The following is a 72089-nucleotide window of genomic DNA, read 5'->3' on the forward strand; positions in this document are numbered from 1 at the left end:
GACTACGATACTCCCTAATGCGAAATCTATACGCGCTTTCATTTCAGTCGGTTGGCGCGGACAATCTGTCTCGTGCGGCCTATTGCAAAGTGCACGAAGTGTGGCGCGACTGCCTCGCTAATTGAGAGATCGCGAGAGGCAGCGCGTGGGTGACTCGTGCGCGCAATTCACAGCAGTCGGCGCAGACAGACCTCCGCTCATGCAGCGCTTCTTTTCCATATACGGTATCGGTTGATGCGCTCTCAGCATGCCACCGATGAACAGACGACGCGCACTACTCTGACGCCATCTCGTAGCGGTCGTCACCCACAGAGCCCGCCTTGCACGGCAATATGCTTTTCTTCTCACGCTTTCACCATATCCTCCTCCACCGCTTTCCTTCTAGCGCTCTTTTCGCTTTCGCCGTCTTTCATGCCCCGCTGCGCTTCGTGTTCGCTCTTTCATCCTTCGCAGTGCTCGTTCGCTCGGTCACGCCGACGCCGACGGTCAAAGCAGGAACGGGCGCCCAAGAATTGCGCTCTAAGATTACGGACAAAAAAAAAAAAACGAGATGTATGTCTCCTTTCTTGAACTGCTTCGCCGATCGTAGGTGTGTCGGTAAGTTCCCTTTCTCTATCCGTTGCAATTATTTTTACGTTTGCAATGCTTCGCCATTCCTAATGTCTTAGAATCTAGCCCAATCTTCCGTCATGGTCTATTTCACACAACTTAGCGCGACGAGAGCCGCCGATGGCGGCAAGTGTGAGCACGCCGGTGCGTTTGCGTCCGCCGTCGATGCACAGCAAACAGTCATGTATTGGACGCAATTAAAGTTCGGAAGTGCGAGGAAGGAAAATGTACACTAAATTGAAGGCTGATGCAGCATAAGACAGCAAAATGGCAATTACAAATTATAGTTTTCGCCTTCGCAGCCCAGCACAGCTACGGGGGCGAAGAGAGGCGATTCCCATGCATGGGACAGGGAGCTCTCGCCTATTAACGGCTCCTTTATTAAAGGGACACTAAAGGGAAACAATAAATCAGTTTAGACTAATAAAGCATTGTTTGAAAAACCTGCAGGCAGTCATTTCAAGAAAATAGTTTGAATATTAGATGAGAAAATGATGGTCCAAGTATCAGTATTTGAATTTCGCGCCGAAACGCCAGCGCCGGTACGTCAGCGTGACGTCAGGGATTCCAAAGTTTGTTTAAGCATTTGGGCCGCGTTGGCTGAATAAAGGTTCCCGAAACTTGGCATGTTTAATATTTGGTTCCTCTAGAACACAATGTAGTCAATCTGTACCGCTATATATAATTAGTAGGCCCTAGAAAATGCCATCAAAATCCAAGACGTCACAGCCCCCAGGTGCGGGAACTCAAGTAGGCGTCGCCACCCGCATTTCGTTCTTGCGCTTTTTCTAGCTTACCAAACGTCTTATCCTTGTAAGAGTGGTGTTTTTGGTGTTGTAGAACGGTAATTTACTGATGCAGAAGAAATCATTTTTCACTTTAGTGTCCCTTTAATGTTAAAACTACTAGACCATAGCAAAACAGCGTCGGAAATGTACAGTACTCAGCGATTGAAACGCAATATTTGGAGCGCGCGGCTGCCACCGTCTTCTTTTTTTCTGCCCCACAGGTGAGCTCTAGGTGATCGTCGTGGACAAAATGCAGTCACAATGCATCACAAGGGTTCTCGCTCTCATTGTATTCCACGATGCATCAGCTCGGTGTCCCCAGCGCATACAGTCGGTGCAAAAAGTGCCGGTGACCATCCGCTTCGATTATCGTGTCTCAATTGCTGAGCATAGTATGTACGTACTCTTGGCTACAGACCACGCGTTTACAGCCTTCCTACCATTCCATCTGGTGAGGCCGCGATGAAAAACGAATGACGTGAGTGGCCGAACCAGCTTCAGTCATGTTTCAGTCATTGTTCGTGCACCTAGAAACAGATGTTTATTCAGATTTGGCTTCACGTGGTGTTTCTGCAAAGCAAAATAGAAAAAGAAAACGACGGAACATATTAAATCAACGTAGCTGGTGGGTGCGCCTGCTGTATCCGGCCTAGCCGTCATATGTCATTAGATTCGTGGCGCCGCTGCCTGAAGGCACCACCGGTCCAGACTCATCCTGCGCCGGTGCCTATATTGTTACATTCTTGTGAAAACTGAAAACCCGGGCCTCTTGTTCAACTTTGCTTACGGCCATGGCACAGGAGTGCAGGCGGCGAAAACGTCAGATGTATTTCTTCAGGCAGGTTGGTTGGACATGTTGTGGTGACCAGCGTGTTAAACTTAGGAAAAGGACACCAGGGTAGCCGAGCGCAGCGCGCGGGTACATACAGCCTCTTTTCACGCAAACCCGTGGGGCTGTAAGAAGAGGCTTCAAACAGACCGAGGCGAAATACAGGTTGGTAGGCTAATAGTACTTCCGCACTAAAAGCTCAAGTAATAGATGCACACGGGCCTATTTCAGAAGAGATGTGATGTTTGTTCTTATAAGCCCTTGTTGCGTCATTTGCGTTTGGAACGTTTGTCTGTGTATATTATACCTGACAGGCCTTTTTACATGCGTAGTGCATTATAATTGAGGAAACGTCCTCTCAAGAACCGTTAACAACGCAGTGTAGCGTCAGTGCTGCGTTCATTATGTTGGGATAGCGGGCGGTGGTGCCTGCCAGGGGCCTGCACGGGAATGCCGTTCTCGGTGCTTCGTTCTAGGAGGTGTTCAAACCCATCCTTTAGAGAATGTACAGCACTGTTGATTTAACTGAGAACAGAGACATGATTTATGAACGATTGCCTATGGTGGCTTTTTCAACAGGGATCGAATACCACGCCTAATCTCCATACCAGAGTCGCGAAGTGGTAACTCAGGAGCTGGAATGGTTCCGGAATCATTCCACATATCCAGACACCCGGAATGGTATAGGGAATGAAATGATGGCACCAGTCTGGCGGATAGAATGGGAATGGAATGCGAGAGCTGCTCTCGCCGCTCTCGCCGCTCTCACCGCTCTCGCCGCTCTCGCCGCTCTCGCCGCTCTCGCATTCCCAGGTATTCATGCTCTCGATGATTGAAGAGAGCATCTCACGAATTTCCGATTTGGCACGACCTGAAGCCTTGACCTGCTCGCTAACTATCGCCGTCTTTTTGGCGGGCCTCTCCGTCTCGCATTCCTCGGCCATAGGTGTTTCCACCGGCCGAGGCGTCTGTCTAACGACCGCGCTAGGCTGTTTACCTCCTGCCTTCTTAATTTCTCCTGTCTCAGCCACGAGGCTAGCTATCGTGTCCCTCGTCATCCCATTCTCATGCTCGAGTTGTGCAATACTTTCGCTCTCTCTGTTGTGCTCTGCCGGCGAACTCCGTGTTACCTGCTCCGTAACTCCCTTGCAAACTTCATCGGCCCAGGTCGGCTGGCCCGGACTGGTGATTCCGAGAGCGGGACCGCTCGAACCAGACACGTCCTCCTGCTCCTATGATGGATGGATGTTATGAGCGTTACCTTTGGAACGGGGCGGTGGATTGGGCCACAAAGCTCTTGCTATTATACTGCTTAATGTCTTAACTAGGTTAAAAAAACACTATGAGCTCCCAAAATAAGTTTTCTGACCCTGTATTGCGAACTTTGCTTTTGTACGTGTCCGTTTTTTGTCGTTTCCCTACTTTTATTCCCCCAATCTTCCAGTCGCCTCTTACTAATCTATATTGCGGGCATGTTTACTTTTCCCCTGCTCTCGCTGAACCCATGGGAACCCAGAACCCAGAAATATGCCCCCCCTCCCCGCTGTTTTTCAGGTCGAGTTGTGCCTGGCCCCACTGTCGTCTCGTTGCCGCGCGGGGTGGCCTTCTCATCGCTAGTACTTTCAAAAATGGCTCAGTCATACCGTTCTCTACACTCTACACTGTTAAGCAAAATTACACCCTTCTGTACCACAACGATAATCGTCATCTGTCTTGTCCGCATTTCCTTTCTCTAACGCGGCGAGCCCGGTACTCCTCAGCAACGAACGGCATGCGCGTTATCGGCATGACATCACATTCCCGACAGGAAAGTGGCGGGCGCAGCGTTTTCAAGAAAGGAAACGCAAGCAAAGCAGATGACGATTATTGTTGTGTTGCAGAGATACACCCCAAAGGGTGTAACTTTGCATAATAGTGTAAAAACAGTTGCCCCTTTTTGGGTGTATATCTGCCACACAACGATAATCGTCATGTGCCTTGATGCGTTTCCTTTCTCGAAAACGCCTCCCCGCTAATTTCCTGTCGGTAATGCTACGTCATGCTGATAACGCCCATGCCGTTCGTTACTGGAAAGTACCAGGCTCGCAGCGTTAAAGAAAGGAAAAGCATCAAGGCAGATGACGATTATCGTTGTGTGGCAGATATACACCCCAAAGGGTGCAAACTCTTTTTTAGAGTGTAGCAGCGTGAAAGAAAATAAATGCGGACAAGACAGATGACGACTATCATTGTGTGGCAAGATACGACCCAGAGGGTGTAAATTTGTTTAAGAGTGTATAGAGTGTATTTAAAATGGTCACTGCCGCTGATGGTGTCTATAGGCCTGGAAAGCGGTTCGTCACTGCCGCTTTTGTCGTGGCTGTCATTTGAGTGCGGGCCGCTGCTTCGAAAACCGTCTCGTAGATGGCCTGCAGACTGCAGTGCTCGCTACCCCGGCGGAACACAACACCGGTAATAATAGACAGAGTGAGACTGAAATGGGCGGAACCTTGAGTGGCGTTGGTCGTCTACTATATTCGCGGACAACTTTCTGTGGCAATGAATGGAAGGCTATGGGTGCGTGGCTGCTGCACATTTGTTACGGCGCCAAGTAGTCGGGCAGCGCTTGACAGTGCTTTTGGTTGCTCGGAAAACACGCTGAATCGACGCAGCTTCAGGCGCGACGATTTTGCATTTGCCCAGACGCGGAAGGGAAAAGCCGCAAAATAAGTAACATTCAGGGGTGTGTTTTATCTGATTTAACTATCACTAATAAGGTGTTTATGTTTCCTCTTCCCTAGCTTAAACTAACGTGGATTAAAACACGGGACTCTCTTTAGAAGCGCCCTCACTTGTGCGCGCTTTTCCTCCGTAGCTTTCCCTTCATTGCCACAGCAAGTTGTCTGCGAGTATAGTTTTGTTTTTCTTTCTTCCTAGAATCTACATTTCTTTTCTATTTTTAGCATTCTGCAAAGTATGGGCCCGCTGAACGAAAGTTATGGGCTTGAAATGGTAAATATAGCTTTGTGCCTATAAGCAGATAGATAAATACAGGAGAGAGTAGGGAAGAAAATTGCTACTAACCACAGTAACTGTCTAGCGCAGTCTGCTGACCTGAACAGCTCTCAGCAGCGGAGGAGGGGTGGCGGGTAAAAGAGTAGAGGGGCAGGTTAGTAGAGAGTATAGAGTAAAAAAGAACTATTTACAACAGAGCGACTAAGTAAACGAGAGAGAGAGAGGAAGAAACGTTTATTACACGAAACAGTGTCCCGAGTGAGGCCCAGTATCACCCTAAGGTGGGAAGGTTCTTTAGTCCAGAAACCCTCTGGCTTCGACTGCCCTCTTGGCCCTGGCGACGAGTTGTCGTTGGTCTTCCAGGTCCTCGAGGGTTAGCTTGGCCTCCCACGTTTCGAATAGATGGTTTGCTTCTTGTGCTCGTTTTGCGTCCATTTTTGGTTGCATTTCGCTGCCTTCCTGCCACGGGCATTCCAGGAGCAAGTGTGCGAGAGTGTCGGGTACGTTTCAGAGTGGGCAGAGGTAACTGTGCAGCGTCGGGTAGAGGCGATGCATTATGGTTCCGTGAGTGTATACGTATTACTCTGCAGGCGTCTAAGGATCAGGCTTTCTTCTCTGCCGAGTTTAGGGTGCGGGGGAAGGTACACTCGACGCTCGAGCCTGTAATGTTGCAATATGGCCGTATAGTTGGTGGGTACGGCGTCCGCCTCTTCTGTCGCGGGTCGGAGAGGGCGTGGGGAGAGTGTAGCCCGGCTGACGTGCTCGCGGGCAGCGGCGTGGGCTGCTTTGCTCCCCTTTGGTCCCTCGTATCCGTGCACCCACGTTACGCAGGCGTACGGGAGCGGAGTGCTTCGTCTTTTTACTATCTTGAGTGCATATACCGAGATGCGGCTCCTCAAGAAGTTTCTACAGGCGGCCTGAGAGCGACTACGTAAAAAGATGAAAAAAAAACTGTTCGTTTGTGGAGTGACTTCCTCGAGAAAGTTTGTCACCGGCCCACACACCGGCACTGTTAGGATGCACGGAACAGCCGGGTGGCGAGGCCCGACTGCTCGAGGAAGTCGCACAGTAGTTTCGTAAGCTACCCCGGACCACGTGCACGTGCGCAGAAATTCGCAGCACGTGCGCAGTTGTTCGCAGCACTGACACCAGTTTTGTTTCAACTGTAGTTATAATATGGGTGTAGCGCATGTGCCGTGTGATGTGGTGCCTATTTTCCTACGCCGCCGGCTTTCAAGTGCTGAATGCTTTTTTTTTCTCGCTCTTTTTTACCCAGCTGGTTGCATGAACATGAATGGTGGTTAGGGTGGCGAACAAATGCTCCTAGACGATCGACCATGTTCTGGTGCTAGAGCGCCGGCTCCTGCAATCGCCGAAGCGTTTAGCGGCATTGATCTGAGTTAGTGCATGAGAGGGAGGACACCTCCAGGAACTCCGACTGGCGATAGGTCCGGCTGCCGCGGTATCGTTCAAATGGCCACCTTGTGCGATACAGTTAGGGTAACGGCGGCGCGGGATGTCCCCTTCCCCCACACTAATACTAACTCCTTATCACCAAGAGTGCACCAAGAAGAGAAGCAACATGAGTGGGCGCTACCCACACAAAGGTCCAGGTAAACGAACCCCGCCGCCATAAAGCGCCGCTACTCTCTGTCGATGGCTTGCCAACCTTCTCGCGTGCGCGGGACAGTTTCTCTACCTCTCCATGACACGCGAGTCTAATGTCAAGTCCTCACACTTGCCTTTGAAATAAGCAGGAGCACAACACAAGCAGGAGCTGCATAAACAGATTATTTGTTTAATATACTTTTTCTAAATGGCCTACATAGCGTAAATCGTGCACGTGTTTTCTGCCCTTATCGCGATCCGTCAGTCAGTCAAGAACTTTATTGAGGTCCTGAGGAGTTTCAAGCCATTGGAGATCCCACGCGGGGAGCTCCTCGGGCCGAAACCGTAGGCGACGCCCAAGTCGGGACGGGAACGTGGTGACGCTCCGCCAGTTCTTGGGCCCTCTGGATGGCCTTGAGTTCGAGTTTGAGGTCCGGGCTTTTGAGGGCTTCTTCCCATTTGGGCTCGCTGGAGAGAGGGCCTTTTGGTAACGCGGTACATTGCCATAGCATGTGCGAGAGTGAGCAGTAAAGTTCTGGGCAGTCTGGGCAATTTGGCGGGATCTCAGTGCTCTTTCTTTTTTTCTGTTGAAGTTGGAGTCTTTCGAGCGCATGTGAGCTGTTGTGCAGGCAATGGCGGTAGAACTTCGCAAAACGAAAGGGTGAAAAACTCTGCTCGATCGGCTGCCATGCACCGCACCAAGCAGACGGCAGTCACTGCTGTAATTTTCGAAGATGTATACGATTGGTTCCTCGAAAAAAGAAAGTGGACAATGTGGGGACGCGAGCACTATGCGAGTGCGATGATTACACGGGTAAATACGACATATACTTGAATGAGAAAACCGCCTATTAGAAATCACGCGTTTCAAAACTGCGGTCCGAAAACGTGACATCGGGTTTGTTGCGCGCGGCTTGGAGTGCTGCAGGTCCCGCAGCCATCCGCACTTTTCGTTGCAGTCGGAGAAATAAAAGCTCGGTCATTGTTTGCTGCTAATCCTATCGCTTAACCGGCGTCGCTTAGGATAGGGCAAGCGGGGAAAACGTGAGGATACGCGCCGCGGCTCTCATTCATATTTGGTCTTGAGGGGAGTAATGCGAGCAGGCATTCGAAGATTACATTATAAGCATGCTAGGAACTTTTTTGGGGAAAACCGGCAAGCAAAAAAAAAAGGATACACAAGTCGACCACCGAGGCAATGCTTATTTTTTTGAAGTCAGTATAAGTGCATCACTTCAGACAGACCGAAACGACTATAGGACGAAGACTCGGATTGTTTCTCTCACTGTAATGAGGAAAAGCTCGAGCATTCATTTTCTATCGTGTTTTTGCGGTCGCATTTTCTCACATAACTGGGTCTGTCGAACAAGATTCCACGGACCAATTTGCCATTCACACGGAATGTTACCTTGGCTCTTTTACAGCGAAGCAGGTTATGGCTAACCGATTCGTCCGTCCGTCTGTCGCCTGTACGCCGTAAACTTCGCCGGCGCAACCCCATGCGCATGCGCAAAAAAGAAGGAAGAGAGGCGCGCGATTGGCTGCGCCAGTAGTGACGTCATTGCTTTCCGTCGCAGCCAAGCGCTCGCGGAGCAGCTTTTCTCCGGCTCTGAAATGGGTAGGCCATGCGTCATACGTCCTCCTGGGGAACAGGCGGCTTTCGATCAGCAACGCCGCGAGCAGAACAGAGAACGAGCTCGTCTACTCCGAGCCGATGCTGCAGCTCGGGCACAAGAACAGGCTCGTGCAGCGAGCAGAACAGAGAACGAGCTCGTCTACTCCGGGCCGATGCTGCAGCCCGGGCACAAGAACAGGCTCGTGCAGCCGAGCGCATCAGAAACTGCGTACCAGGGATCCAGCGGCCTACCAAGCCGTCGTTTAATGAACCGTCGGGATTAACCCAGTGATAAACACCAGGGCCTCACGTTTCAGCTTCACTGGGTAACGATCGGTGCGGAGCGCTTGAGCGGTGATTTTTTTTCTTTGTTGTCTCTGTATGCCCTCTTTCCAACCCTTATACCCCCACCACAGTGCGAAGTAGCAAACCGGAAACTGGCCTCTGGTTAACGTCCCTGCCTTTCCTCCCTCGCTCTAATTGTATGTTGTTACTTGTTGATACAAACAGCGTGCAGCAGATGGTTCTAAGAACCGTACCGAGCGTCTTCTGCTTTCTAATTGGCCGATACGAGAACGTACAGCTTCCACCAGGGTTGTGTTCGAATCGGCAAATTTTTAAGTCGCATTGAATACCAACATTCCTAAAATACAAGTTTCGGATAGCTAATCAAGCAGGGAATAATATTTTTATTTTTACTAAAGCATGAAACATGCACGTACGATTCCTAATACTTTTCCAACGAACAAGCTATCCGACCTATTTGAACCAGTGGAGAGCTGGGTGGTGTTACGAGTTGGCGCAGGGCTTAGGGGACTGCTGATAAAATCAGCTTTCCAGCTGTTACGCCTAGACGACGGCGGATCAATGTGCGAGGTCAGTCTCCTTTCAAAGTGTTTGCAATTGCCCCATCGTGTGAAAGGCGTAACGAGCATCAGGGCCTGGCTCTGCTAATTGCTGCAAGGAGTCGACGTCCAACCGTGAGAAGGGCGTCGACTGCTGCTTCTCAAATTACTCATCATTGCATCACATGAGGGAGTGAAGGTGCAAGATCACAGGTGGAGTCCTGTGAGGTGGTGCGACATAGTGGACGGAACGCGGCGAACAGTTCGACCATTCTGATTAGCCGAGACAACGTCATCGAGTTTTCTCGTCTAGAGACCGGGGGAAAAGGCGGATCCAGGGGTGGTGGTGCGGTAGGGTTGGTCGCCTCCCCCCTTCTCCCCCCACTCCTTGAATCCACGCAGCTTTTCGCCAGCTTGTCTGTTCGAGAGACGCCCTATTCCCCAACCCCCGTGCTGCCTGTGAGCCCCAGTTGAACTTCTCCGCCCGGTTTTAGATTCAGTCTTTATTACGCGATCGCAGTGCGCGCCAAGGAGAAGCACAAAAAAAAAGAAGTATGTTTCGAGGCGCCGCGTTGAGCACCTCGCGCCTATGCGCCAACGATTCGCAAACAACGGTGCACACCGAACCGCTGGAGCGTCCGATAAGAAAACGCTTTCTGGCGACCAGCTGTGTTTTCCAACAGCAATGTTCAGACCCGACCCGAAACGTTTACCGAGGACTCCAAGCGCCGGAATGTTACGTCAGTCCTCTTCACCTGCGACTTCTTTCCCAGTGAGCCGTACTCCAATCACAGTAGCCTTTGATCGTTGAGACATCAAGCTCATCACCGAGCGCGCTGTGGGCCGCGGTCTGTAAGAGCCCATTTGTTCTCAGCCACCCTTCCTGTATCATTTCATCGTTCTTGTCTCATCACGAAATAAGCCAGTTAAGTGTGCCTCTGGCTCCTGGTCGTTCATAGGAGGCAAAACTAGTAGCATCCCACGCTACAACACGGCTAGTTGGACGTAACTGGTCCCCCAACCTCCTGCATTGGTAACACCGGGGGCAACCGCCTGAGTCCATCGTCTCCCAGATGGACTACTGCTCTCCACCTGCTCTCAAGCGCGGTGAATGAGTTGACCACTTAGAAACAAGCAAGGGTTCTCTCATGTACAACATATCCAGACTTCCGGCGATGTCAATTGCACAGGAGATGTGCTGCGTTCCGGACGTTGTTCACAATGTGAATGCTACGCGGCACCGATAAACCTTGCCCAGCCGCGTTGTGCTTGCGCGTCAACAGCCACTCTTTGGACTCCCACACAGCCAAACTCATCGGGAAAATTTCGCAGCTAGTTCGCAGCGTACGCGCTTCATAGATGCAAGTCACTTTTCCGGCAACCATTTACGGCGGTTGTAACTGCACAAAGCTAATGAAACTCCTGGTACATTGGTATTGTGTATATCTGGATCACCTTTGTAACATAGGCTTGTGTAAAGTGCATAAAATACAAATGCTCTGTGTTTTATGACGCCGGTAATGCGTACTTCAGTAGGGACAAACGGGATCCAGTATTTTTAGTGCTTCCCCATCGCAAGTGCTCGTGAGGTCGAGCGACATAAATTTTAAAACCCGAAGCTCGAAATTACGGCTTGTAATTATACACCAAAAGTTCTGGACAACCGTATTTTTTGTTTGTTTGCAGCCCTAAAGCTTTCTCTAAAAAGTGAAGAGAGCAAGTTTGCAAAAGATTGATAAGTTCTTAACTCCTGCTCCCAAGGAATCGCTACAAATTGCAGTCGAAGGCACAGAAGAATCAATCGGCAATCTTCCCAGCGCTGCCATTGAGCGAGAAAAACACGAGCATCTGTGTTCTTCCTGGGTCGGCATCGTGTACTATATCGCTACCTCTTCAACGTGATTGTAGGCACCCTGCTTCTGAATGTAAACATAATACTGAATATTATATCGAAGGATTCGACCTGATACGTCCGTAACATTGTTAGTGCCAGCGCAATGCAACATCGGAAAGTTTGTTGCCGGACAAATCAATGACTACACTAAGTGGCACTTGTTCGAAACGCGCTGGTACCCTCCGGACAATGACAGTTTTCTATAGTCAGTTCGCAGGAAAAGCGGCAAAAAGGGGAAGCGATACGTAAGTCAGTCGCGCTTAAACAATTTCAAGCGGTTTGTCCTCTCCGATTCTCGCAAGGGCCTGCACTGCAATTACAGCGCTTTTTTCATAACAGGTACATTGGGAGGCTACTAGTTAAATGTCCCCCTTCAAAAATTTGTCACCAAGCCACTGAGGGCCTTTGCAGAAATGCTAGGAAAAGATGGTGGCCTTTCTGTACATGAAGCAAACAAGTACCATGTAGAAGCAACACAGGCCGGAAAGGAGTTCCTCGCACGTATCCGCGCACCTGAAAACAGATGTGACCAATGAAATCTGCATTAAGCGTCTACATCAAGTGAACTTCAACCAAAACCGCCTGTTTCCAACGATAAAGTCTGTCGTCTTTCTAGGACGCCAAAATATACCATTTAGTGTACACATGACGATGCAACCCCTCTTGAGTGGATAGATAAGACATCATTGCCTTCGAATGAGGGAAACTTCGGCGAGATTCTGCACTTTCGAGGATCAAGTAGGGACGCTGGACTTCAGAAGCACTTTGTCAGCACATCATCTCGAGCCACGTACAAGATGACCCAGAACGAACTGATCAACTGCGGTGGAGGCGAGGTTCTTGCTACACTTATACGGTGGGCGCACTAGTCAGTCGTGTACAGCGTCATGCTCGATGAAACAACCGATATATATCACACATCGCAGCTAAGTCTTGTCCTGCGGTGCGCACACAAGAAAGTGGTACGAGAAGACTTCATCCAGTTCGTCGACCCTCGCGGTGACAGCGATGCTGCCGATGCCAGCGTAATTGAACTCATCCTAACAGGGAAAGTACTCTGTAAACGGGTTCTAAAATGCTGAAGGGCCTAGCACTCGACCTCGTCAGGTGCGTTGTCATAGCGACAGATGGCTTCAGCGTCATGGTGTCATCTGTGTGGTGCCGTGTCCTAAATTAAGCGGTTTTCACCAAAAGCAGTTCCCTCCCCATGCTTTAACCCCACACTCAACTTGTCTTTGTCCAAGTCATGGCGCGTTCAAGCCGTCAGAAATGCACTAGGAAATATGAAGGAGATAATTTTCTTATTCGCCACGTACCCAAAACGAAACATTCTATTGAAAAATACCCTTGGCCACCAAGCTAAAAGCCTTTGCAAGACGATAGGGGTCAACTGACACGACAGTGCTATCCACTTTCGAGAATCGCTTGGCTCTGCGGCTAACAGCGAAGCTCTGCAAAAGCGAGGCCGCTCCGTACTGCTGTTGGCGAGTTTGTAATGTTTATAACGGCGACAGTTTGCCTTCCGGACCTACTGGCGTACACATTCCCATTGAGTCGCCTCTACCAGAAGGAGTGCGTCGATGTGTACACAGCAAGGTACACGTTCACAGACGCCATAGCTGTTGTAACTGCTCAAAGAAGAAACTGCGAAGAGGTATATTCACGCCTCTATACGAGCAAGCCGTCACGCTGGCGGATGAGCTTGTAACCTAGCTGCGTCTCCCTCGCATCACGAAGAGAAGACGCACAGGTATAATACTCCAGTGTCTGAAGAAGAGAGCCTCTACAGAATGTCGGTGTACATTCCACTACTAGATAATGTGTTGGCAGAGCTCAAATGAAGGCTTAACGAAGATGCTTTTATAGTCCGGAGGCTCTTCCTTTTTATGCCGTCTCATCTCACAGCAAGAGACGAGGCATAAGTAGTAACGGAGATTTTGTTCAGATGTATGGCTTACTCATTGGAAGACACGCCCCGAAAACTGCAAGCGTTATTGAAGCCGAACTGTGGCTATGGCGGTAAGAATGGAAGCGCGAAAGCGAAGAGGGAGCAGACATCCCTTCGACTGCTGTTGACAAGCTCTGCATGCGCGACGGTGACATATTCCCTTCAATCAGGACACTTCTGCAAATACTGGCCACTCTTCCTTTCAGCGCTGCCAGTGCCAAAAGGCCTTTCTCCACACTCCGTCGCTTCAAGCCATGGCTGTGGTCACAGATGAATGAAACGCACCTTGCTACACTACCTGCACCTTGCACCTTGCTCTACACACAGATATATCTCTGTTGACCTCGAAAAAGTTATCAATCGCTTCTACAACGGAAGTCATGGACGGCAGAGGTTGGAATTTCTGGTATAACGCTCGCTTGCTATTCACTACTTCAAACGGACTTTTTATAAGAACTGCCTAAATCTACCAAACTGACATTCTGGTTCCCTGCATGTTCATGAATTTTGTTTCAGCATTGTTTCTACGCAGTCTAGAACATGAATTGACATACATTTCTATATTTTTATTTACAGTAAACCTTCGTTGTATAAATATTTTCGCATGTCCCTCTCTGATTATCAATTCTGGGGAAGGGCATGACTATATCTCTTGGGTGTACGTGAACGATTATTTGCATTGTTTTTGACATCTTCGTGCACTGTTTAACTTTCAGATTAAATATACATATCGAACTGCTACTGGAGAGGGGAGGCGTAGCTATAATTACACGTGCGTTTCGTTCCCTGAGGTGCCGTTAATGATATGTATAATGACTACTTTAATTATGTCGTCGAGATTTGGGGGAATTTCGCTCTGTGCTGGCCACATGGATTCTGTAACGTTAAAGCAAGTACTAAAGTGGGAATAATGTTCTATAAATATGTCGTTGCTGCATGCTGTACTTCGCATTTGCGACGTTGAAGTGATCTTCCGTTTGCACTTACTTTTCATGCATAAAAATGTTACCATCTTCTTGTCTGTACAGTAGCCTTCGTTCGACGGGAATTATTTGATTATTGGTATCTTGTCACTGTAATTCTACAAGCGGTAGTGATGTTGCCGTGGCTTCCTTCGTCGTCAGGTTTCAGATTGATATTCTCCTATGTACGTGTGACCGTTCGCGTCATTTTCAAGTTCTACAGTAAATGTAGAATAACGACTATTTGAATCAAGTTGTATAAACTTTACTTATTGTGCAAAATAAAGTAATCTTCATAACAGCGGCACTCAATTACTGATATGTAATAATTACGCCCTTCATCCAGCACAATTGATCAGTTTAGAACCACGTCTATTAAGGCACTAAGATGAGTATAAACTGACTCATTCTAACAATGGCGCTGTATTTATTTTCCCCATGATACGTCGAGAGCCAATAATCGTGATCTAGGCACTTTTTTTATTGCGATAAAGACTTGCCCTAAGGCGTAATTCTTGATGCGTATATATGTATTATATGTGTGCTGTGAGGCCCGTGTTGTGTACGAATTGAAGCAGTGTTTTGTGGAATCTGTTGTCATGTATCCTGCGCAGGCACTTAGCGCAGTAAATTAGGGAGATACCTGAGGCGGGTCATGCCTAACTATTTAATTCCTAGAATTCTTTACGAACGGGAAGAAAACCAAAAAAGCCAAATGAGTGAGATTTCTGTCAACAAACATTAACAGTAGTTATACTATGACGAGTGTCTTGTGATAACAGTAACTTCATAAAACAACAAAGAGATCACCTCCCTCCTCCCCACCGCCCCTTACCGGTCTCACTTCGAGCAACTGCCTACACCACTCCTCCCTAATCCTAAAATGAGTAGCAGGATCCGCAAGTGGCTCAGAAACGGTGTGCGCTCAGACATGTAAATGCCCAGACATGTGTCTTCCCATAACCACGGGACCAGTTATAAATACGTGAATTCAACCCTTTTTCTCGTTTCCTTCAACCTGCAAACCACATCTCTTCATTTCTTCATCAACAAGCAATACTCGGTGATAGACACGAGCGACAAGGCGGGTCCGCTTAGTGCGACGCCCCGGTATAGCGCAGGCCAGCTACCACGTTTTAGGCTCTCCGGCGGCGTAAGCAAGCGACTCTCTATCTGACGCCCGTCTCCGAACCACGAATCCCATTGGATGCCAAATGTGTTGACCGGTCAACTGTTTCTTCTAGGTAGTGGGCATGTGGCAGGGGGTTTGAAGGCACCCGGGTCATCGACACAGCCCCTACCTACTCGCGCACAAAATATCTGTGCTTCGAGAAACTGCTCATATCGGTGTCCACGTGACTTGACTGATAAAGTCGTACGCTAACTCGGCACCTGCATCCGCCTCTTGCTCTGCCTTTCAGCAAGGCTTTCTTGCTAAAGGACTGCCGGACGTCGCCTTCGAGATCAAGGGCGCCGTCGTTGACGTATCGTTGTGGCTTCCAGTTTCTTTCTTGTTCCTGAAGCCGCTAACCCTCGGCGATGTGCTGCGTCTGCCTCTTCTCTCGTTCCCTTCTTTGCTCCTTTCAGAAATAGACGGTATAGTGTCTCTCTCAGGAGATGAATGCTAGCCTGCTTGCCTTTCTCGTAATAATAATAATAATAATAATAATAATAATAATAATAATAATAATAATAATAATAATAATAATAATAATAATAATAATAATAATAATAATCACAACCTCTTGAGCACCTTGCAATGCCCAGGGAATTTCCTTCTCTCGAATCTAGGGCATTTTGCAATTCTGCATCGCCATTTAAAGGCCCCATTTTGTTTTATGCTTTTAACTTGTTGCTGCTATAACACGAACTCTCACCTACATATTTCTCATATTTAACTAAAACCTCGCTGTTCTAAGATCGGCGTGTGTTTGTCTCTTCGTGCTTATATCATGTGCGATGCCTTCCTCTTCTGTTTTTTGGAACCTTGTACGTGCTATTCAATTATGCTTGACCGTGCTGTAGTCAATTATGTTTGTTGTTGTTAATTGACGGACGTAGCACATACGGTCGTATAGCAGTAATGGGTGCAGGTACTCGTATATGGTACGCAAACTCTGATCGATACAGTCGAAAAATGACAAATGTTGCACAAGCTCGCTGCATTTAGGAAATTATTTTTATTGCACATATTGGTTTAAAGTGAGGTATACGATGGTTTGCCTTTCAGAAAAGTGCACACTGAAAATAATTCCAAGCCCTGTACTTTGTCCATATTAGGTTGACGGCACTGCTAGGACCGCCTCTGCTGCTGCACTTGCTGTTGCTGTTGCTGGAGCAGTCCGTTCATGGACTTCTGCTGGTTCTCTGAACTCAGAGAACCAAGAGCGAAAGATCTCTTCATTGCAGCCTGATTTGACTGCAACTGCTGCTTAGAACCTTTCTGCTGCGAAGCCGCGGCAGAGCTCAAGTCCTGAACGAGCCCAGACTCCAGGGAAAGTTTCGACTTCCCTGAGACCGCTCGTGCAGGGCTAAAACTCGATGCCGACAGGCTTTTTTGGCCGATCACTTGCTGCGCTGTTTCTTGGCCATTGCGGATTCGGGAGAGTGAGGAACTTTGGCTTGCTTGACCGACGCGCTGTTGCTGGCCCTTCGAGGGAGACCCGAAGCCCGACACAGCAGCCGCCTGCTTTTGCAGCCTCTGTCCTTGGCCAGCCATCTCGGCGCTTCCGCGTTGGAATGACTCGGCATTCTTCCCTCTCTGACTGATCTGCTTTTGACTCTGCTGCAAGAGATTGCTGTTCCCTATCTGACGGAATCCGGTCCCCTTGTTCGACTGCTGCTGCTGCGTACCAAACAGTAGGCCGGTCTCCCCGGAATGCCGTCGATGACTGCTAAATGACTGCTGCGATGCAGCGAAGCCATGCTTGCTGCCCCACCTATGTGAACTGAAAGTTTGCTGTGAGTGGTGCTTCTGTTGGCCTGTTGGTCCTTGAAAGTGCACGCTTCTCAGAATCCCATTTACCCTGGAAGAGCTGAAGCGAGCCTGGTGCGCCTGGTGACCGAAATGCTCGAGGCTAGACTGCTGCGTTTTCTGTCGGAACCCGGCTCCTGCTACGCCCTTCAGCGAGCCTTTCATGCTAGTGGACTGCTCAGCGTTGCCACCGAGACCAAAGGCCCCGCTGTCCTTGACCAGACGTCGTGACTTCTGGGTTTGTTGTTCCACAAGCCATTTACCGCTGCCGCCTTTGAAGCCCTTCGTTCCGGTTGACTTCTGTCCGCTCTGCAAGCTGCCGAAGGATTCTCTTTCAGCAAAACGACTTTGCAAGCTTCCTTTCAGGCCATCACTACCTTTAGTACTTCCCGAGCTGCTTTGCTTTTGGCTTTGCGCAAGGTCACTGAAGGCGCCGGATTTAGCGAACTGTTTCGTTCCAAACTGACTTCCGGAAATTCCCTTTAAGCTACTGCTTCCTTTCGCACCTTTCACCTCACTCGATTGCTGGCCTTGCAATACGCTGCTCACGGAACCTCCTTTGGTCGAGCCTTTAGTAAGAAGATCTTGACCTCCTTTGATGCCACGTAATTCAAATGACTGCCGGCTCTGCTTGGAATTGCTCGCGGAAGCGCCTTTAACAAATCCTTTCGTCAACTGACCTTCCAGACCACCTTTGATGCCTTTTATCTGACTAAGCTCTTGACTTAGTCTTGATCCCTTCATGGACTCGCCTTTCGACCCGATGCTTCCTTTCATACCTTTTAGTCCAGCGGACTGCTGGCTTTGCTGAAGATTGCTCGAACTGAAGCCGCCCTTGACGAAATCCGAAAAGCCTTTGCTTTGACTGCTGCTCAGAGACGACGATCGAAAGCCTCCCTTAGAACCGAAGGATGACGTGCCACCTTTGGTCATGATCGCTCCTCCCTTGGTGCCACCGAGGGAGCCTTTCACTGATGAGAACCCCTTGATGTCGCCATTACCGGAAAACCCGAGACCGAGTTCGTCTTTGAAAGGTCGGAAGCTATCTCCTTCGCCACCTTTGACGGATCCCTTGACGCCTCCTCCTTTGATGAATTGTGCTCCTGCGCTCGAAGAAAATAATACAGGGCAGTGAGAATATCATTCTTGAGAGCCTAGTTTGATACTTATAAAATAGTTACGTCAAGATTTTTTAAGGCTCAAGATACGCTTTCACGAACGAAAGCGTTGGGAGGCACTGCTGTCCAGCCCGGCCCTCGACGATTAGCTCAAGCTGATCCAGAGAGCTGACAAGATGGCAACAGCCAGCGGAGCCCTGGACTAGGGGCCCCGACCATTAGCGATTATTCTGATAATTATTTTAATAAAGTTTATCTATCTATCTATGGAAGGACAAATATGGAGTGGCCGTGAATCACTGTGAGTGAGTGAGTGAGAGAACTTTATTTGGAATCCGGCCATAGGGAGGCCATCACTGTGTGCCAATTAAATAATGACCTATTTTAGTAGCTCTTCCTCCCTCGACCACATATGACGGTAGTCAGAAATGGTTGTCCAGCAGTCATTAATACATTTTAAAGCTTTATGTAATTTACCATTAAAAATTGGGCCTGAAATCATGCAGAATATTGTTGTTGCAGACTCATAACCGGCTCCTGGGATTTCTCGGATTTGTCCACATTTGGATTATCACGCCTGCATGACTGCTTGTGTTTCCATTGAATCAAGCGTCTTAAGCACAAACGCCGTATACTGGGGTTGGATATGCTTCGTTTTAGAAACTTTATTCATGGCATTAATTTGTTAAGTTGTTGAGCACCATTGTGCAAAATGTCTACTAGAGATTAATGAACAGTGGGTATCTGTTGTTTAGTGCCTTGACGACAATCTACATGCACTTTTTCTCTACACGCGAAGAATCATCATTTCGCAAAATAGTATTGCTCCAACAATTGGCTTTCCTGTATCGGTGTAGCGTCGAAAAAACAATCTATAACAGGAGCAGAGTCCACGAAGACAACTTTCAACACCACAGTTATGCTATAATATGCACACACTGTATTCTTAAGTGTATGTAGGTCATTGTAAACCCGTTTAAAAGGTTGTAATCTTGCTGTCGAGTCAAACGGATGCACTTTTTGTTGTTTTGTATGGTCATAAATGTCCCAAGCCACACGACTTAAAGCCCTCCCTAATATAGCCAAAAAAGCAACGTTTTCTTGGATGCTAATGCAACGTTCGACGTACATTTCATTATTGAATAAAGGGGAAAATCAGTTCACAATTATGTTTATAAAAGTGAATTTGTTGTTTATGAAGCATTTCGTCTCTGTACTATATTTTCTTTCTTTTAGTAAGATATCTCTACCAGGAAACCAGTCGCCCGGTAATATTATACAGGAATTCAAAGCATTGTTGACACGGATGACATTAAAGAAAAACTCATCAGTAGCGCTAAAATAATGTTAAATAGTATCGTGTGACAACAGAAGACGTTGCTGAGGCAACTTGAGCTAACAGAAAAGACAGCGGTACTATTCTGCGAATAAAATGCGAATGGATCTTGTTGCCTTTTATACCACGATGTACAAATTGAAGTTTCATTTCTACAACAACGCAACATATATTACAAAACTTGTATAACTTGATAAAGATGCAACAGAAATCCTGTAGGACTTCGCAACTTTAATTTCTATGAATAGTTACGTATGTTCACATATACATAGTCAAAATGACTTTTACACATTCGCACGAAGCGCCACTACCAAGAATTTGTGAATGCGCGGACATGGTGGCTGAATCTGCGTAATTCCTTTGAAAGACTCTTGCGCCAAATAATGTTCAGTACGGTGTACATATGTGTTTAGGCCCGTTGCCAACGTGCGCTTGCAGCTACGGAAAGAAGTGCCTCAAGAACGCGTACAGGGTAGCGTCGGCACCTTCTCTTCCACCCCGGCCGTATTAGAGGTAGGTTGAAAAGCTTCTGGCGAGACTCTGTAAGGTTGTCTTCCAAACGCTGCATGACGACGCGGAATCGTTCTGATTTCCCTAGCGTTTCTGTGCCGACGAGACAACAGAGTCGCTCCGCCAACTGCGCTTGTGCACTTCGCTCTCGTTTTTCCTCGCATACTCACTGGCATAAAACTGCTGGTTCCAGCCGATGCAGATCACCAGTGCAGCAAGCACGGCCAAAGGACGTGTCGACGTCGTTGCCATGTGACCAAGACGTCCAGGGGAGACCACTCGAAAAAAATGTGGTTGCCGGCAGGAAGCCACCACGACGGCCGGTCAAGGTTCGTGTATGCGCTTCTTTACAGGCCGGTGTCGCCGTGACCGCCCCGTTCCACGTCCAGTGGTAGCTCGCAGTACTCTCTCACTGGGTGTCCGTACGAGGAGGCATCGAATGCAGGGTACCCAGCGCGCACAGCGCGGCCTCGCCTGCCAAGCTCAATCAGTGTCCGTGCTCGGCCAGCGCGAACGCAACGGCTGTCCGGTCGGCGCCGCCTTGTTTTTGAGGCGACGGCTGAATTTACGAGCCGGAACGTAAGCAGCTTGGCGATCGTGGGCGAGATGACGTGAGGGGCGACGCGAAAAGCCCTGGTAAGCTGACAAGGGAAGCGTGGGGCTGCGATTCGAAAGGAGCTGATGGAAGTGGGCAAGAGTAGGTGATCTCTTCGGGGGGGAGGAGGGCAAGAATGGTGACTGCGTACCAGTAGTTGCATGCAGCAGCGCGCAACTAACACTCTTTGTGCACCTGTCCGCGATATGCCCTGCAAAGAACCCCACCTTCCCCCCCCCCCCCCACACACACACTATAATTACCACAATAGATGTCCAAGTTCATCTATCAACCTCTGCTTGAAAAGGTTTTATTGGAAACTTGTCATCCCTTGTCATCGGCGTGATTCTTGCAAGGGAGTGCTCTGGATTTGGGACTTTAAAAGTCTTCTTTGTTTAAGTTCATTCACCAGCGAACTGCGAGCTGGCAGCGGCATCCAGCGGAGCCCTGGACTAGGGCCAGACGGCCATTTCCAAGAAGATGGAAGACACCATCTGACTCCGGGAAATTCATAAAACTTTGTGGAGCTCAATAAACGTTTTTCCTCCTCCTCCTCCTCCTCCCCATCATCAACCCATTTCTCCCTTTCTACTTACACTCCCCCCATTCCCCTACTCCAATGTTGAGTAACTGGTCAGGGTTCTGATTCAGACCCCGACTTCTCAGCTTTTCTGTCATAATAAATGTCTCTCTGTGTATCTTTCTCTCTCGCAACGACGCGCTGACTTTGCAGGCGCCCCATAGGGATACTAGCGCCTGTCCTAAGCATAGATGGACTGGCGATGCCCCAGTGAGATCAAGGAGCTTCTCGTAATTTTTGCGCCTTTGAGTTTTAAATATCACAGTGCTCAAGATTAGTCAATGTTCCACGGATTCCTTTATGTTGTGTCATGCGCATTGCATGGCGCTTTATTGCCTTACCTGGCAATATTTGAGCCATGCTACCCTACCGTTATCTACCTCTTCTGCAAGACCCTACAGAGGAACATAAAGTTATTGGCAGTAAACTATTACAGAAACTAATAAATACGAGAACAACTGCGAGCTACGCTACTATTAAGGGCCAACTTTTGTGCAGGACCTAGAAAGCTTCTCGACCATATGAATGGCCTTTCACTTGCCGATCGCCATTGTTATACAGTGGAAAAGCTGACTGAGTATAGCGAGACATATTTACGCTTGATAAACGGGGATATATAATTTGGATGACAACGCGTACGTGCCGCTGTGTGTTTCCCGCCGTTATAGTCTTCTGTTCGCTTTTATTAAGCGCACCTAATGGCTCAAATTAGCATCTCGCTTGTCACTTTAATAAATGGGAACTTACAAATATACAAGACGTTCTTGTCTACGCAGAAGTCATCGGAACCCATGCGGACAGGTATGATATACAAATATACGAGTTTGGTGTATGAGTGGATGATGCCTGGTGGTGGTGGTGGTAATGGTGGTGGCGTTGCCAGTCCATCTATGCTTAGGACAGGCGTTAGTATCCCTATGGGGCGCCTGCAAAGTCAGCGCATCGTTGCGAGAGAGAGAGAGATACACAGAGGGACATTTACTATTGTTATGGCATTTATTGGGTCTTTGGTTGAGAATACATAGGAGATATGCAGTCACCGCCCCACGCTCCACACTCATGTGGTACAAGCCGCAGCGAACAGCATATCAGCGTTTCGTGCTAGCCTAGCTTAGATTTTGCTCTCATTTGTGGCATGTCTTGCAGCTGCATTTAGCATCGGTTGACTCCTGTTAAAAGACCCTTCCACACCGTTCGCTCTTGCATCCGATGGTCGTGGCTGTATTAAGTGTCTCTCAGGCTTGATCTACTATTTTCTGTCGGTCACTATCGCCTCATGCATCGTCTGGCTGTCAATTTGCCCTTATGATTGGTGAATCACGTACACCGGAAATTTCCGAACTACAGGAACGACCTGACGCGCCCTTCACTTGGACATGGATGCAAATCCACTGCTACTAGGTCTATGCGGGCCAGCCCTTGCGTATAGAAAGCGCGTGCGTTTTACGATAAGCTTTCCAGCTTCGCTAGCACTGCACGCAAGTCGGAAAGCGAAGCCTCGCGTGAACGGCGTAGGGCCACAGCCACATGCTGATTGAAATACAGCGAACGCCGCTGCTGTGGGCTTGAGCACGGGCTCCTTTGGCCGCGGCTCACGAACGCGTCGAGGCATCGGCCGAGGCTAGTGAGAGCTGTCAATCCATAATGATCTCAACTGCCGCTGCCGCCACCGACATCCTAGCTTCGATGGCCTGCGCTCTCAAGCCTTTCCGTGGCCGCGCGCACTTCGACCGGCACTCTCTCAAGCCAGCGCATAAGCCAGGCAAACTTCGTGGTTATTTGCATTGAAGCCAAGCGCGAGCATGACCATGGGCCGTAAGGTGTCTTTAGCCGCCGGCGAAACATCACATTCGAGCCGAGTCGCTGGCCACACAGCTGCGCTCGTGCTGCAATTCGAACAAGCACTTGCTGTCGGCTGTGGATCTTGATTCCGAGCCACTTACACGCGGTGCGGAGATTTTCAATGCGAGAACCGTGGGTTGGCGCTCGCTCGCTTTCCGGGAACCGTGACGACTTCGTGCTTCGACCGACGACGTGCGGTCAAAGAGACGTGTAGGCCCTCGCAGCCGGTGAAAGCTGCCCCCCCCCTCTCTCTCTTTCCGGGCTCTTATTGGTGGACTTGCTTTCTCGTGCTGCCGAATTAATGCTACGAGGTCGTGGCGGACCCCGCCGACGACGACGACTCATCGACCGTCGACACGTCGAGGTTCATGCTGCACGCTGCGCTCCTTAACTCGTGTGGTGGACGGTACTTAGCAAGTCATATTCGCTTCACTGTGGCCCTGCGAACGAGCTTGCTTGAGGCGTGTGAAAGGCTTAGGCTGCAAATAGAACGAATTGCAAAAAATGCAAGAACTAGGGAACAACAGAGTACGATGTTGGACGAGTCGCTGCGTATAGCTTAGTTTTCAAGGAGCGGGGTGAGAAAGTTAACAAGAAAGGCAAAAAGAAAGAAGAGCGGAAGAATAGGAACAGCGATATGCATTCTTTCTGTCATGCTGTCCTTTTTCCTTTTTTGCCTTTCGCGCAGTGCTCCTTGAACACGGGAAAAACACGGTCTGTTGCTGCTAACGCCGTATGCTTGCCGTATATCTGCAGGACCTTCCGGCCTTTTCTGGATATATATTTTACAAAGCGTAGTTGTTTTCGCATATTGACACGATTTCAAGAATACTCGTGAAATTCATGTTGTGAACAGCCCGACACTGACCGAAACGCCATTCAGAGAAGAATCATTCCATTACAAAGCTCTCAAAGACAGTGCGACAGGCGTTCGCAGAGGCATTCGTTAAGAACTTGGGACCTCTTTTCTATTGGCTAGGCCTCCATCTATCAAGTAGTTCCGACGACACCGAGTTCAGTTTTTGGTGACAGTAGCTGCGATCGCAATAGTCGGCCGGGTAAGAATTACAGGTTCGCCATCATCCACGGACAGCTTCTGTGGGAGATTTTCCGCGCGTTCACTTCACCTACATGAATGAGGACGAATTGAACGATTCAGTCGTGCTTATTAAGAGTCATGACTGCACGTACTAAACAAATTAAGGCCCTTAGTGTTGTAATAGTATTGTGCTACAGGAATGCCGCAATCTTCAATTATAGTGGGTTGACACGTTATTAGTATATGAAAAATAAAGGAAGACACGCTTTTTGAAGCTTGTGAGGCCCGAATATCCGGAACGTTCAGCGCTTGAGCCCAGTGCCGAAAAACAAATGAAAACTTTACCACAATACTTGAATTGTTCTAGAGTAAAAGTTTAGCACTTTGTCCGCCATATACACCGATAATCTCCGGCAGGGAATCCTGCTATCCAGGGGAAATTGCGCGATGCGATTCATATTCATGTAGCATTTTTTTCTTACACTTGAGAAATGAACGGTGAAACATTTTCAGCATCATTTTGAAGGGTCAAGGGAGCGAAATTTGTCTGCGCCCACGTAGGAGCACAATGGTTGCTGAAAGCCTGCGCCACGGTGGTTCAGCCAGCTGCACATCTATCGGAAGGCCCAGCACGATAACGATTCAGGCTCATCAGGGGGACGATGATGACAGCTGATAAAGCTTTGCAATCAAAACTAGCTCACTGCTTATAAGATACAGCAATGTAGGGTGTGGCTCGAGATTGATTCGGTCACCTGGGTTCCACGTACGTCCAAAGAACGGTGCACGAGCGTCTGTTGCGTACCGCCACCGGCAGAATGAGGTCGCTGCAGTTCGAATTTACGGGTCGCAAGACGTTTTTGACGCAATGATTTTATTTCGTTTGGTTTCGACCACCACCGTACTACTGCTGTGTTTGGTCGGAGTGACCCAGCGTGGACGAAATGTGTATCTGGCTGCTGAAACGAGATGCGGTCTCTTTCCAAGATGCCTATCGGTGGTAGCCGACAGCCGAAATGACACCCAATGTGCAGTTAGGGGGATACAAAATAACATGTATAGGTATTAGGTATCGTCGTTGAATGCATTTGGGGAGCTTTGCACAAGTTTGCAGGAGCATTGAACGAACCCTAATGAAGAAACCTATACAGGAAATGACTCCGATATCCAATAATCTAATATGAGGCATATCAAATCCCACATAAGAACCCACTTTTCCTCTATGTCATATGGGGTTGTAGAATATGGGGGTTAAGGGCCATACGGGATTTTTTCAATGTGTAAGTTCGAAGCGTTGGGTTTAATTGGGGGAAGAACTGCTTTCACATTAAAGGGACTGACAACCGATTTTTAAGGACATAGTTTTTTATGTCGCAACGGAGAACTCACTCTCTGTAATCTTTTCATTTGCAGCGAATACTTCCAAAAGCGTTTGGATATTTAGTAAGCAGGATTTTTCGATCTGAGCAGCCTCTAAAAAGGCAAGATCGCTCCTCCAGCAACGCTGAGAAATGAGGGCGATGTCTTAGCCCGCCTCGCAAATTGTGAAAGCCGCCCATCGTTCTACTTTCACAAAAGCGAGTGTAGCTGTGGTTAACCACCTACATTTTGACCTTTTCAACCACTTTCGAAAATAAGAACCTGGTGCAATAGGCTCGCGTTGTTGTACAGACATTTCCTATATTTGTACCACTTTTTTATCCAAGTACATGTCTACGTCATGGCTCGCCCGCCCCCATCGTCGTTGTTCAGTCTATAGACGAGCCAAGCCAACTCACCGAAAATGAAGGCGAAGGCAGCGCCACTTTTCTGCTCGTCACAAACGAAGGCTTATCTGCACACAGGAGAGACTGTATCTGCACAAGTCAGGAGAGGCTCATGATAATAAAAAGTGTACTGCTTTTCAATACTCATAAAAAGACCTAGAACCGCGTACACTAGCAGAAAGCCACGTGGTGGACCTCTTATGCAGCTTCATGTTGTTGCCGCCTAGGGCGCCAAAGGTAATTTTTCGTGACGTTTCGTGACGAATTAAAAATATAAATGCACGTTTCACGAGAAAAATAAGGCTCGTTTTAACCACTACGATAGGGAATCATTCCATCAGCAGGGTTATCTCGTCCCTTTGAAGAAGCTCAAAGTTGGAGATATCGCTGACGCCTGTTGATATTTTAACAATTATTCACACTATGCTAATTATCTCACGGGCTTGGAATTTCTATATCTTTTTGAAACAAGGTTTTACATGGAGCAGGAGGAGTACTACGTAAGAATTTCAGTTATGGCCAGCGTTCCCTTTGCTTCGTCAAAGAGAGGCCGCAGGCTTGAACGCGGCCGCAGCGACCCCATTTCGATGGGGTGAAAACAAAACAAAGAAACGCTCGTACACTTAAATTTAGGCCTTTGTTAAAGAACCCTAGGCGATTAAAATCAATGCGGTCACGGCTAAGCATCGTCAGAATATATCACCACGTTCACATGGATGGACGTTCGTGTTTTGTCTGAACGTGGAAGTTTTTTTCATTCACAATTTCTTTTTCCGGCGAACGTTGATAGAACGTGAAGGACGAATTGCGTGTTAAGCAGAATGCCAGCGGGAGGCACGCGAGCAAGTTAAATTATGCGCGCACCCGGTGAGCAGATAAGTAAATCACGGTGACGAACGACGCACTCAGACGGTTGCCAGACTGGGCTGGACTACACACAGCAGCAATGGCACAATACAAGCGCAACACGTGGCAACTATAGGCGGTCAATCTCCGTGTACGCAAAAAAGGAAGGCGTGCGAAAATGCGAGAAGAAGAGAAAAAAGTAGAAGGCGAGTGAGTAGCCATTGATTGCAGCAAAGCAGATGGAGTGGTCGGTGATTGAAAACCACGAAATAAGATGCAGATGAACTACCAACTTTCCGAGTACAATCATCCGCAGGGCGCATGCAACCGGCGTAACTATTTCGATCGCTTCGTTATCGGTTGTTCACGAAAGTGATAAGCAGGTGGGTGAATTCCCGCTGTTCTGTTTGTGATGGCAATGCGAAAGGGTCGAAATGCGCAGACGGATGCATCTTGTCAAAAGCACTAAGCCAATCATTCACTCGACCTCGATCCTCCCGTCACGGTACCGTATTTACGGCGTAATTAACAAGCTGCCGTGAGGTGATTAAGGTGACGCCTATAGTAATATTTTAGCACTACATAGGCGCAAGATGATTTCGTGATAGCTTCTTGTGATGCTCTGACGAAGAGGGAAACATCCTTCCTTCACTGCATGCACTCGACTAACGAGAAATCGAAGAAGCGTTGCCAGCAGCCCGCAAGCAGCAAGAGCTTGCTTTAGCGCGCTGTTTCCGTATCTCTATTCTTTTCGATATCTCGCAACGCTTGCGATGCTTTAGCCACCAGTAAGCGCAGTAATAGTGGTGGCGTGGAGCAGAGGTAGAATACCGGCTTCTAATCTGAAGGTAGTATAAGTTGGATTGTCTCCTAGTACACAACATTTTTCTGGCATGGAGCGGCTATTGACACCGGCAAAAAATAAATGCCGAGTGCCAGTGAGGCTATGCTTATTCGAGGTACAATCAAATTAGGAAGGCCCAGTGAGCTTCAACAAAGACACTTTCTCAACAGAACAAAAATTGGCCAAGGACTCGGAGATTGCCCGCGCTGGTAGGCTTTGCACCGGACGTCCCATTCGGCGCGCTTTCCTGCAAACAATAAAAATAAAAAATGAAATGCGTCGCGTCCACCCAGCTGCTCCGAGGTGGCACTATTAGCCGAGGGCTCTCACTTGAGAGATTGGCGCCGAATGGAACAGGCGTGGTCACTGCATCACGCCGTGCCTTCTCAGTGCAGCAGGAGCAGCTCGTCAAAGCGAAAAGTTTTTTTATTTGAGTTTTCGCTCATTTGGTCGTTAGAAGTGTTACGTTAGACGAGCGATCTCTCTATGTTATTTTTCATGCGTTTCAGTTTCTTGGTGGTTTTGGTAACATACAGGTATGTAACGAATAATTGTATTTTCTTGTTATCAAAATTTTTTCTACAAGTAGCGCTTCTTTTTTACGACACCATTTTACTACGAGGTAATGGTCGATAGCAGAGGGAATCCAGGCGTCAGTTGTTCTGGGTGCGAGGGTCCCTACGCGTTGGATATGCCTGTAGGATATGCGAACAATGGTCGCGACTAGACCTTTTAGAGCAGAAGGATAAGCTACCTAAGCGGGTTAGAAAGCTAGAACAAGAACTCAAGAGCAGAGGAAGGTGGTAGAAGATAAGCTAGCCAACGTACAAATGAAGCCGAGGAACCCTCCCCCACTCGTATTTCAGCGCGGTGTTCCAGCCAGTAACAGCAGCACTCGGAAAGTAGAAATGGTGGACGCTTCGAGGCGGGCACCGCGAACGGGGCTGGCTCCGCAGCGAGAGTAGGTAAGGGGGCAGGAACCTCCACGCCGGAGAATAGTGGCTGACACGTCAGTGATGGTCACGAAGGGGCTACCACTGACGTGCAGGCCGCGGAAGAAGACAGCAAAGCGAAGGGTGAGGGTAAGACAGGGAGAGGGGGAGATCATCGTTGCTTCAGGTATAGCTTTCGGCGGCGGGCAGGAGGACAAGCGTCGAGCTGCCTTTGTTGGACCGGTCATAATAGAGAGGCTACGTGCAGGCGAGCGAGTCCAGATTAGGATGGGTTCAGACCAGGCAGACGCGAAGAGGATAATATGTTTGTACTAGTAAGTACGTAGAGGTCTCAATAACTCAAGATAGAATTTTATGGATAGCATAGTTAGATATTAAGGGACACAACGACTATGTAGACAGGGAATTGTTATGGGATATTCTCAAGTATACGGAGGCATAGACCACGATTTCGGAGAGCCGCTGAGGGAGATTTATAAAGACAACTGAGTACAAATTGTATGGGAAGGGCGGAAACGCAATGAAGTGGTGGAAATTCACGAAGGCCTGAAGCAAGCATGTCCTCTGTCTACATCGTTGTTCCCGCTTTATGCTAAGGACATAGAAACACGACTGGAAAACAGTGAATTATGGTTTAATTTATCTCAGGTTCGTAAAGGCAAAAGGGGTAACTGAAAGTCACTTGACTGATGTATGCGCACGACATAGTGCTGCTAGCATGTGTGGCAACGCAGCGACAAATCTAGGCCTTAAGATAAGCATATAGAAATCGGAAGTTATGATCTTAATTGAATAGACAAGTAATGACGTCGTATCAGTTGAACAGCAAGTCATACTCATATTCTCGCAATATAAACACCTCGGCGTATACATAAACCAAGTAAAGGCTTACTCAAGCACCCACGAACATACTGAATATAAAGGAGAAGCGAAATGCAGTAAATATTAAACATAGAACAGTTTGCGGTTACAATAAGCATGAGATGGTGCGTAGAGGCTGGAAAGGAGAAATGCTGCCAGCGCTCTAATGGTGCCAGCACCATTCCGTGGTTAAGATAGGATATATTGTCGGGTTTGGAAGTTAACCAAAGGTCGGTAGGCCGGTTGGCTTTAGGAGCGCACGGTAAAACCACAAATGAGGCAGTGCTGGTTTGGGCGTCTTTTTATGTCAGAGAAGCACAGAGCAAAATTAGTTTTGAAGAAAGACTCAGGAACATGGATCAAAATAAATGGGTGGTTATAGTACAAAAACATGAACGCTGGATTAAAAAATAAAAGGTGCGGCCCGCCGCATGCATCGAAAACGCTGTCATCCGCCGCGGCGCATAGAAAATGGCATAGAAAATGCGTGAGGAACGCGCTTCGAACGCCGTCGCCCGTGGAAACCAAAGCGTCTCGTCCCGGAGAGCTGGCGCCGTTCGGCCCAGCCAAGCGGCCGAGAATGCAACTACGGCTGAAACATTCACTCCCATTGCAGCCCACCTGACGTGGCAGGCCGCACCTTTTTTTTTTTACAGCGAAAGCTGTACATGACTAACCTTCCGTAGTTTTTTCGGCATCCGGCAAAAAAAAAAAGAAAAAAAAACAATCATCATGTGGGCCTATCCTGATGATAGTGCAGAAAGTGTCCAAGCTCAATGGCACATGCCCATGTGGGCTCGGGAACCTGTAACGCGCGCTTGATCTATTCTTGTCACACGTGGGACTCAAAGAGGTCCCAGGCATGCGGGTAAGAACAGACGTTCTTGAAAAAAAAAATGTTTCGTCATCAGCAATGGCGCGAGCGCCGTCGTCTTCCACAGCTGGCTCCGTTGCCGCTCATCACTCCAGCGTAGAATTCTTTTCTGTCGGCGTAATTGGGAGGCCGCGTATACGGAGGTATGAACCTAAGGGTGTGTGAGCCATTCAACAGCTGCGTTATCGATGGGGTGGAGACGTATAGTTCGTACACCTGAAGAACAGCATGCGTACGAGGAGCGCCGGAGCAAACAGCAACGAGGATGTGAACGGCGCCGGCACGAAACGATCACCGACGAAGAACGTTCCCGCGATGCTGAACGAAAACGACAATCGCGAGCCAGGGCACCTCCGAATGAGCAACGACGCCAGACTCGCAACGCAGTATGGCGGCAGAGGTACCGGATGGACCGAGTGAACGACTTCAAGGGTGCGGATGCCAAGTTTCGACGAGACTTTCTCGATAAACATTTCGGATTTAGTTGCAAAGTGTGCGACCATCTGTGGTTCGAGAACGAAAATTCCAAGGAGGTGTGGAAACACAACGTAATACAGAAGTACTAAAACCGCCCACTGGAGTTCGAAGGCGTGTGCCTGGTCGATTTCGTTTCCAAGTACAAAAAAAAAAATAAGCAGAGTAAATGCTTTGTGCCGAGGAAGAGACAGATAGTGATAGTGAATATTAGCAAAGGCGATCAGTCAACGGCAAATAGCACTTACGAACGAGCTTGCCAACGCCAGACTCGTAACACGAAAATGACAACCATTCCAGTCTGTGAAGATGAAACAGCGGCCGTGGCATAAGCATCTGCACCTCAAAAGCAGGAACACAGAATGGAGGAACAAGTCAAGAAAGTTGGCAACCAATTACAGGGTAATTAAAAGTGCAAGTAGACAACCAGGAGTCTTCCAAAAGAAAGTGAGAGAAACAGAGACAGTGAATTAGATGCAGGGAATGGAAGCAAAAAAAAAAGACCATGGAGATTTACAAGGATGGGAAGAAAGAAATCAGAAGGAAAAATCTGTACGATAACCCAAAGGCAGTTCCTTGCTATTTGAGGCTAGAGCTGATGGCCTAAGGACAAAAACATACCAGAGAAAATATGCGCAACAAGATGAGGCATGTGTATGCTGCACCAAAAATCCGGAGCAGGACATCCTAATGGAATGCGAAAGTATTCATCCAGTGAGACCCGTAGGTAACGTAGACCTACGAGAAACGCTTGAATTTAAATTACACGGAAGCATAAACCGGTCAGCTGTCAAAATACGTAAGAGACGTTTAGAGTATTGGAGGAACGAAACAGGGGAAGAGATTGATAAGATCAGGTCCGTTACAGGCATAGGTAGCAATACATAGGGGACAGATAAGTTTCGAGGAAGAGAAAAAAGATTAAGGAGATACATACAAAAACGCTACTATAAAAAGCCTGCATAGCATACCTGATTAATTCAAGGATGCCTAGGTTACTATATGCCACTGCCCCGTTTCAAAGGGGATGCCAATAAATCATCATGGTCATCATCATCTAGCGCTCGTGGAGGCGGCCGTGGAAGGCACACCGAGCGAGATCTCAACGTGCGTATGCCTCTCTTCATGTTTTAACGTGATAGAATTAAGGGCCCCGTGTCGCAAAATATATGGCGTTGGTGTCCAGCGTCAGACATCGTTTCGACAAAATGATTTTCGAACCACCCTTACCCACGCCCTCCATGTGGTGCAACGAAGTCATTGAACGAATAATTTTGAATGCCTTCGCTTGTGAGCTGATGCCTGTCAATACACGCAACACTGGTTTCTCTCAGTAGACGGGGTTAAATATTTCAGCATCAAATAGCATATCGAGTCCAATTACAGTTGGTGACGTAGCACGATGAAACCTTCCTGTGGCGGGTGTGGCAAAAAAAAAGAAAGTATAATAATAAATAAATAAATTATGGGGCGTACATGCCAAAAACAAGACATAATAATAAGGCATGCCATAGTAATGGTCTACCGGTACTTTTGACCACCTAGGGTTCTCAAACGTGCACCGAAATCCAAGGGCAGGACCGATCGCAGCGTGTTTGTGGGGGTGGATCATGCTACGTCTTGCTTCACGCCCTGTACGACGGTGAAACGCAAAGAAAGCAAGCGCCTTTCACCAGCAGGCCACTCATTCATAGCTTTGAAACCAGCTCGCAAAACGATAAACATGCACATAACCTTTAGATTGTGAACTATAGCCCGTTTCCGGCACATGACGAAGCATTGCAGACGTATACCACTTCTACATACCCACGGGAATGCAGTGGGAGTATGCCTGCAAAAAAAAAAAAAAATAAGTACGCAGTTGAGAATAAACGGGCACAAGCATGCACTTTGTCCCTCGTAGAACGTCAGGGGTCATTTCCAAAGTAAGATCACAAAGCCACGAAAAATAATTTTTTTTTCTCGCCTTATCCAAGCCGCAGCAACAGTACCGGAGCGGTCGAAAGGCTCCCGCAAAGCGTGAAAAGCCATCGATTGTGAGTGCTGCTGGGCAGAAGAAGAGCTGGCCACGCCCATCTCTGAACTCACCCTCTCTCCGTGCGAATGGGATGACCGGAGCGAAACGTGGAGGCACGAGCAATCTCGGAACCGATCAATTGGCTGAACCGCCCCAATTGCAGCTCCCGTAGACACTAGCGCCACAGTTCCTTCTAGTTATTATTGTAAGAAACCCTATGGAACATAAAGCGCAAGATTCTTTTTAATAAAGAACAAGCACAACGCGCCGTGGTTGCTCAGTGGCTATGGCGTTGGGCTGCTGAGCACGAGGTTGCGGGATCGAATCCCGGGAGCGGCGGCCGCATTTCGATGGGGGTGAAATGCGAAAAACACCCGTGTACTTAGATTTAGGTGCACGGTAAAGAACCCCAGGTGGTCGACATTTCCGGAGTCCTCCACTACGGCCTGCCTCATAATCAGGAAGTGGTTTTGGCACGTAAAACCCCGTAATGTTATAAAGAACGAGCACACAAACCACGTCATTGGTGATAAGGCACTCCTGCTAACAGTGCGAAGCAGGTAGCGTTTCTCGAATACGTTTCTCGGTAAAGATTACTGTGGCGCAAGCTGCCGCGGCGGCGGCAGCTTGCGACGTCCCTAGCCTCTCATATGTAAAATAACCGGCGTAGCAACCAATTTCATTGTTGTCGCAGCACCGCTATGGGTAGGCATCGCATATGTAGGACTCTCGAGGAACAGCGTGAATATGAGGAGCGCCAAAGGGAAATACGACCAGCGGTGGCGTGCTGTCGCTGGTCGTATTGCCGTTGAATTTAGTATGCCATTGACTTTCGTCCCCGGTCATCTCAGTGATTTCTAATTAATTCTAATTATTCCAGACACTTAAGTAACTCAACTTGTAACTAAACTTATGCTATGATATCCCATCCTCACGCGGCCTTTGTGCGACGGAAGACGACGCGTTTGCTTTCGCCTTCGTCCCTCGCACGCGCCAGGTTGAGCCGCGTTCGTCGGCGCGATATGGAAGGTAACCTCTGGTAGGATATTAAAACGATTAGCATTCTTTGCCTACGTCAGCAGTTTCGAGTCTATCTATCTATACTCGCTTACGCCGACCCATTAATCCAAGTTGTCTAACTGCTTGGGCCCTCTATAGGTATGTGCTCACGGTCTTCATACCACCATCATCGTCGTTCCATCGTTGTCGTTTTAGCTTTGTGATCTAGTCCTCCTTAGGCAGTAACGCCATGGTCGTCGTACAATCATTATACATTCATTGTCATATCACCATCCTGACGCTGCCGATATCGGTCCATTGTCATCACTCCATCTTCGTCATACGACTCTCGTCATCCGTCGTAGTCATTGTCTCGTCGTCCTTCCGTTGTTTTCGTGCATTCGTTGTCCTACCGTCATCGTGATGCCATCGCAGTCGTTTCGTCGTCCTCGTTCTACCTACGTTATCCAACTCTCGTCACGCCATCGCAGTCACACCATTATCGTCACACAGTCGTCGTCATACCATTGTCGTCGTGCCGTCATCGTGACATTTTACAATCGACATCACTTCAGTAACGTCGCCTCATTATCGTCATACCAACTACCTCTTTCCATCGACGTCAATCATTCCTCGTCATTCTATCGCAATCATACTATCATCACTCAGTCGTAATTATGCCATCATTGTTATGCCATCGTCGTCAGACGGTCGCTATCATGCATCCGTTGTCAGACCATCGTCGTCATGCTGTGTGGTCTTGCCATCGTCGTCATCCGACGTTCGTCATGCCATCGTGCTCACTCCATCGTCGTCATGCGGCTTCATGATACAGTCGCCGCCACGCCATTGTCCTCATACGCTAATCGTCATACCACTGTCCTCATGCCGTTTCACGCAATCGTCGTCGTCGTCATGCATTCGCCATCATAGCGTCGTCGTAACACCGTCACGGTCATTCCATCCTCGTCATTTCAACTTCCACATTCGACTGTCGGCATGCAATCATCATGACGCTGTCGTTTCACCGTCTTCTTCACCCCAATAACGTCATCTTACTGTCATTAGGCCTTCGTTGCCATACCACCTTCGTCAATCCATCAGCGTAGTTCCTTCGTAATTTTACTGTAATTACGCTGTTGCCCTTCAATCGTGATTATACTGCCGTTGACATCGTCATCATTGCGTCATTGCGAAACAGTTGCTAGCGTGAATAAGTTGTCTTAGCATGGCCCTCATGACATCGTAGGGCTGTCATCGTCGTCATTCGATCTCCGTCATGCTGTCGTAATACCTTCGTCGTCACGTCATCGTCGTCATACACTCGACGTCGTTATACCACCATCATCATAATCATTTACGAATTGTTATCTCATTGCGGCCACGCTGTCGTCGTCATTCCACCTTTGTCGTTCAATCGACGTCGTTCCCTCTTTGTAATTTCATCGTCATCACTGTATCGGTGTCATACAGTCGTCGTCATGTTGCCATGCTCATTGTCGACCTAAGCAAGCGAGCTCCATAGCAAAGTGAGACAATACCGGAATATGTCACATGTATCCGAAGCAACAGAAGTCTCAGAAGGGCCACTGCAGAGGTTAAATAAACGTGACTTCTCAAATGCGGTGCCTCGTTACATTGCTCGAATGCTAATCGCATTGTAGTCGACAGTTACCGTGAAATGAGTTCTGCCATAATATTTTGTTCTGAGTGAGCCTGTGTCAGTATCGTATGAGCAAAGCGGAGCACGCCTTTCGTCGTAATTAATGCGTAACGAGGCGAAAACCAGCAACCGGTACGACTTGTGACAGTGACATGTCTCTTTCATGGAAGTTATAAAAATACTTTTTACGGAAAATGAACGTTGGCCTCCATTCACTGAATGACGGCGCCGAGTTAAAAAGGGCGGTATTGCTTGTTCACGTAGACAGCGAATGTAAGTACCGACATTGAGCCGTGACGGTGCCCCGATGGAAAGACCTGAAGTAAATAAATATCTGTGATTTATAACAGCGCAGCTCCCGACATTCACCTCAGCGAGATAATAACCTCCCCCCTGTCTTCTCCATGTGATTGATGTTTTTCAAGAAGAGTGCAGAAGCGTTCAGATAAGCTTACTTTCACAACAACATTCAGATTATTCACTATTGAAATCTTATATATAATATATGCTGCGAAGCCGTTCATCGCGACTCTTATCGGCTAGTTCATTGTGCACATTTGCTTTGCAAATGCGATGTCAAACGCCCCATAAAAACTATAAATTTAGCCAATTCATCTTGCTAGAAAAATATATGCGTCGTGGTTTCATTAGAAGAACGAAGTCTTCTCTGTAAGCGCCAATGCGTTTATGTTTAATGGACCAGTTTTTCTGGACGCTGTCGTCCTTCAATCGTGATTGTACTGCCGTTGCCATATCATCGTCATCATTGCGTCCTATTTTTTGTGCCGCCGTTTGCACAAGCGTCGAGCTTCACACCAAACGTTTACTTTCGCCGGCAACCTCGTAGATGACGTAGGTCTTCGTCGGGGCGCGCGAGCGCCCAACTGCAGGCACAAATAAAGTTTGCTCCAATCCAATCTGGGCAGATGCTGAACTGTTACAGGATCTGTGAAAAAATTAGCACTTGTTCTTTTCACGTGACTCTGTTGAGTTGCATGAGTAATAAAGTTATCCCTTATCGCTTCGTAAAACTGTCATGGCAAATTTCGTAGAACCAGGGCTCACTGAATTGATTTTTTAATTCGCTTGTCTCAGCTAATCAGGCGGCCATAAAAATTACCGTACATCGTTCATTCTCGAGTATACCTCGGTCGCTGCGGACCCTGCCCAGAAGATTGACCTGTTAGCCTTTCAATTACCGAAGTACCGTTTTGATAAAATTGGGCTTCATGGTCCCGCAAATCCTTTGTAAGCTTTTCCAATCCGTTTCTGCTTGACGGATCACTAACGTGAATGAATGAATAGAATTTATTGATTGGAAAGACAGAGAGGTCGAGCTGAGCTAGTGCGCTCTAGTCTGCTACTCTGCACTGGGGAAGAGGGAAGGGGAGTGAAAGTATTGGGATGGATGATGATGATAAGAGAAGTGGTGAGTGCTTATGTATACATGAGACAGTTGCCTCGCTAGAGCCGCTCGTCGAGCTTGGTGTCCTGCAGGAACTTCAACAATACTTTTGTTGCACGCACTGAAATTGCAGTGTCGGGCCATGGGCCGAGGATAGCTTCCTCCGACCGTAGTTGTCTGCCAACGCTGGCTAGGAAACTGTCTAACGTCCTTCGCTCCAGCATATATGCTGGGCAGTCGCACAGTACGTGTTGCAGTGTTTCGGGCATCTGGCAGTGTACACAATCGGGGTTGTTCGATTGGCCGATGAGGTGTGCGTAGCGACGGGTGAAAGCAACGCCGAGCCGAATCCTGTGTAGCAATGATGTTTTGCTCCGTGTAAGCTTCGGGGGCAAACAGAATTTACCGTCTGGGTCAATCGTACGTAGACGTCTGTGAATATTATCAGGGTGGGCTCTGTAAGCCTTTGTAAGGTCCTGCATGAGTGCCTTGATCATGGAGTTGGTGTCAAGTCGCGAGTAGGCAATCCGTACTTCATCAGAGGAAGAGGAGGCCGATCTTGCCTCACTGTCAGCGAGTTCATTACCAAAGACACCACAATGGCTAGGCATCCATTGAAAGGTAATCACGTGGCCACTTAACTCGGCACTGTGACAAAGTTCGACGATTTCCAGCACGAGCAGATAGTATGGTCCTTTCTTTAAAAAGTATTTGAGCGCCTGTAGCGCTGATTTGGCATCGCACAATATCGTCCATTTATGGGGTGTCTGCGTTCTCATAAAACGGACAGCCTCTCGTATTCCCGCAAGTTCTGCAGCCGTAGATGTCGATTTGTGGTCTAATCGAAATCGTTGAGTAATTCCAAGTTGTGGGATGACAAATGCGGCCGTTGCGGCAGATGGCGTGACCGAACCATCGGTATATACTTGTACAGTCCCACTATATGATGTAAATATATGGGACAGGGTGAGCTGCTTCAAGCCAATGGAGGAAACGTGAGATTTCTTCCTAATTCCGGGTATCTGAAGCCTCACTAGTGGTCTTGGCAATGTCCATGGAGGTGTCACGGGGATGTCGGTGGTCTGGAATCTTGCAGGTACAATGCTTGCGTGACATGCAATAGCTTTAGAAAAAGCACAGTCAAGGTTGGTGCTTGGAAGTGTTGATAGTGGATGGTGTGAGTGTCTGGTTAGCAGGCGAAGATAGGTTCGCACAGGTTCACAAGACCTGTATATGTCGATAGGACAAGCCCATGCTTCCGCTATTGTGCCCTTAGTTGACGTGCAGCGTGGCAAGCCAAGACATATTCGTAGTGCTTGTGCCTGAAGGCTCTCCAGCGTGCGTATACAAGAGGACCCCACGTTAGATAACACAGGCATGCTGTAGCGTATGTAGCCCACAAAAAGTGCCTGGTACACTTGGAGCAAACTTCGCTCAGAGGGGCCCCATCTCAGTCCTGATATTACACGAAGAACGTGTATGAAGTTGGTCAGTTTAGCCCTAAGCGCAGTAACATGTTTGGTCCAAGAAAGGCTGCGGTCTATTATCACGCCAAGATATCTCTGGTGGGTGACTAAAGGGAGCGCTGTTCCGTCGACAACGATTGGATAATGTGACATTGATTCGCGCGTGAATGCCAGGACTGCACACTTAGTTGCTGAGAGTTGCAGGCCTCTACGGCGCAAGTACTTCGCCGTTATGGTAGCCGCACGTTGGAGTCTTGCACGCACTTGTGGACGTGTGACCCCAGATGACCAAATACAGATATCATCCGCGTACGTACTGATACGCACTGTTTCGGGTAGCTCGTCTGCAAGGCCCACCAGTATGATATTGAACAAAATTACGCTCAAATGAATACATGTACTTAATAGCGTACACGTCGAAAATACTAAATATATATGTGCCACCCTCATCGATAACGTATATGCTTTGGTGCACACACACAAAAAAAGGAATATGATGCATAACTGAACGACGGGCTGAGGCACCTTGTTTAAATTTCCGTACCAGTACTGCGTGAGTGACGCCGCCGAATGAGTCAACACCTGGACCATGCTACTTGTTTTTTCCCAAGGACTGCGTTGCATTCGCAAATGAACGGGCACTAAACTTAGTAGCTTTCATACCTCTTCATTACACTAAACAGGCAGGCCTCGTGTGCATAGGTACATTAGCAAAATTTCTGATGTCGCGTTGACTCAATCCGCGTGAAACGTAATCATCATGAACAATAAAAGGATCATTATGTAACGCGCTTTACTGATTCAGCAATTTTAACAGAAAAAAGAAAGAGTACCAGAAAAGAACATCCCAAAAGTACGGCTTGACTTTGTGTTAACCTTTGTCGCATGTTCAAACTTCAGCTATTAGCTGGTGCGGCAAAGTACAGTGCAAACTACAGCGTTACAGTATTACAGTTACGCCGAGCATTTAAAGCTGGTGGATGTCCTAGCCGTAAGCGATTCATTCGCAACATTTCCAGCTCTTTCTGGAAAAAACAAGCACTTGAAGAAAGAAGAACAGGACAGAAATCCGTGTCCCTTAGGATAGAATATCCTGTAGGACAAGGTTTTGTCTATTTGTCATGTCACAAATTTAGTTTAAGGGCAGCGCCCCTGTTCATTGTTTTTTTTTTCTCAAGTGCTTCTTTTGCCTACAAACACTTTTGCCAACAAATGTCACGAATTTCATGCACGGCGAAGTCGCGATGCAATCCCGACCGCGGCGGGCGCATTCCGACACAAGGACACTTCTGCCGCCTGCCTTACTTTGGCGCACGTTAGAGAAACCTAGGAGATCGAACATAAAAGACGAAAGCCCTACACAAGTGGATTTTTCACAGCTCACGTGATGCTTTGTGACCATAAACTTTACGAAACTGCCCGACACAGTGGCGTAATGGTTATGGTGTTGCGCTGCTGAGCACGAGGTCGCGGGATCAAATCGCGACCGTGGCGACCGCCTTTCGATGTGGGCGAAATGCAAGAACGCCTGTGTCCCATGCATTGGGGGCACGTTACAGATCCCCCTGGTGGTCGAAATTCATCCGGAATCCCCATTACGGCCTGCCTCGTTATCGAATCGTGGTTTTGGCGCTCAAAACCCCAGAATTCCATTTAATCAATCAAACTATAGCTTTGTACAATATAGTTGCCACGCAGAAATAACCAGGCTTCACAGGAGGCAGGGTGTCATTCTAATGGATACATATTTTGTTGGACTAATCCTTATTACGTGTAGGAGAAATGAAAGCCATAATGCCTGAGCCGGCCTTTATAGCCTGTGATACATGCGGTGTCGAGAGATTGCTGGCAATGGGGCATAAATAAAATAGCAAAATTTTGGCATACAGGTATTCCGAGGGAAAATTTTTAAAAACTTTGAAGTTGAACTTATTTTCATCAGTTGTACGCACAAAACACAAACTGGAGGTCCCGAAGTAAAAACTGTCCAGGGGACCTCCTAGCACTAGACAAATTGGGGTTAGAGTAATTGTGGCAACAGTAGCAGGCTACATGATACAAAGGTTGCGTTCATCAGCAAAAAAAAAAGAGAAAAGTCAGGAGAAATATGGAGAACAAAAAGCAGGGTTTTGAGTTCAAACTAGATGGTGGTAGTGTGAAAAACAAGCAATGCTGAATAGTATTCAATGGGACAAAAAATTAAAGAAAGCGGGTGTGGTAATATTTATCGTAAATCTTAATGGATATTGAAAATAAGAATGGTCCTAGTAATAATCCCTGAGGGATAGCTATATTAATTATTTTAGATGAAGACAAGGAACTATTCACTGGAACTAGTCAGGGTTTAGTCAAGCGAAAACTGATGCCGACCAAAAACATTAAAAGAAAAAGAAACCAGGACGGTTCGGCTCCCATACTGGGGGCTTGTCATAAATCTGATTTGTGAACAAAGCCGCTGTATGGGATGTCGCAACGTCTTGGTTTCATTTCTTTTAATATTTTTGGTCGGCGTCCGTTTCACCCTTGACTACACTTTTAAGCAAAATTACACCCTTTGGGTCGTATCTTGCCACACAACGATAATCGCCATCTGTCTTGTCCGCATTTCCTTTCGTTAACCCGGCGAACCCGGTACTTCAAAGTCACGAATGGCGTACGTGTTATCAGCGTGACAGAGCATTCTCGACAGGAAAGTAATGAGTGCAGCCTTTTCAAGAAAGGGAACGCAAGCAAGGCAGACGACGACGAGAAGGAAAAGCCCAGACACAAACTAATTTGGATCCCGGGTCACGTAGGCATAGGGGGGAACGAAAGGGCAGACAGCCTAGCTTGAGGCGAAGCGTTCCGAGCAGGGCGGTCGAATGCTCAGAAGGCTCACCTACAGGCTTGCGAGGGGGGATACATACATAGAGGAACTAGAACTTACATAGAGGAACTAGAATTAGATATCCGCTACCACACAAAGCCCTCACAAGCGACCAGCTGGCGCAGACTACCAACAAACTCCTTCCCCAACTTACACGTGCTCAATAAGATGTTTCCGACACAATACAGGGCCACCTGCCCTTGGTGCGGTGCCACACCTACACTCTACCACATCACCTGGGAGTGCGAACGCAACAAAGCATTCCACGAACAAGAACACCCGAGTGCGGAGCAATGGGAGAGTCGGCTCACCAGCAGCGAGCTCACGGCCCAAAGGGCCCTAGTGCAGCACGCGAGTGATGCAGCACGACTCAGTGGAGCCTTGGAATAGGGGCCCACCCTTGCTGAAGAGAAGTCTCAAGTTGCCAGCGCCAAGAAGATGAAGACGACGGAGACCTCGTAACCGCCAAACTCTTGAATGACTCAATAAAAGTTTTCACTCACTCATTTAAGAGCGCATGAGCAATACCGACCAGACGAGTTTTCGTAGAACTCTTGATTTCATAGTCAGAAATTAACTGTATGGTGGGCCAGAAATTCTATAAGATAGCAGTTTCTGTAGTAGAATGAGATGTTTCATTGTATCGAACGCCTTAGTAAAGAGAGCACTGACCCATATGCCTTCGTCTAGAGCTAATTAAATTTGCTAGAAACGTAATAAGTGCAAGTTTTGTTGACAAATGCTCTCGAAAACGAAATTTACTCAAGTTTTAATAAGTAATTCCTTAAACGTTTGTAAATAAGCTTTTGAATTACTTTGCTAAAAGAAGACAAAATGAAGATAGGGCGATAGTTAATTAAGCACTCCTGATCACCTTTTCTATAAAGATTGCAATTACCTTACTCGTTTTGAGGCACTTGGGAAAGACACCTTCTTTAAATAATATATTACGTCGGCAAGTACTGGTGAAATTTTTTTAATGCAGAAGCTTAATTTCGAGGGCCGTATGCAATCTAGGCCAAGACCAGTCGTTTCGAGTGATACGATGAAACTAAATATTTCTCGTTAAGTTGTAGGATACAAGTAAAACGAACAGGGACTGCGTGGTACACTATGTAAGGGTGGTTCTGGCTGTACAAAATCTACACCACTAAAATGGTTACAGACAACGTTAGCGACGTTCTTAGGGTGGGTGAAATTACCTGAATTGTAGCTGAAGCATAATATGCGATTTTCAGTGGTATTAGTACTTAAAAATAATTTAATAATTTGCCAGTTTCGCACAGTGTTATTCCCACATTGTGCAATTCTGGTTTCGAAGTTATGACGTTTAGCACATTTAAGGTAGCTGCAAGAACTTTAGAATATTGTTTTAATCGTGGCCGCAACGGGTTATTGAATGGCTGAATTTGACCTTCTTACGAAGGTTACCGTCTTTTTTTACTATGGACCGCATTGTTATTTCTTTTCTAGGTAGACTAGATGTTACGGAGCCTACGCAATATATATATATATATATATATATATATATATATATATATATATATATATATATATATATATATATACCACGAGGAAAGACAGAGAATCGACACCTTTTGTTGCATCTTTTATTTTTTATTTCACCGTTTTGATTGCCTTACACTTTTTTCTGACGCCGTTTGCAGAAGTGTCGAGCTTTACACCAGAGGTTTACTTTCGCAGGCGAAAGGCCGGGGTAACATTGGCTTTTCATATCGACTCTCGCTCGCTCGATACTCTATCATTGTTCCGCTTCCATTAAACTCGATAGATCTCTCATTCTTTAACGCTTAACATACGAGACAAAAGATAAGAATGATTTATAGTTATACGGCTGCTGCGCTTAAAAGCAACGCTGAAGTGTCCACGAAGGCATCCCTCTCTGATTGCCCAGAGTTACTCCTGCTGTTGCTCGGCAATGGCAAGCGGTACCACGCTCCGCGTCATAAGCTTTCTGGTAGGCTCTTTGAACTTCTTCATTGCAGTAGCATGGACAGTTGGGTTACTTGGTATTTCGTCTTAGTGAAACTTGAGTGCTGTAACGCCAAAAAATAATAAGAAGCAAACACGTACAAACACATGGAGCCCTTGCATGTGCCCTCGATTTTCGTTTTTCTTCGTCTTCACAGTGCTTCATACAAGAATTAACTATAGTGTTATCCGTTTTACGCAACACTCTTCAGCAGGCTGAGCTATGATTTTGTATGGGTGATGTCATCCGGATTTTGTTACCCTGCAGAAATTAGCGACATCAACTTTTTGCATGTCTGGAAACTGTTATGAACTCCTAGGAAGACGGGCTTCGTTTCTCGTTAGGATCAATCGTCTGTCTAGCTCTTTCGAATAATCCGTTAATCGGAATAATTTTCCTAATTAGGTGTCTGACGAATACATCTAATTATTTTAAAACGGGCCTATGCCTCTGTGGTGAAAACAAGCTCGAAGAGAGTGCCTAATTATCGTATTTTCCCTTTTAAAAAAATTGAATGCATTTTCTGAAACACGCAGTGTTCCAAGGAACTGAATTAGGTGCTGGCCTTACCTCGATTTGTCCGAGGATCCGTGAATCTGTTCGAGCCATTCACTTAGTGTCACGCGACTGCGTAGCGACGTATGTTCTACAGTTGCCAAGAATTGACGCCTTTCTGTGCCAGTGTGCAGAAATAATACAAATATCACGCGTACGCGTGCTCCTGGAGAGCGGTGGACGAAGGGCCCAGTTTCCGCTCAGATTGAGGTTAATGTGGCACACTTGGAATCGCCCCAAACATTCCGACTGTAGCGAAGTCCTGTTTACGAGGCAGTAACAATGTGAATAAAAATCTTTCAGCACTGTACTAAGGTGTCGGAAAGCAGCGAGCAGCTGTTCTGTTGCCCTCACTTGCAGTACAAGCCCCACATGGTGATACTGAAGACCGAGTCTGGGGACCGTCTAGGCGGACTATTGGGTGACGTACTAGACGCCCTGTCGCTGTCCCTGCGCTTCAAGTAAGTGCCGGAATTTGAAAATTAACTCCAACAACACATTTGAACCAGTTATTTTCTGAAAAACTTCCCGTTTTTTCAACCGCCCTCTGGAAACGTATGTAATAGCGAAGACGTGTCGTGTAATAGACGGGAGCAGTATAAGCGTGCTTGTATCAAATACCTAATTTGCTCGTTGTAACTTCGTTCTTTCGTACATTAAAAAAAAAATATCGGTACACGAAAATTAAAGCCCGGGAAACGTACGTTGTCGGGCTTGAAATTTTAAATGCGCACGCGTTCGCTGTGATACCGTGCGGTAACTGGAATAGTTGTGTACAGATGCAAAATAATATTCAAAATATTTCAAGCAGGTTCAAACCTCCTTGAGTATGTGATAACACCTGTTGACGTGTCGAACGATTATCCGTCCCATGTCGTACATGCTTCGTGGATTACCACGATCTTGACGCGAGGCAACTCTTCTTCGTCGGTTGTGGTTGGGAGTAGCTTTGACGAGAGCTTATTGGAATGGCTTAGTGCCCTGCATGTGATGTCAGCGGCGGCAAAGAGAACATAGACCCACATATTGCACCACTGCTCTAGATTTGACATACAAAGAGAACTAATGTCCAGTGCTTTAGTGCGCATACACTGCTGGAACACTGTCCCCATTAATCATCGGTCCAGAAGGCAGCGAAAGCCGTTTTAATTTGCTTTTTTGAAAATGACAGGATTGTGCGAGCGCCTTTAATTTCGTGATGGTGTCAGTGCACGTGCACACATTCCCTTCTCTCCTCTCTCTCTTCTTTCCATTCCACTTTTTGCTTCCCCCTGTGTAGAGTAGCCGACTAGATGATTTTCTGGTTAACATCCCGGCCTTCTTTCTTTCTTTTCTGTCTCTCAAAACAAAGAGATTTGTCACTCTGTCTGTCCGCTTTCCAACAGCTACAGCCTTCAGCTGGCAGCTGACCGGGCGCTGGGGAATCTGCTTCCCAACGGCACAGCCACGGGACTCATCGGCCGCCTACAGCGAGATGTGAGTGAGAAAGACACCGCGTCTCCCTACCTTGCGCCAGTCACACACGCGTCTGTCGTGCCGGAAACACTGCGCATGTGCGACAGCGAGTGGGGAGCTATTCAGATGCCGACGGTATACCGACACGCAGCTATAGACCGTTTCATCGGGCGAGGAGGATAGGGCGCCCGGAAAGCCTTTCCTCCTCTCTGGCTTGGGCGATCCGGCGTGGCGCTGCTTGAAAGTATCGCTGTCGCGTGCTGCGGAACGATTTCGAGTTGTTTTAGATGGTACTTTGTGAAATTTACGCCATGTACGTTCATATAAGGTCGTCAGGGAAGCCTTTCGGTGCATCGGTAACTACAGTAGGCGGAAATATCTCTTGGAGGCGCTAACATGTGAAGCGTTTCATCAGCCGCGGTGTACGCACATTATCAGTCGCGGTGTGTGTATGTGTTGTGAATTATTTAACTTATATCGGTTTTAATTCAACAAAGGAAAGCGGTGTCTCTGTATTAGCAGCATGAAATGGTAAATCTGCTCACTATCTGATCGCGTGGCGTAGGGAGTAAAACAAAGCATAAGAGCGCACGCTCGTGCACGGCCAACCTAAGGCACCCACGAAACACCTAAGCTGCAGGCGCTATCAAATATTTGTGATGCGTCGGCATCGTTCTGGCGCATTTCAAGTCTAGTAGGCTTCAAATTACCACATGTCTACGCTAGCCTTCCTGCATGAGGCCGATGGCGCTGCTCAGTACAGCGATCACTGCGGTTGGTGAACCAGCACGATACATATGTAAGCTGTGCGCTTCGGCATTGCCTTGTTGGCCTGTATACAGCCATAATATATGAGAGGGATCGCATAGAAAGAATTCGATGCCTATTTTTGAGGACAAAATTTCCATAATACGTGAGTGCGTCGTAGAGAACGGAACGAACACAACCGAAAAAAAAAATTCGGTTATCATCATCTTTCAAGAGCAAGAGAAAGCGGGCTAACGCCGCAATAGGACCTCGCATAGTCACACCGCACAACGTTTATAAATATATACCCGCTGATGCCGTATGCTTGGACCATGCGGTTTAGAGAACAAAGATATATGTAATCCAGCACCTACCACTGCTTAGGACGCTCGCGCAGTTCGTAAACAGTCCCTTTGCTGGACAAGCCTAATTCAGACTGTAAGGTATGCTGCTATTACTTGCCGAAACTATGTTATTCAGGGGCAAAAACTTCATCCATCGAACCAAGTAGTCACGCAATGTAACCTGCAGCGAACAGTTTGAACGCTTGTCAAAGTATAACATTACAACTCCTATCGTTGCAGAACGGTACCCACGCTGTTACGATCGTCGCGTATGTTTCATGGCTCCTAAACCGCAGCTTAGAATTAGAGGATAATACTGCAATAAGGTCACATTAATGACTAGAACATTCAGAAATACACAATTGATCTCCGAGGCAGATTGTAGGCTCAAATATGCGCGCACACATCGCGCTGCGTGTTCCGTCCACCTTAACGCCAGCGAGAATTCCGGCCATAGCGCCTTAAACCATTTCAGCACGTCTCACAGAACCGTTTACCATGTAGGATACGCACGTCATACTAAACAGACCGCACGACCGCGAGAACAAACGCCCGAACCTACCGCCGAGCGTATACCTGCCATGCAAAAGACCGCTTTCACCCAAGCCAGTATGGCGCTGCTCATAGGCGGCGCCACTGAGCTCACAATATGGCGGCGCCTACGAAAAAACGGTCTATAGACCGGGAGTAAAGAAAGGACAGCTCTGCTGCCGGAAAGAAAGCACAGTCCTTTTGGGCATAGTTGGCCTTACATGTTTTGAGACGCTCTTAGCTTTCCCTTATGAGCTCTCTCTCTCTCTTGAGACACTCTGGACAAAATGCAGGCACTTTAGTTACGACACTTACAGCTTCTAGAATTGATGCTTTGGGTAATGCGGCAACTTATTGTCAAGAGTCTTAATCGAGTACTACAAGCACAAACGCCGCTGAGTCTTTAGGGCCTGCTTTACATAACCTTCATAGGGCTCCGGGCGTCTTCAAACAGTGGAAGTCGGTTTCTCCACAGCTTTCTCTCCAGAATGCGGGCGGGTCTGGAACTTCACTTTCTATCTATACCTGTTCAGAATAAAAATGTCAAAAGTATGAGCACTTGACACATTACATTTAGTTTGTATTTGATATCGAGGTCCCCTATTGCATGTGACAAAGCTGAACCTTTCTGAAAATTTATTTCGGTTTCTGTACTAATGACAGCTCTTATACTTGTCGCAAGCGTTTCTAATAACAAACACAAGATGGTCACTTAATCGATTAGTGAAACACGTTCGAGCACCTTCCGCCTGCACTTGCTTGCAGCCATCCGCGAAGCACGTGTTCCGGAAACTTGCATGTAGTTCAAAGGCCTCTAGCCTTTACACGAACCCAAAGTGCGAATATAGCTTCACGGGCCGACTCGACCCAATTGTGTCGCGTTCACTGAAACGCTTTGCGAGCTCTGTTGCAATAGTCGGCGTGTACGCGCGACTGCAGGAGGCCGACGTGGCCATGGGAATGATGGTTCCGTCGAACGAGCGCAACCGGGCGGCGCGGTACACGGCCGCCGTATACTCGGACGAAATCACCATCCTGGCGGCCGTGCCGACGGACAGCGGGGCAGCGGGATCCTTTGGATTCCTCCGGGCATTCGACATGTCCGTGAGTGGATTACTGCATTCTTTCTGAGCCGTCCTCGAACGGTTTCACGCTCTTTATAAAGGCGTGGCCGCTCTCTCAAACCACACAACTTGAGCGCTTTGATCGAGCCTCCATCATAAAGGTGACGGCGACGGCTGCGGTATGATGGCGACAGCACGACGGCCAAAACCACGAAAACTGCAACATGTCGATGAAGATAAAATATGACGACCACATTTCGTCGACTGCCGATTAAGACAGCGATTGCTAAAGATTCTCAGAATAACGTGCGGCCTCTAAACGCATTGATGGGTCGTAGGCTCACGTATACTATTCGCATAGATCGAGTAAATGGACTGAACGAATCACTGCACGGAGCCATAAATGTCTGGGGCGGTCGGGGGCAGTGTGGGCATGATGTCTGAAAGACAATAACACGAATAAGTGGTTCTCCATGACATACTGAGCATTGTTAGTAGCGCAGCACTTCGATATAAGTGTATGTGGCAGTAAGAGTGAAGTTTTTATTTCCCTCGGTCTTCCCGATGTACTCAGTGGACAAAATAAATAAACTTCAAGTAATTTTTTGCTACCTTTTTATCAAAGCAAATTGGATTGGGAGACCTGAGACCTTCAATTTGATAATTCCTAAGGGAAGGTAGCCTTTTCAAGGTTATAATCTTTTCAAGGCTATAGCTGTCTTAGCGAATATCTGAGTGTGTTTTCGGGCTAAGTGGTCGGCGAACCGAGGCAATTTGGTTCTCTTCGGCAGCCATCTATTCCGGGGTCATGTTGAGGGAAGGCAGGCAAAGGAAATGTATACATTTGTTCGGCACTTCATTAGGTTCTCAGCGCGCAACTTCTCCGTATTTTGCATAGCTCAATGGCACGTGTGTCGCAGGTGTGGCTGTGCCTGATGGCGTCCCTGATCGTGTGCTGCATCTTCGTGGCCGCAGCCGACAACGAGCGGCGAGCTCAAGGCTTCCTACGGCGCTGGACGCACCATTTCTTGTGCCTCCTGGGCAACCTCCTGCAGCAAGGTGCGCGCAATGCGACGTACTCTAGTGAACAAAAGGCCGGACTTACTCAATGCACTTGGATACCCACGTATGGGGAGTTTGTTGCTGACGACACAGAAATTTCATTGGACGGTAGAGGTATACAGCTTCGCTGTGAAAACTCCCCATGCGTGGGCCGATGCCGGAGATAATGCAATATCGGCCGGATCCGCGCGGAGGTGAAGCAGGCGTGAAGCAGGCGTGAAGCACTCCCCATACGTGGGCCGATATCGAAGATAGTGTACTGCCGGACCAACCCGCGGTGGAGGTGCAGTTCGCCATTAAAGGGCCCACACACACAGCCTCGCTGGTCATCCTTCTTCACACAGTGGAAGGGCACTGATATTTTTTAATCCTTCGGTGGGCTCGTTCGTTCTGCCAGTTACGCCAAGGCTGACGCTCAACGCAGGAACGGGCGCCTAAGAGCTGCGCTCCAAGAGGCTTAGGCTGGTGCAGTGCGAGTCACACTTAACTGATCGGGCAGCCGTTCGATTTGCTCTCCATGCGGCGCAAAATAAGGTTGAGGCCGACATTGCAATAAGACCACGCGTGCTCGTACCGCATGCTTCGTCCATGTGCTCTATCACTTTCTCGATTTTTTATAAGTAGTTACAGATCTCCAGAAATGAAAGGGGGTGACTACAGACGAAGGTTTCTGAAACATTGCGTGCCGTGCATAGTGTAATAAAAGCGGCATATCAAAAGAACTTATTTTGACGCACTTCGAGTGCTACGTGCGAACTCGAAACACTGGCAGAACCTTGCACACAGTAAGACAGTTTGCCGTGTGGCCCTTGCAGGGGGCTCTGGAGGCGAGGATGTGCGCGGCCAGCGATACGTGGCGGTGCGGTCGCTGCGCGTGGTGTGGTGGCTGTCGGCGTTGGTGCTGGCATACGCGATGGCGGGCCAGATGAAGGCCTGTCTCTCCGTCCGCTCCGAGGCGTCGCGCATCGAGAGCCTCGATGACTTGGCTCACAGGCCTCACGTGCGGCCCTTGCTCTTCACGAACAGTATTCTGGTGGCCATGCTCAGCGTAAGAGGACTTATTTCGTCCCTGAATGATGTACATCGGCCTCTCACAGCTGACGCTTCTCTCGTGTTTGCCGGTTGCACTAATATGTATTTATTACGTATTAACCTGTTTAGGCTGCGGTACACGGAAACAAACTTAAAGCGAAATGCTGCGTGGTTTACGGCTACAATTACTTGGAAAGCGGAGTGAAAGAACTAATCACAACGGGGTGATCCAGTCTTTCGTTACAATAACTTTTTCCCCGAGGAACCGCAGTCATGAAATAAGCTGACGTGTGTTGTCGTTAATACAAGTGATGCAGCAAGTTTTTGTCGTTGCTTGACAAACATTTCGATAAGGTATATGCCATGAATGTTATATATGTTTCTTGTGAATCTAATGTCAGTTTTGTTTGTGCATTCGACAGCACATCTCTTTGTGTAAAAACATGTTATGCTTCATACATATGTAATATTGCATATCTTTATTCCCTCCCTGTAACGACCCTCAAGAAGGCTGAGAGTATTTCTGAAATGAATAAATAAAGAAATTATCCTACACACTTAATATTTTCACACCCTTATGGGTGTTATGCGGGTGTATTCATCTTTTCACCCTTGTAAACACGCTTGAAACACCCTTTCTTAACGGAAAAGGGTTTTCTACAAGAAAACACCCTTGGAACACCCTAGTCTTTCTAATTTACACCCTAATTATAAGGGAGTAAGTGAACAAGCTTACAGTATATGGTAAATGAACATTGCCAGTTAAGGCGTTGATATTGGCTGTACATGAAACGCGCGCTACCTGCGCTTGAATCAGGTAGCTGGAATGACTATATCGGGGCATGTAGGCAGCAGCGCACTGGCTCCGAACAGTGGTCAAAAATGAAGTTTCCCACGACTGTTGATATCGAACGGATGACACTAACGCTCAGACTTTGCATAGCCAGATATCTGCAAAAGGCTTCATATGATCAATGGCAAAATATTTACAGTGCTATCACTGAATACTTAAAGGTGTGCAACCAGTTAGACTGGGAATGGTTAGGAGTGAGGGCTAACGGTAAATAGCTCACCAACTTACGGCTTGTAAATGACATTGGCATACTCAGCAACGTTGCACACTATTTGCAAAAAACTTTTGAGGAGCTTGTCGAAGAAAGTGTAAGAGTCTGATTGAGAGTTAGTATGCAGAAGAGAAAAGTAATGTTCCGCAGCCTGGCGAGAGAACGAATGTCATGGTCGGCAGTGAGCCTCTAGAACCTGCGCAGAAATACGTTTATTGAGGTTAATTACTCGCAGGGGCCTCTGATCAAGAAAATTAACAAAAATAAAAAAATAGCTGGAGAGCTTACGGCAGGCATTACTAAATCATGACCAGGGAGCTTACTGCTAATCATTGCTTTCTGCCGTTACTAACGTATGGGGCCGAAACTTGGAAGTTACCAAAGAAGCTTGGGAAGACGTTGAGGACCGCGCAACGAGCGATGGAATGAAAATTATTAGGCATGACGATAATAGACAGGAAGACAGCGATGTGGATTAGAGAGCGAACGGGGATAGCTGATATTGTGGTTGACATTAAGAGGAAGAAGTCGTGCTGGGCAGACATTACAATACCTAAGGGAGACAACTGCTGGTCTATTGGAGTTGCAGAATGGATGTTAAGGGAAGGGAAGCACAGTCGAGGACGGCAGAGAATAATGTGGACGTGATGGAATCGGGAAACTTGAAGACACGTGGAACCAGTTAGCACAAGACAGGGGTATTGGAGATCGCTGGAGAAGCTTTTGTCCTGCGATGGACGTCGAAATAAGCTGATGATGATGATGTGACGACATCCATGCCAGCTTCGCGGCATGTCATTCATGTTATGTAATGCATGCGTGTCATGCACGTTCTGATAGCTCGATTTGCGTCGATTGCGGGGTGGGGGAGGGGCTAGTAGTGGCGTAGCCAAGTGGGGCACGCCGGGCACTTGTAACGCTCACTAACAGTAAAATATTTGCTGCTATGGCAATGGCCCCGCTCCTTCCCACTCCACGGTCAATTGGGACACCGCCCCCCCCCCCCCCCCCCTTAAACGAAAAAATTTTCTGGCTACGCCACTGTGGGGAGGGGGTGTGACATTGCTCTAGCCCCCTCCCCCTAACTTGTCAACGGAAACGGGGGATGGGAGGGCAGCTGCCGCCGGGCCGCAAACCTTAAGCAGCCCAATTACCGGCTGCATTTCCCTTTGGACGTGAATACTGCTCTAATGTCATTACACTGTATGATTCGTGGTGGTTCGAGGGCATGCGACAATTAAAAAAAAAACACATACAGCCATCAGCAAGTCTTAGCTTGAGCAGATCTTTGGGAGCTGGGCAAGACTCTCACCAAAAAAAAAAAGCTTGGCACCCCTCTTACATGCGTTGTCAACTCTGGGTCCCACCGCTGACTGCACATTTCCGGTAAAAAAATCACACAGGAATTCCTCTGGGATTTGTCTAAGTATGCGTAAGCATTGTGACTCTTCCTCATCTACACGCAGTCCATGTCGTTATCAATGTTATGAGACTTGATCTGACAAGTATAAGCGACAGCGCTGCGGCGACACGAGCTGCTCTGGTCGGCGGCGCAAGTAAAGTACTGCAGGTGGCGGGGCCAGGTGCGCTGGTGACGTTCGTTTCGTTTTTGAGCCGTTATCGCTCTTTAGCCCTTCTCATCCGCGTCGAACCATTATCAACCGTTCTCCGGCGGCGGCTGCTTGTGGCACGGCCGCGCGAACAGTATCTTGAAAGCGAACTGCATTGTGGACAGAGTGTGCCCACTGCTGAAAACTTCACGCGCTGTGTTCTCACCGTTTACTTCGCTTTGAAGACAGACGCGCGTACACCTATCTTGAAAGTGATCTGCGAAAAGCGCATAATGCGGCATGAGCTGAGAGCTTCGTGAGCGCTGTGTTCTCGCCGCTTCGGTCGCGTTAAAGCGAGAGCTAGCACGAAGGTAAATTGACTCGCTGCTGCGGGTTCTATTTTGAAAGATATCGTGTCGTACGGACTGACGGACGGATGGTTTTTTCTTGTTGGGAAAGTGTAGAAATGCTTACGTTATAAAAAAATCACAGGGTTCGCGAATTTCGCGATAACAACCAACACCAACCTACTCCCCCGCTGAGCGATGCCGTCTTGACCGCCCCCTCTCCACCCCCGGGAAAAGGAACACTACCCCTCTATCTCAGTTGAAGAAACGTTGATGAAACGTTAACAACGACAAGAACGGCATTTCCTAACGCGTTGTCTTATGGCCTCCGAGATTTGCGCGCGAAGCTGGCGCGCGCGAACCTGGGAGGCCATAATTGGCCGCTTAATAGCATAAAAAGACAAAAAGATAATGCCAAACGACACAGTAATAAAGAACTAGCTATACTGTTTGGGGAAAAGAAATAAAAAAATTAGACGGCCGCAACACACGCCACTAAAGCCAACACCGCCAGCATAACGCGGAACCAACAGTTGGCAACAGTCATTCGCGCTTCATTGCTTCGTCCCACTCTTCGTCCGCTTCGTCTCCGCAACGAGAGCCGCCATATTTTCGCGCCTGCCGCTTTGTCATAGTTCTGTTCTCTGCAATCCGCGTACACAGCTCATCGGTGGATGCACGTCTGCTCGGCGTCACAATGCGGCCTGCGTCATTTTCTGGTGTTCGCGCAATCGGTGTGAAACATGTCGCATGTGAAATGTTTGATAGGAGTGCCTCACGGCCAAGTCAAGCCGCCGTACGGGTGTATGGCTGTGTGCCCCGTTCTCGGAAGCGTCGACGGGTTTCCGGCATGCGGATTTCATTCCACGCGCTTGCTGGTAGTAGTTACTTGGCAATGACAGCGCCATTCACGAATGCCCAACTCGTTCGTTGCTGATTGGATGCCTGCACGTCTTTAGGTGCACGTTAAAGAACCCCAGGTGGTAGAAATTTTCGGAGTTCTCCACTACGGCGTGCCTCATAATCAGAAAGTGGTTTTGGCACGTAAAACCCCATAATTTAATTTTTTTTATGCCTGCACGTCGATGTCGCCGTACGTATTCACTGTGGGGGACGCGGCGCAGAGCTCAGATCGTGCCGTGTGGCGCAGCGTGTGGCGCATGGTCGAGCGCCACGCGGGCCAGGTGCCCATCGACGAGCTCTACCGACCCGCCCACCTGGCACAGGTGGCCCGCGGGAAAGCCGTGGTGCTGTCGGACCGCACCAGCTTCCGCTACGTGGTGGGCCGCAGCTGCGCGCGTTACCCGCAGGCGCAGTTCTACGTGGCCCGCGAGCCCATCAACACGCTCTCCTTCGGACTGTACGTCAACGCGCGGCTCGACCCACCTTTCCGCCGCGCCCTGGACCAGAGGTGAGCCTCGCCTCGCCGATATCGTGGATTGGACGCATCGTTGTGGTACAGCATCTTCAAATGTACAAGACTGCACACATTGCGGGAGCCTGCCAACCGCACGCTTCTGTGAACGTGCGCCGTGCACGTGTACTGGTTTTACGTGTGCATACGGCGTAGGCAGTATGTACAGTCGTGAGCAAAGGGGACGCAGTTTCCTTTCTCTGGAGCGATGCCACGAGCAACGCATTACCGCTTTGAATTCAGCACGTTTTGTGACTCCATATCGACTGCCGCGTTGTAGATACGGGCTGCGTACCAAGACATTTTTAAGGTTATGATTTAAAGCGGCAACAGAATACTGGACATTGTTTTCTGGATGTCTATTTGATTTCAGGCTGGTGCAGCGGACTATACAGCGAGTGTTCACCCTGTCGCCTTCTCTTTTTTGTGAAAGGCGTTGCAAATATTCGATAATATAAAGTTTCCAGCTAGCTAGGCCAACTTTCTGTATCTAGACAATGTTTAGTTCTGCCTACACAGCCCCGGAAGTAGCTCCTATGCTTTTGTCGCTTCAGCTTAAAGACGCCACTCACGTTAGCTTGTAAACTTTCTCCTTTGATTTATGCAGACGTAGAGTATCAGGCCAGAGGAGCGAATGTAAGGTCGACCTCTCTGCCATTTCTAATATGAACTTCTGTATCTTCCCGTTGCTTGCATGTCCGCAGGCTTGGCTGGCTTCGCGAGTCCGGCCTGATGGGCCTGTGGACAGAGCGCATGCTTCCGGACTGGGGACGCTGCGCGCAGCGACAGAAGGGCTTCCAGCCGTTGGGCCTGAAAGACATGAACGCCACCTTCGTGTCTGCGGCACTGTTGGGTTCCGTGATTCCGTTCCTGGCGCTGGTGGCTGAAATGTGCATCAGTCACCGGCGGCAGCCGTCGACACTTCGGCGAACGAGACGTGGTCGCTTGTGGAAGTAGCTCTTTCGTGGACACTCGTCGTACACGTGATGGGCACGCTGCTTTCACGTTACTGTGACAGCGCTTAGAGATGATGTAGCAGCCATGGCATGCTGTGCAGGAACCAAATGAATTGAGAAAGTTCCTGTAGTCACAATGACTGTGCTTAATCACCGTCAAGTTAGCAGTTCACGTCAGCATTAGCAGCTCATAGTGGCTTGAATAGAAATAAAGTGTGTTAATACATAGGAGGTAATCGAAAGAGTAATTAAAACCTGACTAATTACAGGGAAATGCGGAAACAGTTGTCAGTCCCTACTGTTGACATCAGTTTTTTCACGGCAGCAGAGCGAACTAGCATCGCACATGCTATTATGTTCAGCGTTGGAAATAAACAAAGAAACGAAAAAGCACAAGGCTGCTTGGTTTCAAAACCGCTCTAGAAAGAGCATTTCCTGGATACAGGTAAGTCGATGCCTCAGTCCAGTTGCGGCCGATCAGCTCGCAAGCAATCTTGCGCCTTGTCGGTATGGGCGGCGGTGAGTCTTCCATCAGTTTATAGCGAAGCAGGATATGTCGTAATTGTTCCTTCGTTACATAACGTAGTACCTTTTCTTGGAGAAGCTACTACTACGCTGTGATGACAACTGATTTTTGCCGCACATCATCAGCCCATTTTATGTCCATTGCCGGATGAAGACGCTTCAAAGCAATATCCAACTACTCTTGCCTTGTGCCAGATAACTGCAGCTTGGAAATTTCCCGATCTCGAACTAAGAAACTTAAGTTTAGGCCCTCCACCTCCACCGACCAATTGGACGATCATCGCACTAGACGAAGTTTCTGTCAGCGTTCCCTCGTCGAACAAATGTCAGTGCCAAGAGGAACCCATGTATGTCCTTCCATTCACTTCGTTTTAATTACTGCAAAATGCATCTGGTATATACCACGAAACAACTTCCTCCGTCAAGCGCACACATTTACCGTTCATTTTAATTTGGCGTGTCATTTTCAAAAAAGGAATCTTTGCTACTTAATGATAAAAAGACAGTCGCGTTCCGACGCCCGTACCCTTGCCCTTATGATTCACTGGATTCATGGACGCAAAGAATTTGACATTCGCTGACAAGGACTACTTTAGCTACGAGACCACCTCTAGCCCTTCGCATAGCTGAAATTCCATTGCAAACATCCATAAGAGGCTGCTATCAGACGAGTTTCTTTCAGGTCCTTGGCCTGATGCAAACTGCGCAGCCCTGATAACAAGTGCCACTATCGCTTTTCTCTAAGTCACTGGGCTGGACGCACGGCTTTAGAGGTGCTACAACTCTGTGAATTTGTATATACGCTTCTCTTCCTTATACCATCATCGTCATTAATCAGCCCTTGCCCTTCCCGTCCCTTTTCTCCTGTGTAGAGTCGCAGGCCAGAGCAAGTTATAGCTCAGGCCGACCTCTTTGCCTTTCTGTGAATAATTTTCTCTCTCTCTCTGTCACAAACCATTTCAAATGCCGCACCGCACGATGAACACTGCAACTTGCCTCTAAGCATTTTTCGAAGAATTGGGCTTTCCATTAGGGGAACAAGAATATTCAGTGCTACTCTAAAGCTGCTCTTGCGAGGGCTCTTGGAGATCTCAGCTCCGCCATGCATGGTCACCACGGCGGCGACAAGGACTTCCGGACGTACATTACTGAGTGCTCATTGTTACGGCCAAAGTTGAGTCCAGAAAAAAGAAAACAAATGCGTTTCGCTCTTTCGTGCGGATAGACATCCCGAGTTTAACAGTGTACGTACATACCGAGAACACGCCAATGCAAGAAAAAAGATTTGCAGATTCCACGCACTGTGGGAATCGATGTTATGCGAACAATCATGCATACAAGCGATACCAAGCGGGCCAAGCGATACCAGGCGATACCAGGCGGGCCAAAGTGTTTGTGTAAATCGAGCAGTTATCTGTGCGGTGTCGAGCGTAAGTGTGTGTGTGACGACAGCCGCACGACGACGAAGGCGGGGACGAAGCGCGCCGTCTTGCACCGCGCGCAAGACACCGGGAAAGGCGGTTGTACTACTCCGACGGCGTCGGCGTATTGCGCGGCTGAGCGCGGCCGCGCGGGCGCTATGTTGAAAGCGATCTGCAATTGCGGACAGAGTCTAGGTATGCCGAGGAAGAAGTCGCAGGTGTCCTTAGCTTGGTTAAAACACGTTGGCGGGCTAGTTGGTTAGAATCCATGGTAGAGTGTATAAGCGCGACTGGACGAGGACGAAGAAAGAAACAGATACACAGAAACAGCGCTGTTTCTTTCTTCGTCCTCGTCCAGTCGCGCTTATACACTCTACCATGTCCTTAGCTATCGCTCAAGAGACGCGAATGTAAGAGCCCTGTAAAGCTCACTGTAATTCACCTTAATTATCTGCCTTAATCCACTATTATCCAGCTTAATCCGACCACTTTAATACTTAATACACTTTAATACACTAGTACACTTTAATACCTTTTAATCCACTTTAATACACAATAGTACATTTTATTCAAATCACTGATAAATCATTAACTTTGCTAATAATTAATCGCCTCTAAACAGCTGGACATGCTTTGGTTCGCTTCTGGCATTCCGTGGGTCACGTGATATTTTATGTATCTCATAACGCGACCTTGAAGCACAGATGTAAGGCTCTCACCTTAAAAATATATTCTTCAAGTTACATACAAACGCATATACAAAAACATGGTTGAGCGAAAAAACCCTATTCGTCCTCTGGACGACAAACTGCCTACTCGGCAAAAAACCTGAGACCATTGATCATATGTTTTCTAAAATGCTGGGACCCAGTATTTCACTGGGTCGTTCTACAGAGCACTATTAAAGAAAGCCACCACTCGATCCGTACGGCATCAGGTTTCTACCAGTTGATACCACCGAAATGCCTTCCTTGGCCTCCAGAGCTTGTGGAAAACGCATATGCAGGTGAGGAATGCTGATGTATTTGTACGCTCGCTCAATACGCGAAAATTTCATAGAACGTGTTGTGCAGTATAGGGCACTGCCTGAGCAGCCCGACCGAATTAGAGTGCTTGGTGAATTGGTTGTACCGAAGAAATTTTTATCTTGTTGTGTCAGCAAAGATAGGTGGACTCGCTTTTAACAAAATTGTACTCTGTTTTGTCAAAACCGACAATAAAGAAAAAAATGGCTGTGGCTTAGCTAAGGTTAAGCCCAGGATGCGAAGCATACTAGCCTTTATTTTATTTGTTGAACCACTGTTTAGCCTGGCGAACTGCTGTTGCTTGGCTATATTTGGCTCGGCTAGACGAAGAAACAACTCGTGCGTTACTCTGCTTCGCCTTCAAGAGTGGAACGTGACAACGTTCCCGTCGACCCGCCAAGGGGTGTAAGACAATGGGCTACGGCGCAGCGACTACGCACCCCGCATTGGACGCGGTGAGCGTCGAGCAACGCAGCGTTCGGCGCGGCAACGAAATGTGCGCCTGAGCAAGCGACGCACGCCTGAGCCTTAGAAACAGCTCGTTTCTAAGGCAACACCGCATTCACTAGAGGCGCTTTTGTACCGCTTTGAAGCATGGTACTCGTGGCTCAGTGGTAGCGTCTCCGTCTCACACTCCGGAGACCCTGGTTCGATTCCCACCCAGCCCATCTTGCAAGAGTTGAGCCAAAGCCACCTAGAAACAAGCGCAGCTGCTTATATACCGCCGCGACGCCGCGAGCGACGGCGCGAGTTGGAGCCCCGTTTCTCCTCTGTCGTGACGTGACGGTGTCACGTGGTATGGCATGGGGTCAAAGGTCATTGAGGGCGACACCGCCGCGCCTGAGGAGCTGGGTTGAGCTCTAGTAATATTGTTACGCTCTTAGGTGCATAGTGGGTTCACGCCTCAACAAACAGTATGCGGGGGCACCGAAGGGTGGTGAATGAAGAAGACGACGTGTGGCTGGCTGGCTGAATCTCGACAGGCGCTCAGCTGATCTAGGCCATCGCTTCTAACACTGCCCGGCTTCAAAGTAACGCCTTTTGTGGGCGCAACAGAGTGGTGGAGGTGCTGGGTACGACAGGACGTACCACGGAGTCGCAACATCCAGAACTTCGCCGGAGCCGTCGTCTTGCCGGTCTCTTGCCAACGACCTTCCCTATGGCTCAGGACGGAGGTGGACAAATGCCAGCTCTAGTTTCACCTTCTCAAAGGTCAGCGCCAGTTGGACCTTTGCGGCACTACATGGAACCACGCTCGTTCGCGGGAAAAGTGGGCGAAGACGTCGACGAGTGGCTGATGCACTACGCAAGGGTGAGCCGCTACAACCGCTGGGATTCTGTCACTCAGCTTGAATATGTCGCGCTCTTTCTGAGTGAGACAGCGCTGATGTGGTATGAAAACCACGAAGACTCCCTAACAACGTGGGAGCACTTTGTCGAGGAAATTAAGAAGTGTTTTGGCGACACCCACGCCAAACAGAAACGCGCCGAGAGAACACTTGCTCAAAGAGCTCAAGCTCCTGGAGAAACATGCACTATATACATAGAGGAAATCCTCAAGCTGTGCAAAATCGTCAATCCGCAGATGTCCGAGGAAGACCGAGTCGGACATCTCCTCAAAGGAATTGCCGAAGATGTATACAATTTCCTCATAAGTCGGGAACACGTCGATTCCGTCCCAGATGTCGTGCGTCATTGCCGTACGTTTGAGACGTTGAGAACACGTCGCATTGTGCCAAAGTTTGGACGCCTGGCGAATGTGACAACCATTGCCAGCGTCGATGAGAGTCCGTCTGCCGATCTTTCGTCTACTATACGGCAGATCGTGCGTGAAGAACTGCTGCGGCACCAGGAACTTGCGCGCGACGTCATACGGCAACCTGACGCTTATTACCCGCAACACATGGCGCCTGCCGCACCCTGCGCTTCCTGGCAACCGGCGGTATGTGTCACAGACGTCAACCACAGAGGTGCTCCATGGTCACGTGAGGACACATTTACGCCCGAACACCGACCAGCAGAACACCCTCGCCTCAGCAGGTTTGCACGCAGACCGACCGTTCCTCCTGTGCAGCAGGCTCAGCCGCTCCGCTCTGCTACACGACCCCCCACGGCTGAGCGCTTCGAAGGGCAGTTCATCGATCGTCGTTTACCTGTGTGCTATAGCTGTGGCGACTTGGGTCACATTGCCAGGTACTGCAATCGCCGCCAACCACCGAGGTTCGACCGATCGACGATGTCTAGGCGGTACCGCGGTCCTCTGGGCGAAACATATTCGCCCTCGCACACATATTCAGGAAGCTTGCCTCACCAGCACCCGGAGCCGCTACGGAACCGTTCTCCAGCATCCGATCGCAGCTTGACACCACCACCCGCTCCTCATGTAAGCCGGTCGCCCTCTCGGCGGCGTCGATACCCGTCGCCACCTCCGGAAAACTAGCCAGTGCGGCCGTTGGAGGTGAGGTCGCTGGACAATCTTCGATATCGACAGAGATACCTCCAACCATTTGTATGTTCAAGAATAAGGTGTTTGTATTAATTGACGGGATTTCATCCATGGCCTTAGTGAACACGGGAGCAACGGTTTCAGTGATGAGTCTTGCGTTTAAAAGCCTCCTAGGACGAAAGGTGATGTTTCGCTGGGACCGTGCCGATACGTTTCGCGGAGTGAGTGGGGAGTTGTTGTATCCTGTGGGCGTGTGTAATGTAGACGTAACCTTGGGTGGTCAAATATTTAACGCGGAGTTCGCTGTGCTACCTCATTCTACGCCTGACGTAATCCTGGGCCTTGATTTTTTGAAACTGTGTGGTGCCACCGTCGACTGCAAAACGGGTGAAATCAGTGTAGGTACGAGCTTTTCTGCTGCGTTTATGGAAGGCCCACCGTATCGTGAAAGTGTGCTTTGTGTATCCCGGGATACCGTTGTGCCTCCGTTATCCGCAACGTGTGTTTCAGTCGCCTGTTTCCCCACCACCGACGGAACGTTTGACGCTACCGTGGAGCCCGTTCACCTGAGTTGCATTAAGAGGAATGTACTGATACCGTATTGCACACTGTCAGTCGTTCAAGGACGCACCAACTTATGGGCCGTAAACTGTTCCAGTGAACCTGCAATACTACCACAGGGTCTGAAACTTGCCGCCTACCATGAAGATCACGTGTTATCGCTCGCCAATCTTACAGAGGCCCTTGATTCTGCGGATGAGCGCCATTTCGCTAATGTCTGCTCTGCGGCGCACTCCTCATTTCTGACTATGGTGAACAAGTCGCTCAGCACTAAGCAGCGTCACGAAGTGGCGAATATTCTGCGAAAACATGCCCGACTGTTTGACTTTTTCCAGCAAGAGGGACCACCATTGTTTCCTCCTTCTCGTATACACCATCGCATAGATACGGGATCTGCCCAACCGCTGCGACAGAAACCATACAGAGTCTCACCATCGGAACGCAAGGTGATCAATGACCAAGTCCACGAAATGCTAAATAGGAATGTAATCAAAGAATCCTGTAGTCCGTGGGCAGCGCCAGTGATCCTGGTTAGAAAGAAAGATGGTTCATGGCGATTTTGTGTTGACTACCGCCGCCTCAACACCATCACTAAAAAGGACGTATATCCTCTTCCGCGTATTGATGATGCTATCGACTGCCTCTCATCAGCGTCTTACTTTTCGTCGGTTGACTTGAGGTCGGGGTACTGGCAGATTCCTATGCACGAGGCAGACAAGGAGAAAACGGCATTTGTAACACCAGATGGACTTTTTGAATTTATTGTGATGCCGTTCGGGCTCTGTAATGCACCTGCAACTTTCGAGCGCTTCATGGACAACATCCTGCGTGGTTTGAAGTGGGAAGTATGCATGTGCTATCTAGATGATGTAGTGATTTTCGGGCGCACGTTCAGTGAGCACAACGCACGTCTCGATCTTGTGCTAGACTGCTTGGACAAAGCGGGTTTGGTCCTCAACTCGAAGAAGTGCCATTTTGGAGAGCGCCAAACACTCGTTCTGGGACACCTAGTGGATAAGGACGGTATACGACCTGATCCAGCGAAGACTGCTACGGTGGAAGCCTTCAAGCAACCTCGCCATGTAAAAGAGCTACGCAGTTTCCTAGGGCTTTGCTCGTACTTCCGCCGGTTTATTCGTGGATTTGCCAACATGGCGTATCCGCTGACATGCCTCCTCCAGAAGGGCGTTCCCTTTGAATGGACTCCTGAATGTGAAGCCAGTTTTCGTGAGCTGAAGTCTCGTCTGACGTCTCACCCCATTCTCCGACACTTCGACCATGCGGCGCCCACAGAAGTTCATACGGACGCTAGCGGTATTGGCATCGGCGCTGTCCTTATTCAACGCGTCGACACCAAAGAACACGTCGTCGCCTATGCGAGTCGTTCTTTAAGTAAGCCCGAGCGTAACTACACCGTTACAGAGCAAGAATGTCTTGCAGTTATTTTTGCAGTACAGCGCTTCCGGTCGTACCTGTACGGGCGCCCCTTCACGGTGGTGACAGAGCATCATTCTCTCTGCTGGCTGGTTAATCTCCGTGATCCGTCGGGCCGGCTTGCGCGTTGGACACTCCGTTTACAGGAATATAACTTTACCGTTTCTTATAAAAGCGGCCGCCGACACGCCGACGCTGACTGCCTCTCGCGCATGCCGCTTCAAACGACGGACTGCGACGCGGACAACTTCGACTGCTATATCGCATCACTGGAGCCGGGGTTTCCTGATATAAATACCTTCAAGGTCGAGCAACCAAAAGACAGAACTTTAGAACCACTGCTCATTACTGCAAGGCAATCAGCACCATCCAATCGTTTCTGTGTTCGTGATGGGGTTCTTTACAAAAAGAACTATTCTACCACAGGCCCACGATATCTTCTGGTGGTCCCGGAGAGTCTCCGTGTCTCCGTCTTGCGCGCTATGCATGACGATCCAACATCTGGACATTTGGGCTCTGCGCGAACTCTCTACCGCCTTCAAGAAAGGTTCTACTGGCCTAAAATGCGCCAGACGACCGCCCAGTATGTGGCCAGCTGCAGCGAGTGTCAACGTTATAAGCGTCCGACGAGTGCTCCTCCTGGTCTACTCCATCCAGTGCCACCCCCCAGCACTCCCTTTGAGCAAGTTGGTATCGACCTCCTCGGTCCTTTTCCGCGTTCATCCGATGGGAATCGCTGGATTATCGTGTGTGCCGATCACTTGACACGCTACTGTGAGACAGCTGCAATACCATCGGCTACTGCAACCGAAGTGTGTATTTTTCTGCTGCGTTTTGTCATTCTCCGACATGGACCTCCCAGAGTCATCATCAGCGATCGTGGGCGGCAGTTCACTGCAGACGTGGTCGAAGAGATGCTTCGTCTATGTGCTTCAAGGTTTCGACATTCCACCCCGTATCATCCCCAAACAAATGGCCTTACGGAACGCACGAACAGAACTCTTACTAACATGCTTTCCATGTATGTCGAGTCAGATCATAAGAACTGGGACAGCGTGCTGCCTTTCATTACGTACGCATTTAACACCTCAAAGCATGAAGTTACCGGCTAGAGTCCCTTCTTTCTTCTTTACGCTCGTCCGCCTCGTTATACACTAGACACTATCTTCCCGTTTTCCAGCCACGATAATCTTTGTATATCAGAGACAGTCTGTCTTGCTGAAGAAGCCCGACGACTTGCTTCTTTACGCACCCTTGTTTCACAAGACCGCTCGAAGGCACGCTGCGACCGCCGACGCCGAAACGTGATATATGACCCTGGTGATTTAGTGTTGCTCTGGAAACCAACCAGAAAACGTGGACTATGTGAAAAACTGCTGGCCCACTATGTTGGACCCTATGTTATTACGGAGCGCATCAGCGAATTAACCTACCGCATAGCACGTCTCACATCAAATGGCCGACGGTCAGCCAAGACTGAACTTTCGCATGTCGCCCGTTTAAAGCCCTTTATTTCTCGACAGCCTGTTTGACTTGCCCGGCGGGCTTCGTCTGCGCGGAGGGAAATGTTACGCTCTTAGGTGCATAGTGGGTTCACGCCTCAACAAACAGTATGCGGGGGCACCGAAGGGTGGTGAATGAAGAAGACGACGTGTGGCTGGCTGGCTGAATCTCGACAGGCGCTCAGCTGATCTAGGCCATCGCTTCTAACACTGCCCGGCTTCAAAGTAACGCCTTTTGTGGGCGCAACAATATGCTTCGCATAAAAAAGGCGATCGCGACCTATTGGTTAGATCGACGAACTGCTGTGCTTGACTGTAGAGGTCCGATGACACCCTTGGTTCCGCGTTACTTTCTTTTACTAAAGTGAGGCGAGAGCGTAGCCTGGCTAGCTAGCTACCTATCTACTTACCTAACGCACAGTGATTAGAATGAGGCAACGAATGCTCCGCATTAACAAACAAAAAAAAAACGAAAGAAAAAGAACGCTGTTTTGCCCGAGAGCAGAAACATTGAGAGCGATATGCAAGTAAACTGCCGTCAATATTCGTTTGCTCATTGCGCAAGCAGTGTGGCAGGCATGCACCGTCAAACACGAACCGATGTTGGTCAACGACCGCGAGTAAATGCTGTTACAAGGATGACGTGCTAAGGAGCACCTACAGAAAGGAGCGCGCGTGCTTGCGCCGAAGCGAACGCTTCGCGCTGCCACCCGCTTCCCTATTTCAACTGTGCCGCCATAGGATACGCTCCAGGTTCTCAGGGGAACAGCATCTGCCGCAGGCGGTTGAGCGGCGTGTACAGCCATGCGCGGCCACGACCAGCTCGTAGAGGAAGACACGCCTGCTCCGCTCTTCTAACGCGCACTGGATCACGTGACATCCAACACGGGGCGCGTGGAAGGATGGCGCTTCGTCAAGCCAGCACCATTCTCGGCTTACTTTCTCACACTTGACCTCGCACCCGAAGAACACGGTGTGCGGGTCGCTCATTCTGCTCGCATTTAAACTTATTCTGGCCATCACGGCAACGGCGAAAATTCGTCTGAAGTGTCCATATAACTTCCCTCGCAATTAAATACAAATGAGAATTAGACGCAGCAGCAGCGATTTTAATTTTTCGCGGGAGCTACCCTCCTCTTGCATAGCGAAGGGACGTGTTGCTGTTGAATCATTGCGAACGTGAGTTAGCGCTACGAAACGAATCGAGAATGGAGACCATCACTATAGCGCTCTTGCTTGCCTCCGTTATAGGTTCCTGTTCTTTTCGCAACTTTACACAATAATTTTTTCTTGTATTGTATCGTATATGGAAGAAGGGAGAGAGAAGTCGGCAACAGTCGGCAACAGAAACAACTACGTGATTCACTGAGTTTATATTCAGAGCAAATAATACCCCTGACACAGGGTTACTATAAAGTCCTTTCGGTAAAGGGACATCTACCGGAAAGGAGTTCAAGCGCAGTGACACACGATAAAGGACCATCTCCCTTAAGGCAAAGATCCTGTGCGGGAAAGGAGACTGCGCATCTACTTTTCGAGTGGAAAAGGAGTTACTCTCGCACAAAGCGCGCACAACTCGTCAATAGAAAGAAACCTGCCACACAGCTACGGTGCCCCATGAGTACTTTTTTACCTTGAGAAAATGGTTAAATTTTTAGCGGTATAATGCGATTTGTCGAACAGTGAAGATTTACTCGAGCTATGCTCTCAAACGCTCGCATCGCGTCGTTAGTGCCACCATATTGAATAGTGTCATTTCCTGCGTCTTCTTTGGTGTGTTAGCATATATTGAAACCATCGTTCGTTGTGCACGTAGGCCCACCTTCCGCGGTTGGCAGCTCGAGGGGACCCTGCTGAAGCAGTCAACATGAAGCATGCTCATAGTGAGTGGATGGTTGATGTTTTCCACTGTTGCCTTGTCTGCGTTTATCTCATCTTCACTGTACAAATCCAAGAGCGACAAGCGTCAGGGTAACCTCAACTTGCACTTCATCGCTAGCGTTTCGCTGTCACGCGATCACAATCGTGTGTATAGCACATTGAATAAAACTCGTTACGCCTGCACGCACGAAGGAGGAAGGGGCAACAAAGACGTGAAAAAGGATGACAGAAACGTGGCCAGCGCTAGAATCAACAGCATGCACAGCTATTGTAGTACATTGTAGCATAGGGAAAGCACCGGCTATCCATAGTTGCTGGACCAACTTAAATTGCTGCTAAGAGCGCGAAAGCGCGAATAAAATAATCGAATATGCGCATTATAAGCCATCAACAACGAAAAAAAAATGTTTTGGGGTTCTACAGTAGCTAAAAGTAATCCAAATACACAGCTTTTTATAAATGTTTTCTCTCTTGCTGCTTTAACAACCAGCGCTATTTTTCCAGCGGCGTTCATCTGAGGAACTACCTAAGGAAGTTAGTGCGGTGCCGTGTGTCATCAGCGCAACTCCTTTCTGCAAACGGTCTTTCAGAGTAACTAATGGGGTTTACTGCAAAGGACTTTAGTTTTGCCCGTGTGTCAGGGGTATAAGAAACACGTTAAGGGCGATGTGCTGGAAAAATTTCAAGTGGGTGTGGTAACTACGGGGAGGAATGAAAATTTACCAACCCCGGTTTTCGGCTTGTTAGGGATGTTATGTGAAACGCTCACAAAACTTTCTCTCGGTCCTGGTAGAACCAACAAGGGCCGCAATTCTAGATTGGGAGATAAAAGACACCATGTTATGGGCGACCAGTATAGCCAGTTTCAACGGCGCAGGTCAATTACAGTCTTTCGCAGCGAATTATTCATGCATGCCTTCCAGAGCTTTACAAGCATATTTTGCGAACAACGTAGAAAGTTTGCAAAACGTTGTGAAAAAAGTCGAGGTGCCAAGAAGTTGCCAATTCAAGGAAACAATGGGTATCTTTCTGGTGAAGTGTAGGCAAAGTTACAAGAGCGCCAGGTAATTGCGAGCTTTGTATCAAATTTCTTAGACGAGTGATCGAGAGCGTTACAGTGCCGATACCCTCAACGTTGCACAGTGTTCGAAGATGATTGTAGGTGTCACCGAATTCGCACTGAGTAGAAATAGGAGTCCTGCTAGAAGTGATGCGGGAAAACTTTAACGTAATTCTGGCTTAATCATGAATGTTATAAGTAATTACTGAACCTTTGTTTTGTAAAGAAGAGACTGGTGGCTTTCTTTTTTCAAGTTGTAATATGGTATTTATGCATTAACCATGTATAATAACAATTCAGCTGTTAGTAGTGTTGTGACTTTCTTCTGTTACCCTATGTGCTCTCTTCGTCTAACCTCAAGTCCCCGTTTTCTCCCCATTTTTTATGCATAATACACACGGCCTTGTACAGATTGCAGAAAAAAAAGTAACCGATTACAATTAAAATTACTTCTATAAAAAGTAATTGATTGCAGTTACCAATTACTGCCCCACGAAAGTAACTGCATGGGCAATTACTAAAATTAACCGATTACTTTTATGTTGCTTTCCTTACAGCTCTTGCACGAATACAGTAAATATATCGAAAGTGCTGGCTTGGCTTCTTCGGTGCGTCGTTGCAGTCATTCACACGTTCTAACTAACAATTGTTCAACATTTCTGCTCTCATATCTCTTCCAAAGACACCAGCAGCGACGCTGAAAGCTCGCTCGATGTGGGCGCTGGAAGGAATGGCGGTATGTATGCAGCGTATGTAGCTTAGGTATATAGGTATGTATAGCGTACCTCACGCACGAGATTGTGGTAGCACATTGCCGCGATGATCGCGTCTGTATCCTCTGTGAATCGTAGCGCTTCATTGTTCGTGGAGCTCGGAGAAGCCGCTCCTGGTAGGCAAAGGCTAAAAGAAAATCGCCCACAGGTGATTTGCTGGCAACAGCTTCCGAAGTGCCCATTCGTATCGAGTCATAGCAACGCCAGTTCAATTCGTCGACCAACATCTCGCGGAGTTCTTGCCTGACCCCTTCACTCGTTTGCAACTTAGACTTAAATCAAAGAATTACAGGGACCCAGCAGAAGTTGACGTTCCTCGAAAACTTGGCTAAATCTGTAATGTAATTGAAAATATAACTGCTCATTCTGCAGACCTTAAAATACGGTTTCTGTTATATATTCGCAAAATAAGTGTATGCGGGGAACGTATCACGCAGACACACAGGAACATGTACGTTTAACGGCCAGAAACGTGTCTATATGAGCGAAATCGGAGACTGCGCTTAGCGAACAATTGAGTATAACCTCTTACCACCTATGGACGCCGCTTAAAAGCGCGTCAAATAGAGGTGTGCGAAACTCGGGCTTGCATATCAAAACCGGTGCATCCACGACGCTTGCACAACCACTGGCGTTCTACTGTAATTACTGCTAAATTAAAGTACTAAAACCTACGTCTTCTATTACAGCATCTTCCGCTAATAAAGTAACTGGTTACATGTAATTGGTTACCGGAAAATGCAACTGAACTACAGCGACAGTTACTGAGTAAAAAAGTAATCGTTAAATTACGAAAATACAAAGAAATATAATCAATTACAAGTAATCAATTACATGTAATTCGTTGCGCACAAGTCTGAATAGGCATCAAAATGTAGAGAGTGGTGCCCTCGCTGTCCTAATACATTTATGAAAAGGCGTAGAATTAAGCTACCCTCATTTAAGAGACACTGTAATCAACTGTGGTGAAAATGAGGGAACATTATGGTCGACGTGCTTGCGAAGTGTGGGTGAAATATGGCATTTGGTAAATGTTTATTAACCAAGTGCTCAAAAGCCTCATAACCGGTCAACGTTCTAATCTGTGTTGTTTAATTACAGACAGCTGAAAGCCTTAATGCTACAGCTTAAAAGGAAACAGCTACGGTGGAAATTGTTGTGCAAGTCACAGAAACATTTTTTTTATTAGTGCTGCGCGGAAGACGATGACGAAGGCGCGAGCCGTGGTGCGTAAGGTACGGGCTCTGTCTTCAATCCTTCTGGCAAAGTTCTCGCATCGAGCGACCATCAGCTCTGCGTCGAAGCCACTCTCATCATTTTGGCACATAGCAAGTAGCTTTTTCGGCGATTTTATTACCATGCCACGCCGCCGACTAGCCAACCCTTACGACAAGCTCTCCGCTCGCCTTGCGAGCGCGTATCCCTGGTGCCACCGGTATCCCGCGTTGTTGCTCGAGCTCAGCACTATCACCATGGATGTTGTTGAAGCCTAGGGGCCAGAGATTGCCGCCAGGGCTGTACCACCGCCTCCGGATGGCTTCTTTGCTACATGCTCAAGCAACGCCAGCACCAATTGAGTCAGCCGGCACACGCAGTCGCAGCAGGGCCCTGCGACTCGCCCTTCACCCGCGTGCTTCAAAACTGCCCAAACTACCTGAGGACGACACCAAAGTCGTTCTTCACATGCGAGACGGCTACAATGCCGCCGTAATAGGAGAATCGCAAATCTGCGACGTCATCTTCGCTTCTACAGGCCTCACTCTGACTGACAGCGAGCAGGATACCTACAGGATATACGCAGCCTGCAATATTGTCTTGGCCAGCAGCCCTGACATGCACAATGCCGAGTGCTACTGTACGATCACATCCCTTCAGATCGGAGGCAAGAACTATCCCGCGGCAGCCTACGCTACCTCCCCGGACGACATCACTAAAAGGGCCACCCTCAACATTCCATCATGCGACACCCATAAAATCCTCACGACCAGCCTAGTTAACAAGCTTAACCCTTCTATACTGCGAGCTCGTCGGATGAGCAAGACGAACTCGGTGCTCATTGTTTTCAACGGACCAGTCCCGTATCAAGTCTACTACCGAGGCACCAAATGCAAATGTTATATGCGCAAGAAGAAAGCCGAATTCTGTACCCCCTGGGGGCAGTCAGACATCGTGCCAACGTTTGCCCCCCCCCCCATACCCCACAACCAATGTGCCACATGCTACGAAGATCTTCAACCAGACCACGCCTGCCAGCCACGATATTCTATTTTCGGCCTCGGTCACCTCACCTCGGGACAAGGTCTGTGCGCGGCGCTACCTTACCCCTCGCCTCCTCCTTCAGCGGCGGCAAGCATAGACTCAACATCGCACCACGGCACACGCAGTCATCCGTCCTCCCTCGCCTCTGCAACGCTCCGGAGATCCGTCTTCATCACTACGGAGTGGTTGCCGCAGTTGCTCCAGGGCCCGTTGGAGGCACCGTTCCCGAAACCGCGGCACATCCCAATCAAGATGCAATTACACCACAGAACAAGCCTCCACGTAATCCACCCAGGTAAACTGGGTAGCCATGGCCTCCCGCTCTAACGCCTCTCCACACACACCCCCACCTACCCACACACACCACCACCTACCCACACACATACACACGCGCCTCGCCTCACCGCGTCCACAACCCAGCCCTCGACTTCGTCGGCAGACAATTCAGCCCTAGAACTAGTCACGCAGGAACTTAAGGCCCTCCGCTCCAAAATATCGGACCTTTTTTATAGGTACGAGAACACCTTCCTTCAGCAACAGCTAAGAATGTACCAGAACACATATACCACCGAGCGCGCGACCCCCGCACCTAACAACGATTCCACTCCTTACTCACCTAAGCGCCGTGCTCCAGAATCTGATGGTAGCATGGACACCATTAATTCCACCCCCTCAGCAGACACAGTCCGCGCAACCGTTGAAGATTGTCTGCAAGGAGTCATTGCCAAGATCATGGAGACCGCCATTGCCACCGCGACACAAATGCTCAAAGCAGAGCAAGAACAGCAACATTCAGAGCTCCCCACAAGGTACTAACTTCTATAAAGTAACTAGAACAACGTATGACAGACGTTCAGGAACAGTCCGACCGGTTCAAAGGAGCCATATTCAAGAAATCGCACTCACGCCTCGACGATGCCTTCCCCCTCCCAACATTAACTCAGCTACGTAACGCATTTGGTAGTAGAATTACCGTGCCTATTAAGGGAAACAAGGAGCTCTGTAACATCTTCTACACACGCTTACGTCACAGGGACCGCCCGATGTCATCGCCCTTCAGGAGCCAATGACGATGGCGAAACCCACTGCTTACGCGGCCCTACCACTTCCACGCTCGCACCATCAATCATCAGCCACCTCTCGCCACACTCGCCCTCCGCAACGTCATCGTCATACAGCACGACCCTTTACCGGACAGCCCTCCGCACGTTTTTCTCGAAATCATCCAGCCTCAGCGCAAGAGTACATCCAGTCTATTTATCCTCAATCTGTACAGCAGTCTCGGGAAGCAGCGTCGCTTCTGCCGCATCCTGGCGGCAGTGGATCGTTCTGCCCACCGCTCCCCCCCCCCCTCGTTGTTGTGGGAGACTTTAACGTCCCCGCACTTGCTTCGGAATACCCCCACGAGAGACCCAAGGACCGTCAGCTCTGGGCAGACATTCAGCAACTCCGCTGCACCGTGCTCACTGATCCTGGCAACCCCGCGTACACCGGCAACAGCGTGTTGTTACGTTTCGCCTACGACCCGCGGTATAGCCGGCGCAGATGCAACGGACCGGCGCCGGGGCTTCGTTCAAAGTGGCGGGACATTTTGGCCCGTTCAACGCTGCCGCAACGCCTCCCGCCAAGTGCGTCCAGGCATGTTTCAATGCCACGTGTCTGCGTGTGTGTGTTTGCATGTTGGTGCCCACGCTTGTCAAAGCGCGGCAGCCGGGGAGAGGAGCTCCCGAACTGTGAAGCGAGGGGGTCTGACCGGCGCCGGCCCGGCGGATGCGTCACTTCTCGTCTGAACGTGTCCGTGCGTCACCGTCACGTGCGCCTCATCCCAAGCCGTTCCTTCTTGCGCTCAACTCCGAGAGTATAAAAGCAGCTGCCCCCGGACGCCCAGAGAGAGGCTTCGATTTTTTCCGTCGAGTAACGTGGTCTCCCGTCTCTCCACTTCGGTCGACCTGACCGGCTGCTCTTTTG

The 72089-nt window shown here is 48.5% G+C and overlaps 2 protein-coding genes across 2 annotated transcripts; one reads left to right on the plus strand and one right to left on the minus strand.

The window, feature by feature from the left end:
* Positions 1-16253: 16253 nt before the first annotated feature.
* On the minus strand, positions 16254-20583 carry LOC135905327 (hornerin-like). Its single transcript, XM_065436360.2, has 2 exons — positions 20201-20583; positions 16254-18169 (listed from the first exon to the last, which is right to left on the minus strand). The coding sequence occupies exons 1-2, from the start codon at positions 20280-20282 to the stop codon at positions 16386-16388; spliced, it is 1866 nt and encodes a 621-aa protein (XP_065292432.1). The 5' UTR covers positions 20283-20583; the 3' UTR covers positions 16254-16385.
* An 8161-nt stretch (positions 20584-28744) lies between these two features.
* Positions 28745-55235, plus strand: LOC135905350 (glutamate receptor ionotropic, delta-2-like). The gene is made up of 8 exons (XM_065436381.2): positions 28745-28809; positions 44029-44129; positions 45054-45144; positions 47685-47849; positions 48730-48868; positions 49687-49919; positions 53989-54275; positions 54983-55235. The coding sequence occupies exons 1-8, from the start codon at positions 28798-28800 to the stop codon at positions 55233-55235; spliced, it is 1281 nt and encodes a 426-aa protein (XP_065292453.2). The 5' UTR covers positions 28745-28797.
* The last annotated feature ends 16854 nt before the right edge of the window (positions 55236-72089 follow it).

The sequence above is a fragment of the Dermacentor albipictus genome, chromosome 3, assembly GCF_038994185.2.
Source record: "Dermacentor albipictus isolate Rhodes 1998 colony chromosome 3, USDA_Dalb.pri_finalv2, whole genome shotgun sequence".
NCBI classification, from domain to species: domain Eukaryota; kingdom Metazoa; phylum Arthropoda; class Arachnida; order Ixodida; family Ixodidae; genus Dermacentor; species Dermacentor albipictus.

Bases quoted from the DNA above. Each gene is read 5' to 3' on its own strand.
- LOC135905327 (XM_065436360.2), bottom strand. From the start codon at position 20,282: ATGGCAACGACGTCGACACGTCCTTTGGCCGTGCTTGCTGCACTGGTG. The intron at 18,170-20,200 runs GTGAGTATGCGA...CTTCGAGCGCAG, and splicing joins GAACCAGCAGTTTTATGCCA to GAGCACAATTCATCAAAGGA.
- LOC135905350 (XM_065436381.2), top strand. The intron at 47,850-48,729 runs GTGAGTGGATTA...CGTGTGTCGCAG, and splicing joins TCCGGGCATTCGACATGTCC to GTGTGGCTGTGCCTGATGGC. The intron at 48,869-49,686 runs GTGCGCGCAATG...TGGCCCTTGCAG, and splicing joins GGGCAACCTCCTGCAGCAAG to GGGGCTCTGGAGGCGAGGAT.